Source organism: Schistocerca piceifrons, chromosome 4, assembly GCF_021461385.2.
Source record: "Schistocerca piceifrons isolate TAMUIC-IGC-003096 chromosome 4, iqSchPice1.1, whole genome shotgun sequence".
Classification (NCBI taxonomy): domain Eukaryota; kingdom Metazoa; phylum Arthropoda; class Insecta; order Orthoptera; family Acrididae; genus Schistocerca; species Schistocerca piceifrons.
The window spans coordinates 64,462,416-64,534,504 of NC_060141.1; positions in this window are offsets into that span (position 1 = coordinate 64,462,416).

A 72,089-nucleotide genomic window follows, 5' to 3' on the forward strand; every position below is an offset into this window, starting at 1 on the left:
TCAGAAAGGAACTCAAGGAATTTCGCAGAGTGAGAAAGAAGTAGCAGATGAAATATTAACGCTTGAATCAGTGGAATGTGTGGTGTCGTATACGCCCGACTGCGTGGAAAATGTACATGGGGAGTACAGCAATGACGATATGGGTTTGACAAGTTAAAGTAATATAGAAACAAGTGTCGAACCATGTAGTTCATCAGCCTTGTCGGCCAGGGAGCGACAGATTCCGTCTCCAGTGAAACGTAGTAAAGGACAATTATTGCCCAAGGAGAGGGTAGTAAACTTAATGATGTACATGGAAGATCATCCGCAGCATAGTAAAAAATAAATTAGGAACAGATTTCGAGAAAGTCCGCAGCCATATGACCGTGTAGCGGGTAGGAAAAACTACGGATATTCGAGGGAGGGCAAGGCGCACTTGTTACAGACACTGGTGTTTGGGCGTTTCAAGGGTGCTCGATACAACTTGCAGAATGTGCTTGATAGTGACCTACTACGATATACACATCAAGTTGTGTGTAACACAGATTACAGCAATTTCAAGGGAAGCAAGGGATCGTTGCATAATTTGGAGCAATGCTGCAGAATTGGAAGACGTAAGATAATGAAATTTCAAATAAAGTGTCAACATGACGATGCACAGCAAACGGCGGAATCAGATCAACTAACATCAATGCTTTAACGCATTCGTATACAATTGTGGCGACCGCTAATCTGGATGGTAAATCGGCTGGGAAGTTATGTGTTGTGCTGCGAGAAGGTGAATGTACTCAGTCCCCTACGATTCTTTCTTTTGCAAGGGCAGTAGGGTATATTTACGTCACAGCATGTAAGAGGGGGGGGGGGGGGTAAGAGAACTACAGCAATGGTATGAGTACTGCTTTTGGCCAACAGCTGGTCAAAATAACTACTTTTTGCTTGATTCCTGGTCAGTGTATAAAAATCATATTCCTTTAGAGGAAACTATCCCTCCTGAAAAGTGTGTCACATTGCAATTCATATGACCTGGAATCATTGGACAGATTCAGCTTCTGGAAGTTTGTTTTGCCAGTGTCTATAAAACATACTATCGCACTATCTGCAGCTACGCCTTAAATAATAACCAGTTCCACGACAAGCTCCACGACAGACTGTTTAGCATTTGGTTGCTCGCCATTACATTCCGTCAATTCTTATCACCCCGTTGCAGCAATATGATCCTATGTGCATTCTAATGAGTGGATACCTAGATTAATGTCCTGCACGGTTTGCAACTCCCAAGGAGTTCGCCTTCGCTCTTGATGGTGCGAACCTCTGTGATCACTGTCGTGCGTCATTTCTGACTCGGTGTTGGTGGTGCAGATTAATTGTTTGTTTTGAACATTTCTTGAATGTCTACGGTATCTATTTTGTGAAGTGTAATACGTACATCCGATTGGAGGTCGATCTCTGCATCTCCCAAACGCTCATTTTCGGTAGCCCTCCTCATGCTCATGGTGAGTTTTAACAGCTAATATTGTTCTTCTGATAAATGATAACGTGGCACTTTCAAATGAGCCTTACTAAAGATTGAACTTGCTAAGTTGGAATTCCGCCGGAGGTTCGAGTCCTCCCTCGGGCAGCGGTCGCGCGGTTCCAGACTGTAGTGCCTAGAACCGCTCGGCCACCCCGGCCGGTTATTCATAGATGTTCTGGTGGAAGTAAGGTTACAGGAACCACCGATTTTCCAGACCCACACCTCTCCAGGTCCTGTAAAGACGCTATTGGACACGACGATAGAACCGGTTTAGCAGCTGTTGAAGGGAGGACAAATGTTCCACAGTATACGGTAAGAGTGGTAAAATCTTCACAACCACAGCACCAACTCGCATATTTTAGCACAATAATGCAAGACCTCACACTGCAGTTCACACCACAAACGGCTTGAGGAATGTACAGTCTCTTCACTGGCCTGTCCGGTTTCCTGATTTTGCCTGGGATGCGATGGGGAGACGTATACGTTCACTCCAACTTCTAGTCAGCAATCGGGGTGTCGCTGCTTCCATACCACAACTGATCTAAATCTACATGATTACTCTGCAATTCACATTTAAGTGCTTGGCAGAGGGTTCATCGAACCACAATCATACTATCTCTCTACCATTCCGCTCCCGAACAGCGCGCGGGAAAAACGAACACCTAAACCTTTCTGTTCGAGCTCTGATTTCTCTTATTTTATTTTGATGATCATTCCTACCTATGTAGGTTGGGCTCAACAAAATATTTTCGCATTCGGAAGAGAAAGTTGGTGACTGAAATTTCGTAAATAGATCTCGCCGCGATGAAAAACGTCTTTGCTTTAATCACTTCCATCCCAACTCGCGTGTCATATCTGCCACACTCTTTCCCCTATTACGTGATAATAGAAAACGAGCTGCCCTTTTTTGCACCATTTCAATGTCCTCCGTCAATCCCACCTGGTAAGGATCCCACACCGCGCAGCAATATTCTAACAGAGGACGAACGAGTGTAGTGTATGCTGTCTCTTTAGTGGACTTGTTGCATCTTCTAAGTGTCCTGCCAATGAAACGCAACCTTTGGCTCGCCTTCCCCACAATATTATCTATGTGGTCTTGCCAACTGAATTTGTTCGTGATTTTAACACCCAGGTACTTAGTTGAATTGACAGCCTTGAGAATTGTACTATTTATCGAGTAATCGAATTCCAACGGATTTCTTTTGGAACTCATGTGGGTCACCTCACACTTTTCGTTATTTAGCGTCAACTGCCACCTGCCACACCATACAGCAATCTTTTCTAAATCGCTTTGCAACTGATACTGGTCTTCGGATGACCTTACTAGACGGTAAATTACAGCATCATCTGCGAAGAACCTAAGAGAACTGCTCAGATTATCACCCAGGTCATTTGTATAGATCAGGAACAGCAGAGGTCCCAGGACGCTTCCAAGGGGAACACCTGATATCACTTCAGTTTTACTCGATGATTTGCCGTCTATTAATACGAACTGCGACCTTCCTGACAGGAAATCACGAATCCAGTCGCACAACTGAGACGATACCCCATAGGCCCGCAGCTTGATTAGACGTCGCTTGTGAGGAACGGTGTCAAAAGCTTTCCGGAAATCCAGAAATACGGAATCAACTTGAGATCAAATGGTTCAAATGGCTCTGAGGACTATGGGACTTAACATCTATGGTCATCAGTCCCCTAGAACTTAGAAGTACTTAAACCTAACTAACCTAAGGACATCACACAACACCCAGTCATCACGAGGCAGAGAAAATCCCTGACCCTGCCGGGCATCGAACCCGGGAACCCGGGCGTGGGAAGCGAGAACGCTACCGCACGACCACGAGCCGCGGACAACTTGAGATCCCCTGTCGATAGCGGCCATTACTTCGTGCGAATAAAGAGCTAGCCGCGTTGCACAAGAACGATGTTTTCTGAAGCCTTGCTGATTACGTATCAATAGATCGTTCCCTTCGAGGTGGTTCATAATGTTTGAATACAGTATAACTGGAATGAATATTTAATCATTTAACACCTGTTATGTGATGAACAGCTCCACAAATACATACCGGAGTCTGTCTTCATGGTGTAGCAGACTTCATTCACGTCAGTGTAAATTAATGACAAAATTAAATGTTAGTAATACTGAGGGAGTTATAAAATGAAATAGGCAGGTCTAGTACTCATATAAAACACAAAAGCAGAGAGGGGGAATAAGCAAGGAAACTGAGCTCTGGGAAACCGTAGAAGAAGGGATACATTCGCTAGCACTAATTAATTCGACACAGTGGCTAGAAGTATGTAGTAAACTTTATAGGAGACTAAGAGTTACATGCTACAGAGGAGGTTCGTGACAGAAAGGGTGCATAGATGCAGAAGTTAACACAGAGACGTAGATATCGTAAAGACGGGCAGCGTCAGATCTCTGTCGAAGGTGGTGAAGTGGCCCGTGACGAGTTCAGAAACTCGACTGCGCCCCAGACGGACGCTGCGCTCGCGGTCTCCCTGACCGCGCAGTGTCATGAGCGGGAACGCAGGGGCGGGAGGTGTAACGTATAGCGATCCGGCACAGGCGGTGGGTAACCCGAGAGGGACGACGCAGCCGGACCGGAACTACCGGGCCAAGGATGCCCATCGCTCCAGCCTGTGCCTGTGAATGCATCTCACCACGCGGACGGTCAGCTCAGTAGAGATTACTTGAAATAACCATCACTTTTTTTGGCAACCACTGCTCAGTTGCGAATCGGAGACAGTTTTGATGGAAGGGTCCTGGGGATGCATCTATAAAGAAAATCCCAAACAAGAGTCTAGTGCGACCAATACTGGACTAATGTAGCTTTGGTGGAGCTCCTATGGAGTTTAGCACACTGGACTCGCATTCGGAAGGACGACGGTTCAATCCCGCGTCCGGCCATCCTGATTTAGGTTTTCCGTGATTTCCCTATATCACTTCAGGCAAATGCCGGGATGGTTCCTTTGAAAGGGCACGGCCGATTTCCTTCCCCATCCTTCCCTAACCCGAGCTTGTGCTCCGTCTCTAATGACCTCATTGTCGATGGGACGTTAAACACTAATCTCCTCCTCCTCCTATGGAGTTAGCGTGACAACACACATCGAGAGAATGCAGAGTCACGTTGCTGCGATCGTTACTGACCGCTGTAGACTATACAAAAGTGTGCGGTAGTGCAAATGCTCGGTGAAACTAAACAGGAAGTCTTGGAAGAACAGCAACGTACCTGAGTGAATTTAAAGAATATGTATGCGTAGGGGATCGTGCAGCCATTCCTCTGCCGTCGTCGGATGTACGAGGTGCATTCAAGTCCTAAGTCCTCCGATTTTTTTTCTTCGGACTGGAAAGAGATAGACACATGCGCATTGTTTTAAAATGAGGCCGCGTTCATTGTCAATACGTCCCAGAGATGGCAGCACCGTACGGCAGATGGAATTTTACCGCCAGCGGCGAGAATTAGAACTGTTTTAAATACTTAAAATGGCGACGTTTTCCTTACTTGAAGAGCATGCAATCAACGTTTTCTGAATTTGCGTGGTGTGAAACCAATTGAAATTCATCGACAGTTGAAGGAGACATGTGGTGATGGAGTTATGGATGTGTCGAAAGTGCGTTCGTGGGTGCGACAGTTTAATGAAGGCAGAACATCGTGTGACAACAAACCGAAACAACCTCGGGCTCGCACAAGCCGGTCTGACGACATGATCGAGAAAGTGGAGAGAATTGTTTTGGGGGATCGCCAAATGACTGTTGAACAGATCGCCTCCAGAGTTGGCATTTCTGTGGGTTCTGTGCACACAATCCTGCATGACGACCTGAAAATGCGAAAAGTGTCATCCAGGTGGGTGCCACGAATGCTGACGGACGACCACATGGCTGCCCGTGTGGTATGTTGCCAAGCAATGTTGACGCGCAACGACAGCATGAATGGGACTTTCTTTTCGTCGTCTGTGACAATGGATGAAACGTGGATGCCATTTTTCAATCCAGAAACAAAGCGCCAGTCAGCTCAATGGAAGCACACAGATTCACCGCCACCAAAAAAATTTCGGGTAACCGCCAGTGCTGAAAAAATGATGGTGTCCATGTTCTGGGACAGCGAGGGCGTAATCCTTACCCATTGCGTTCCAAAGAGCACTACGGTAACAGGTGCATCCTACGAAAATGTTTTGAAGAACAAATTCCTTCCTGCACTCCAACAAAAACGTCCGGGAAGGGCTGCGCGTGTGCTGTTTCATCAAGACAACGCACCCGCACATCGAGCTAACGTTACGCAACAGTTTCTTCGTGATAACAACTTTGAAGTGATTCCTCATGCTCCCTACTCCCCTGACCTGGCTCCTAGTGACTTTTGGCTTTTTCCAACAATGAAAGACACTCTCCGTGGCCGGACATTCACCAGCCGTGCTGCTACTGCCTCAGCGATTTTCCAGTGGTCAAAACAGACTCCTAAAGAAGCCTTCGCCGCTGCCATGGAATCATGGCGTCAGCATTGTGAAAAATGTGTACGTCTGCAGGACGATTACGTCGAGAAGTAACGCCAGTTTCATCGATTTCGGGTGAGTAGTTAATTAGAAAAAAATCGGAGGCCTTAGAACTTGAATGCACCTCGTATATCGAGCGTGAAATAATGAGTAAAAGAGGAGATCAGGACTCTTGCAGATGCACTTAGGCATTGTTTCCGCGTTCAGTGCGCAAATGGAATGCGAAAAAGGAAACAGATGCGACTTCCACCATACTCTGAACAATGGCTTCCGAAGTATATATGTAGATGTATAGAATAGTGCTACATTTTGTCGCTAACCTTACAGTCATTTCCTTACATACTACGATGCTGAATGAGCTCTAGTGAAAATGAATAGACAATTCATATGTTGGATTTACTTTGCAGCTTTATACAAACAGCAATGCCTTTGGACTGTCGTGGGAAATTGCAGGTCACCTTCTTTCCTCTGTAAGTATCAAATCTGCAGCATTCTTCTGTGCCACCGCATTTCAAAAGCTTCTAGTCTTTTCTTGTCTGAGCTGTTTATCGTGCACCTTTCACTTCCGTAAAAGGTTACACTCCAGACCATTACCTGCAGAAAAGACTACCTAGCAAAATTATATTCCATTAACATTTTTTTTTATTTTCAGAAATGCTTTCCTTTCTATTACCAGTCTGCATTTTATATCCTCTCTGCTTCCGGCATCGACCCTTATTTCGCTGCCCAGATATCAGAGCTCATGCGGTACATTTGGTGTCTCATTCAGTAATTAAATTCCTTCAGCATTGCCCGCCTTAAGTCGAGTACATTCCATTACACTTTTTTACTCTTGTTCATAATCGCCATATAACTTGCTAGCTTAATGCGCAGTACTTCACCCAAGTAGACTGTCAGTCTACACAGATCTTTTTTTGTTATTGTTTTTCTTTAATCGAATTCTTATGTTGTTTACAAATTGCAAGATCTTCTAAACTTTTCGCGCTAATTAAGGCCATGGAAGCATGGACTTTTCAGAATGTACTGGGGAGCACAGAGCGATTCTGGTAGGTGGTGTCAGAGGTTTTTGTTAATCATACGTTTTGCGTTCTTGCGGTGAAATTTCCATAGAAACTTTCATCCCCTAACATATATTTTTTATATCTAACCGAGAAACGAAATACCAGTTTTCATACATTTAAATTTTAAAATTTTTTAATGCACAGAAATATTTTCGTAAAAATGTTCATCCCCTATTTCACATTCTTAGTGGTTGAATTTAAAAAGAACTGGGAAACATTTTTTTATTTCTAGCAGAGAAGCCAAATACAAATTTACATAATTTACCTTCGAAAGTGTTTTCATAATTAAATAGTTTCATAAAAGTTTTCATCCCCTGTTTCACACCCTTGGAAGGTTGAATTTCCAAAAAGATTGACACACGCATTTATTTCTTTATTTTCGTTGCCAACCGGCATCTGAAATACCAATTTTCATAGATACAGCTTTAAAAATGCTTCAGTTGTTTTTTTAATAACGACTGATATTCCAAAAAACTTTCGCCCCCTATTTCATCCCCTTAATGGTTAAATTTACAAAAGTGACGAAACATGTATTATTTTATGTTTCCGACTGAAAAACCAAATACCAATTTTCGTAATTCTTGCTTCAAAATTGCCTTAATAGTGACATATTTCCAAACAGCCTTTCATCCCCTATTTCACCCCCTTAGAAGTGGAATTTCGAACAATCTCTTCTTAAACGACGCTATATATATATTTGCAAGACACTATACATTCCGTTAATTTGCTCTTTCAGGTCTTTTGCCGATTGCGACAGAAGTACAACAACATCGGCATCGCTACAATATCATACCTCAAAGTTTTAATTTCATCTTCCTCAAATCTACTTCATTTTCCAAATATCTGCTCGGTTTTGTTAACTGCCGGCTCAGATAACATTTTGAATAACATCGGGGATACGCTAGAATCATGTCTGCCCCTCTTCGCAACTGCTGCTTCCGTTTACATGTCCTTCTAGGCTTATAACTGCTGTCTGGTTTCTGTACAAGTAGTATGAAACTGCAATCAGTTCCATTCTCCGCTTCGACAGAACCTGCCAGAGGTAAACACTGCTGACCTTTTACGGGGTGTGCAGGATGGAGTGGCGCTCGGCTGTCCCCTGCGTTACACCGGCCCGCCCCCACGGGGCTGCGATCTCGCACGCCACGGCCGCGTGGCCGCGCCTCTGTTATAAACTGCAGAGCCCGGGGCGGCGTGGCGCGTGCCCCCTGGTATTTGTGAGGCGGCAGCAGCAGCTTTCTCCCAAAGCCAGCCGGCAGCCTCGCCTCTTCTACCCCGTCACGGGCAGTCAGCCACTCGGAAGCTGACGACGCGCTGCACTGGAGGAATGTCCAGACTATTCGGGAAAATTCACAACGTGAATCTCTCTAGCAACCATCTGTAAAGTCCACTGGACCTGACGGGATACCAATTCGATTCTACACAGAGTACGCGAAAGAACTTGCCGCCCCCCCCCCCCCTTCCAACAGCCGTGTACCGCAAGTCTCTAGAGGAACGGAAGGTTCCAAATGATTGGAAAAGAGCACAGGTGGTTCCAGTTTTCAAGAAGCGTCGTCGAGCAGATGCGCAAAACTATAGACCTATATCTCTGACATCGATCTGTTGTAGAATTTTATAACATGTTTTTTGCCCGCGTATCATGTCATTTCTGGAAACCCAGAATCTACTCTCTAGCAATCAACATGGATTCCGGAAACAGCGATCGTGTGAGACCCATCTCGCTTTATTTGTTCATGACACCCAAAAAATATTAGGTACAGACTCCCAGGTAGATGCCATTTTCCTTGACTTCCGGAAGGCGTTCGATACGGTTCTACATCTACATCTACATCTACATTGATACTCCGCAAGCCACCCAACGGTGTGTGGCGGAGGGCACCTTACGTGCCACTGTCATTACCTCCCTTTCCTGTTCCAGTCGCGTATGGTTCGCGGGAAGAACGACTGTCTGAAAGCCTCCGTGCGCGCTCTAATCTCTCTAATTTTACATTCGTGATCTCCTCGGGAAGTATAAGTAGGGGGAAGCAATATATTCGATACCTCATCCAGAAACGCATCCTCTCGAAACCTGGCGAGCAAGCTACACCGCGATGCAGAGCGCCTCTCTTGCAGAGTCTGCCACTTGAGTTTATTAAACATCTCCGTAACGCTATCACGGTTACCAAATAACCCAGTGACGAAACGCGCCGCTCTTCTTTGGATCTTCTCTATCTCCTCCGTCAACCCGACCTGGTACGGATCCCACACTGATGAGCAATACTCAAGTATAGGTCGAACGAGTGTTTTGTAAGCCACCTCCTTTGTTGATGGACTACATTTTCTAAGCACTCTCCCAATGAATCTCAACCTGGTACCCGCCTTACCAACAATTAGTTTTATATGATCATTCCACTTCAAATCGTTCCGTACGCATACTCCCAGATATTTTACAGAAGTAACTGCTACCAGTGTTTGTTCCGCTATCATATAATCATACAATAAAGGATCCTTCTTTCTATGTATTCGCAATACATTACATTTGTCTATGTTAAGGGTCAGTTGCCACTCCCTGCACCAAGTGCCTATCCGCTGCAGATCTTCCTGTATTTCGCTACAATTTTCTAATGCAGCAACTTCTCTGTATACTACAGCATCATCCGCGAAAAGCCGCATGGAACTTCCGACACTATCTACTAAGTCATTTATATATATTGTGAAAAGCAATGGTCCCATAACACTCCCCTGTGGCACGCCAGAGGTTACTTTAACGTCTGTAGACGTCTCTCCATTGATAACAACATGCTGTGTTCTGTTTGCCAAAAACTCCTCAATCCAGCCACACAGCTGGTCTGATATTCCGTAGGCTCTTACTTTGCTTATCAGGTGACAGTGCGGAACTGTATCGAACGCCTTCCGGAAGTCAAGAAAAATAGCATCTACCTGGGAGCCTGTATCTAATATTTTCTGGGTCTCATGAACAAATAAGGCTAGTTGGGTCTCACACGATCGCTGTTTCCGGAATCCATGTTGATTCCTACATAGTAGATTCTGGGTTTCCAGAAATGACATGATACGCGAGCAAAAAACATGTTCTAAAATTCTACAAGAGATCGACGTAAGAGATATAGGTCTATAGTTTTGCGCATCTGCTCGACGACCCTTCTTGAAGACTGGGACTATCTGTGCTCTTTTCCAATCATTTGGAACCCTCCGTTCCTCTAGAGACTTGCGGTACACGGCTGTTAGAAGGGGGGCAAGTTCTTTCGCGTACTCTGTGTAGAATCGAATTGGTATCCCGTCAGGTCCAGTGGACTTTCCTCTATTGAGTGATTCCAGTTGCTTTTCTATTCCTTGGACACTTATTTCGATGTCAGCCATTTTTTCGTTTGTGCGAGGATTTAGAGAAGGAACTGCAGTGCGGTCTTCCTCTGTGAAACAGCTTTGGAAAAAGGTGTTTAGTATTTCAGCTTTACGCGTGTCATCCTCTGTTTCAATGCCATCATCATCCCGTAGTGTCTGGATATGCTGTTTCGAGCCACTTACTGATTTAACGTAAGACCAGAACTTCCTAGGATTTTCTGTCAAGTCGGTACATAGAATTTTACTTTCGAATTCAATGAACGCTTCACGCATAGCCCTCCTTACGCTAACTTTGACATCGTTTAGCTTCTGTTTGTCTGAGAGGTTTTGGCTGCGTTTAAACTTGGAGTGGAGCTCTCTTTGCTTTCGCAGTAGTTTCCTAACTTTGTTGTTGTACCACGGTGGGTTTTTCCCGTCCCTCACAGTTTTACTCGGCACGTACCTGTCTAAAACGCATTTTACGATTGCCTTGAACTTTTTCCATAAACACTCAACATTGTCAGTGTCGGAACAGAAATTTTCGTTTTGATCTGTTAGGTAGTCTGAAATCTGCCTTCTATTACTCTTGCTAAACAGCCTGATAAACAAAGTAAGAGGCTATGGAACATCAGACCAGCTGTGTGGCTGGATTGAAGAGTTTTTAGCAAACAGAACACAGCATGTTGTTCTCAATGGAGAGATGTCTACAGACGTTAAAGTAACCTCTCACCTGCCACAGGGGAGTGTTATGGGACCATTGCTTTTCACAATATATATAAATGACCTAGTAGATAGTGTCGGAAGTTCCATGCGGCTTTTCGCGGATGATGCTGTAGTATACAGAGAAGTTGCAGCATTAGAAAATTGCAGTGAAATGCAGGAAGATCTGCAGCGGATAGGCACTTGGTGCAGGGAGTGGCAACTGACCCTTAACATAGACAAATGTAATGTATCGCGAATACATAGAAAGAAGGACCCTTTATTGTACGATTATATGATAGCTGAGCAAACACTGGTAGCAGTTACTTCTGTAAAATATCTGGGAGTGTGCGTACGGAACGATTTGAAGTGGAATGATCATATAAAATTAATTGTTGGTAAGGCAGGTGCCAGTTTCAGATTCATTGGGAGAGTCCTTAGAAAATGTAGTCCATCAACAAAGGAGGTGGCTTAAAAGCACTAGTTCGACTTATACTTGAGTATTGCTCATCAGTGTGGGATACGTACCAGGTCGGGTTGACAGAGGAGACAGAGAAGATCCAAAGAAGAGCGGCGCGTTTCGTCACAGGGTTATTTGGTAAGCGTGATAGCGTTACGGAGATGTTTAGCAAACTCAGGTGGCAGACCCTGCAAGAGAGGCACTCTGCATAGCGGTGTAGCTTGCTGTCCAGGTTTCGAGAGGGTGCGTTTCTGGATGGGGTATGGAATATATTGCTTCCCCCTACTTATACCTCCCGAGGAGATCACGAATGTAAAATTAGAGAGATTCGAGTTCGCACGGAGGCTTTCCGGCAGTCGTTCTTCCCGCGAACCATAAGCGACTGGAACGGGAAAGGGAGGTAATGACAGTGGCACGTAAAGTGCCCTCCGCCACACACCGTTGGGTGACTTGTGAAGTATAATTGTAAATGTAGATGTATTGATGGCGTTGTGACCTTTTACGAGCTAAAAAAGCAGTCCACATACGCAGAGGTGTGTTGATGCATATCAGAGTACGGTGCAGTGAGTAAGTGTGCAGACGTTTTCAGACGTTCTAATGGTGACTGTGTGTTGAAAATGGCTCAAAGCACACATATTGATGACGTTATGAGGGGTAGAATACTAGGGCGACTGGAGGCTGGTCAAACACAGCAGGTCGTAGCGCGGGCCTTCCGGGTGCCACAAAGTCTGATCTCAAGATTTTGGCAACGATTCCAGCACACTGGAAACGTGTCCAGGTGCTACAGTGCGGGACGTCCACGGTGTACAACACCACAAGAAGACCGATATCTCACCATCAGTGCCCCCAGATAGCAACGGAGTAGTGCAGGTAGCCCTGCTCCGGACCCTACCGCAGCCACAGGAACAGTTGTCTCGAGAGACACAGCCTACAGACGACTGAACAGACATAGCTTATTCGCCCAGAGTCCTGCAAGGTGCGTTCCACTAACCCCTGGTCGCAGGAGAGCCCGTAAAGCCTGGTGTCAAGAACACATGGTCATTGGAACAGTGGTCCCAGGTTATGTTCACGGACGAGTCCAGGTATAGTCTGAACAGTGGTTCTCGCCGGGTTTTCATCTGGCGTGAACCAGGAACCAAATACCAACCCCTTAATGTTCTTGAAAGGGACCTGTGTGGATGTCGTGATTTGATGGTGTGGGGTGGGATTATGATTGGTGCACATACGTCCCTGCAAGTCTTTGGCAGAGGAACTGTAACAGGTCAGGTGTATCGGGACGTCATTTTGCACCAGCATTTCCGCCTTTTCAGGGGTGCAGTGGGTCCCACCTTCCTCCTGATGGATGAGAACGCACGGCCCACCGAGCTGCCATCGTGGAGGAGTAAACATAAGATATCAGGCGAATGGGGTGGCCTGCCTGTTCTCCAGACCTAAACCCCATCGAGCACGTCTGGGATGCTCTCGGTCGACATATCGCTGTACATCTTCAAACCCCTACGACACTTCAGGAGCTCCGACAGGCACTGGTGCAAGAATGGGAGGCTATACCCCAGCAGCTGCTCGACCACCTGATCCCGAGTATGCCAACTCGTTTTGCGGCCTGTGTACGTCTGCATGGTGGTCATATCCCATGTTGATGTCGGGGTACATGCGCAGGAAATAGTGGCGTTTTGTAGCACCTGTGTTTCGGGACTTATCACCCATACTGTGGACTTACAGATCTATGTCGTGTGTGTTCCCTATGTGCCTATGCTATTAGCGCCAGTTTTGTGTAGTGCCACGTTGTGTGGCACCACATTCTCCAATTAACCTTAATTTATGAGCATAAGTGTATAAATGAAATATCTATATACGTAATTAAGTTGTGGGAGCCCTCAGAGGGCGAGACCTATTCCAACTTATGAAACAGTATCAGAACAAGAACTGACTGATGAAAAGTTCTTAGTGCCGAAACTTCCTGACAGATTCAAAGTGGGCGTGGGAACGGGCCTCGAACCCGGCATCTAGTCTCTGGCGAGCGATCCTCGAATCGAGTGGGCTAGTCAGCCAGGCACGACGCGCCGCTTCAGTTCCGCCAGTACCCGTCTGCTACTTTCCAGACTCTACAAGGGCTCCGAAGCACAGCTTTTTCATGGAAGAAAGATCGTCGCGGAGAAGTGGCTTAGCCGCAGCCTGTGGGTTGTTTCCAGGATGCACAGTTCACACTGTTTTAATCCGTCAGAAACTTTCAAAACAGAGCTCCGTTGCAGAACGAAATATTCGTTCCGGTGACAGCGCTGTTTGCCCATTCTGGGACCAGATATCCCAATGTCTGGCTTAACACTTCGCGTATTCAACTAAGCAGCTAGGAATTACAATTACGATAAACTTAAATTGGAAAGAACACCTATAATATGCTGTGGGGAAGGCGAACCAAAGACTGCATTTTATTGGCAGAACACCTTTTAGAAGATGCAACAGATCTAATAAAGAGACTGCCTACGCTTCACTTGTCCGTCCTCTTTTGGAGTACTGCTGCGGCGTGTGGGATCGTTACCAGATAGGATTAACGCAGTACATTGAGAAAATTCAAAGAAGAGCATCACATTCTGTATCATCGCAAAATAGGGGAGAGAGTGTCACTGTCATGATACAGGGTGGACATAATTAAAACAAAGGCGTTTTTAGTTGTGGCGGAATCTTCCCACTAAATTTCAATCACCAACTTTCTCCTCCCAATGCGAAAATGTTTTGTTGACGCCGACCTACGTAGGGAGAATAATAAAATAAGGGAAATCAGAGCTCGCACGTAAAGGTATAGATGTTCGTTTTTTACCCGCCTTGTTCGAGATTGGAATAATAGAGAATTATTGTGAAGGTGGTTCGATGAACCCTCTGCCATCCACTCAAGTATCCATGTAGATGTAGAAGTAGATGGCGTAAAGAACAGCCTTTTCGGGACGCAGTACTACGGTACTGGAATGCACTGGTTTTTATAGATTACTGAAAAATTACCAAAAACTCTGTGATCAGTTGTGGAAACAAAGCAGTCAACACGAACATTATATAACACGGTAGTGCTACACAGAATTACCAAACTCGAACCAGCTATGCAGCAATCTTTAGGCAGCCTTTAGACTTGTGTGATTTATCGTGTAACTGAAATTTAACGGGTTCTTTTTAGTGCTCATTTCAATAAGTTCACACTTTCCATGATTTGCACCGTATGGGCATCTTGTCTAAATGATTATGCAATTCGTTTTGATCATCTGATGACCTTACAAAGCCGCGCGTGGTAGCCGCGCGGTCTCAGGCGTCTTGTCATGGTCCGCACGGCTCCCCCCGACCATGGGTGTGCGTGTTGTCGATAGGGTAGATTAGTTCAAGTAAGATTAAGTAGTGTGTAAGCTTAGGGACGGATGACCTAAGCAGTTTGGTCTCTTAAGATCTTACCACAAATCTACAAAAAAAAAAAAAAAAAAAAGGACTTTACAAGACGGTAAATGAGCATCATCTGCTAACAATCTAACAAGGGAACCTCCCCATCGCACCCCCCTCAGGTTTAGTTATAAGTTGGCACAGTGGATAGGCCTTGAAAAACTGAACACAGATCATTCGAGAAAACAGGAAGAAGTTGAGTGGAACTATGAAAAAATAAGCAAAATATACAAACTGAGTAGTCCATGGGGAAGATGAGCAACATCAAGGATAGTACGAGCTCAGGAGCGCCGTGGTCCCGTGGTTAGCGTGAGCAGCTGCAGAAAGTGAGGTCCTTGGTTCAAGTCAACTCTCGAGTGAAAAATTTACTTTCTTTATTTTCGCAAAGTTACGATCTGTCCGTTCATTCATTGACGTCTCTGTTCACTGTAATAAGTTTAGTGTCTATGTTTTGTGACCGCACCGCAAAACCGTGCGATCAGTAGACGAAAGCACGTGCCTCTCCAATGGGAACCGAAAACATTTGATAAGAAGGTCATAGGTCAACCGATTCCTCCACAGGAAAACATATCTGATATATTCTATACGACACTGGTGACGGCATGTGCGTCACATGACAGGAATATGTTGTCGACCCACCTAACTTGTACACTTGGCGAATGGGTAAAAAGATTCTTCTACCTTGCCCGATTAGGTTTTCTTGTGGATGTGTAATCACTCCCAAAAAAGTGATGAAAACATAAGAGTGTGTCACATAAACTGCAACAAATGAATGCAACAGTTTCACAGTCGCACAGTTTTCCCTGTGCTCTGTCAAAACATATGTTTTATCGTTTTCAAATTTTTCAGTGTGTAGACCGTCAAATCCTGCATATGTCCAAGCAAATCTGAACATGTCCTGTAATTTTGGAGAGCGAAGTTGATTATGTGTGAATGCCTGAACTTTGATAATTGTCTGAAAATAAAAAATTAAAACTTTTCACTCGAGGGGAGCCTTGAACCAAGGATCTCTTGTTCCCCAGCTACTCACGCTAACCACGGGACCACAGCGCTCCTGAGCTCACATTATCCTTGATGTTGCCCATCTTGCATATGGACTGCTCACTTTGTATTTTTTGCTTATTTTTTCATAGTTCCACTCAACTTCTTCCTGTTTTGTCGATTGATCTGTGTTCAGTTTTTCAAGGCCTATCCACTGTGCCGAGTTATAACTAAATCTGAGGGGGGTGCGATGGGGAGGTCCCCTTGTAAGAGGGCTGTTCAGACCGTCTCCTTAATCGTTTATGTAGATCAGGAACAACAGGGGGCCTATAACAGTTCTTTGGGGACGCCAGTCATTACTTCTGTTTTACTCGATAATTTTTCGTCATCTATTACGAAATGTGATCATTATGTTAAGAAATCACGAATCCAGCCAACCAGCTGAGACGGTATTCTGTAGGCACGCAATTTAATTAGAAGTCGTTTGTGGGGAATGGCATCAAAAGTCTTCTAGAAATTTAAAAATATGGAATCAGTTTGAGATCCGTTATCGATAGCACTCATTACTTCATGTAAATAAACAGCTAGTCGTGTTTCACAAGGACGATATTTTCTGAATCCGTGTTGGTTATTTGTCTATACATCGGTTTTCCGAGCTGATTCATGATTTTCGAAGACAGTATATGTTCCAAAATCCTACTGCAAATAAACGTTAATGACACGAGTCTGTAATTCAGCGGATTACTCCTATTTCCTTACTCTGGTATTGGCCTGACTTATGCAACTTTCCACTCTCTAGGTACGGATCTTTTCTACGAGCGAGCGTTTGTACATCATGGTTAAGTATGGAGCTATTATGTCAGTATACTCGAAAGAAAAGTGACTTGCATACCATCTGGACTGGAGGCCTTGTCTTTCCCTAAGTGTTTTAAGCTGCTTCACTACACCGGGAATACCTACTTCTAAGTTACTCATCTTGGCAGTTGTTCTTGATTCGAATTCTGGAATATTTACTTCGTCTTCTTTGATGAGGAATTTTGGGAAACCGTGTTTAGTATCTCTTCTTTAGCGGCACTCCCACTAATAACGTCACCATTGTTATCGCGGAGTGAAGGCTTTGATTGTGTCCTGCCACTGCTGTGCATACGACCAGAATCTCTTCGCGTTTCCTGCCAAATTTCGAGACAGGATTTCGTTGTGGAAAGTATTAAAAGTATTTCACATTGAAGTTCGCGCTACATTTCGAGCTTCTGTAAAACTTCCCCAATCTTCGGGATTTTGCGTTCTTTTAGATTTGGCATGTTTCTTTCGTTGCTTTTGCAATAGTGTTCTGTCCTGTTTTGGATACCATGGGGGATCGGTACCATCTCTTATTAATTTACTTGGTATATACCTCTCGATTACGCCAATACTATTTCTTTGAATTTAAACCACATCTGGTCTACGTTTACAGACTGGAAGGAGTGGAGACTATCTCTTAGGAAGGCGTCAAGCGAATTTTTATCTGCTTTCTTTTTTTTAAAGAGACGTATTTTGCGTTTGTTTTTGGTGGGTTTGGATGTTACGGTATTTAGTCTAGCTTCAACAGCCTTTTAGTCACTAATCCTTGTATCTGTTATGATGTTCCCTATTTAGTTAGGATTATTTGTTGCTTAAAAGTCAAGTATGTTTACGCAACCTTTTACACTTCGAGCGGCTCATAAACTAGTTGTTCAAAATAATTTTCTGAGAGGGCATTCAGTTCGATTTCGGACAATATTTTATGCTTACCACCAATTTTAAACATGAATTTTCTCCACCATATCGAGGGCAGATTGAAGTCTCCACCAACTATAGTTGTATGAGTGGGGTACGGAATCTATTTGAAATGACACTCAAGATTTCTTTTAACTATTCAGCAACTGTATCATCTGAGCCAGGGGGACGGTAAAAGGAACCAGTTATTATTTTATTTAGGTTATCAAGTATAACCTCTACCCATACTAACTCACAGGAACTATTTACTTCAATTTCACTACAAGGAAAACTACTTCTGACAGCAATAAACAATCCGCTACCAACAGTATGTAATCTATCCTTTCTGAGCAGGGTTGGATCTTTGGATTTTTTGTAAAAGTTGCGCCTGAACTTATTTGCGGCTTTACCCAGCTTTCTGTACCTATAACAGCTTGAGAGTCAGTGCTTTCTACTAGCGCTTGGAGCTCTGTTTCTTTTCCGACACAGCTACGAGAGTTTACAACTACAATATTGATTGACACTATGCCTGCGATATTCCTGTGTTCAACGTGCACCCTTCGAAACTGAAGCCCTTTCATCACTTTCTCGATACCAGATCCCCCCCCCTCCCCCCACAAGAGCCCCCGCTACCTGTACAGCAGCTTCCTGCATATAGTAGACTCCTGACTCATTTAACGGAACCCAGAAACCAACACCCTAATGTGCAAGTCGAGGAATCTGCAACCTACACAGTCGCAGAACCGCCTGAGCGTCTGATTCAGACCCTCCACTCGACCCTGTACCGAAGGGGCACATTCGGTTCTGTCGATAATGCTACAGAGGGTGAGATCTGCCTTCATCTCACACACAAGACTGGAAGTCTTTACTACTTCAGCTAGCCGCCCGAAGCCAGAGAGAATCCCTTCCAACCCAAACATCATTAGTACGGATATGAGCCACCACCCTCTTCATGGCACGTGGAAGCACCTGTTCCACAAATAGAATGTGTTCTCCCGGTGTGCAGACAGAGTGTATACTGGATCCCTTCCTCTTCCCAGCCATAGCCCTAAGTGACCCCATTACGTGCCCAACGTTGAAACTCCCAACTACAAGCAGTCCCACCCTCCGCGAATTCCCAAACCTTGAAGGCAGAGGGTTTCCTCTGGAACAGGGTGAGTGACTTCATCTGGCTCAGAGACTTCGTCCGCCACAGATGCCTGCGCAAATCTGTTGGTCAGATGAACTGGGGAGGCCTACGATCGACCCGTCGGAAAGTCTTTCACTGCTGCCCACACCTTGGAATGACCTCCCACTCGACAACGGATGAGGGATCAACCTCAGTGTGGGGGAGTACCAAAGGTGGCCACAGTAGTGGACCGATCGGGGAACTCATGCTTCGTGCTGGACGTCCATCAGACCGCCCCCCCCCCCCCCCCCCCCCTCCACACTGATGCCTACTGGCAACAGCCTTAAGCTGCGCGACACAAGTCGACAACATTTGTAGCTGTGAGCGAAGGGTTACCAACTCAGCTCGCATCTGAACACAGCAGTCACAGTTCCTATCCACATTAACGACGGCCTGATAAATACACAAATACGCACGAAATATAGGAGATGAAGCTAAAGAACACTGATGAAATTTAAAATAAGTCACTTCTCGTGAGACTCTGTGTCAACTCACAGACTCTGATGAGCTGCTACTGTTATGAGAGCTATCAGTATTTATGCCTAGGCTAACTCATTACATTTCCCACATTACTTTCTGAGTCACCGTTATTTTATATTTTTTTCTTGATTTAGGGGAACCAAACCAGAACAAAATAAATCTTCTTTGTTTATCGCAGAAACTACTCGTTCGATTTGCAACTTCCTGGCACATTAAAACCGTGTGCCGGACCGAGACTCGAACTCGGGACCTTGCCTTTCGCGGGCAAGTGCTCCACCATCTGAGATACCCAAGCACGACTCACGACCCGTCCTCACAGCTTCAATTCTGCCAGTACCTCGTCTCCTACCTTCCAAACTTCACAGAAGCGTAAACGCAAACGTCTCGAGTTCGAATCTCGGTCCGGCACACAGTTTTGATCTGCCAGGAAGTTTCATATCAGCGCACACTCCGCTGTAGAGCGAAAATCTCATTATGGAAACATCCCCCAGGCTGTGGCTAAGCCATGTTTCCGCAATACCCTTTGTTCCAGGAGTGCTAGTTCTGCGAGTTATGCAGAAGAGCTTCTGTGAAGATTGGTAGGTAGGAGACGAGGTAGTGGCAGAATTGAATCTGTGAGAAGCGGTCGTGAGCCGTGCTTCGGTAGCTCAGATGGTAGAGTACTTGCCCGCGGAAGGCAAAGATCCCGAGTTCGAGTCTCGGTCCGACACACAGTTTTAATTTGCCAGGAAGATTCATATCAGCGCAGACTCCGCAGCAGAGTGAAAATCTCATTCGGGACTCGTTCGATTAACTGTCAGAACATTTAGACAATTTCACTATAACAACGACTTTTCGATGTACATACGGCTGTGATGTGGAACATTTACACAGCATGTTAAGTTCATACTTGCAGCATGAAAGGTTATGATGTAGATGAACTATTCTCAGTGAATGCCACAGGCACTGCACACATTAGGGCCGTCGATTAAAGATGCTGCTTAGTAATGGTATCTTCAAGACTTCACTGGCGTAATTAAAGGAACATCCTTGTCTTAACGCAGGATCCAGCATTACTCTAGTGCAGTTTCGTGCAACTGCAGTGGCATACGTAACATTGGATGTAGGTGCATCCGATTTACGTGCAGTATACCATAGCAATATAGCTTTTCAAAAGAGGTGATGGACAGCGCTAAAAATTTGTTCTGTCTAATTGGGAGGGATTCCAATTTAAATTGTACTTACTTCGTTATAGTGTAGTAACAAAATAATTTTATAGAGACACTAAGATAGTTAATTGTATATTGACAGTGGTAAAAGAGAGCTACTTCATCGTTCCATGACCCAATACTTATGACCTGGATAATCTCACGTAACCTCACAAATTATATCTAAATAAATAAGGAAGCTCGTGTGACAGTGACATGCTAACTCGTTCGGCACGAGTGACATCCTACGTCTATATCTATCGGTTCTCCCTTCTATTTCAGTCTCGTATTGTACGTGGAAAGAAGGATTGTCGGTATGCCTCTGTGTGGGCTCTAATCTCTCTGATTTTATCCTCATGGTCTCTTCGCAAGATATACGTAGGAGGGAGCAATATACTGCTTGACTCCTCGGTGAAGGTATGTTCTCGAAACTTTGACAAAAGCCCCTTCCGAGCTACTGAGCGTCTCTCCTGCAGAGTCTTCCACTGAAGTTTATCTATTATCTTCGTAACGCTTTCGCGATTACTAAATGATCCTGTAACGAAGCGCGCTGCTCTCCGCTGGATCTTCTCTCTCTCTACTATCAACCCTATCTGCTACGGATCCCACACTGCTGAGCAGTATTCAAGCAGTGGGCGAACAAGCGTACTGTAACCTACTTCCTTTGTTTTCGGATTGCATTTCCTTAGGATTCTTCCAATGAATTTCAATCTGGCATCTGCTTCACCGACGATCAACTTTATATGATCATTCCGTTTTAAATCACTCCTAATGCGTACTCCCGGATAATTTATGGAATTAACTGCTTCCAGTTGCTGACCTGCTATTTTGTAGCTAAATGATATGGGATCTTTCTTTCTACGTATTCGCAGCACATTACACTTGTCTACATTGAGATTCAATTGCCATTCCCTGCACCATGCGTCAATTCGCTGCAGATCCTCCTGCATTTCAGCACAATTTTCCATTGTTACAACCTCTCGATATACCACAGCATCATCCGCAAAAAGCCTCAGTGAACTTCCGATGTCATCCACAAGGTCATTTGTGTATATTGTGAATAGCAACGGTCCTACGACACCCCCCTGCGGCACACGTGAAATCACTCTTACTTCGGAAGACTTCTCTCCATTGAGAATGACATGCTGCGTTCTGTTATCTAGGAGCTCTTCAATCCAATCACACTATTGGTCTGATAGTCCATATGCTCTTACTTTGTTCATTAAACGACTGTGGGGAACTGTATCGAACGCCTTGCGGAAGTCAAGAAACACGGCGTCTACCGGGGAACCCGTGGCGGCCGTGGTGCTCTAGCGGTTCTAGGCGCTACAGTCCGGAACCGCGCGACTGCTACGGTCGCAGGTTCGAATCCTGCCTCGGGCATGGATGTGCGTGATGTCCTTAGGTTAGTTAGGTTTAAGTAGTTCTAAATTCTAGGGGACTGATGACCACAGATGTTAAGTCCCATAGTGCTCAGAGCCATTTGAACCATTTTTTTGGGAACCCGTGTCTATGGCCCTCTGAGTCTCGTGGACGAATGGCACGAGCTGGGTTTCACACGATCGTCTTTTTCGAAACCCATGATGATTCCAACAGAGTAGATTTCTAGTCTCCAGAAAAGTCATTATACTCGAACATAATACGTGTTCCAAAATTCTACAACTGATAGACGTTAGAGACATAGGTCTACAGTTCTGCATATCTGTTCGACGTCCTTTCTTGAAAACGGGGATGGCGTGTGCCCTTTTCCAACCCTTTGGAACGCTACGCTCTTCTCTGGCATTGTCATGTCTCGAGCCAGCGTACAGCAAAGGTAACTGTGACGAAACGGAGTCACGTAGTGTGGATACTGTAATCGCTTACGTCGATGTCTGGAAAGAGGCGTCTCCTGGAAAGGACGTACACACAAACGGTACCTGCGACCTATACTGCAGTGTTTACAACACAGACCCCGACAGATGACGCACCGCTGAAAATAGCGGATGGCCTTACGAGCGAGGAACGCCTGTCCGGCACCTGTCGCCGCAATTAGCAGCGGTGATAGCGCCGCAGTCCACGGCACACTGCCGCTCAGAGGCGCGCACCGCGACGTGACTCGACGTGGAGCGGCGCTTGTGGTACGGTAACACGCGCGGCCCGCCTCGCTGCCTCTTACGGCCCAGTCACTAGACGGACGCCGTGGTGTTCTTGCTGCCCCGTTGCCTTTACAACTCTGCCACGGCCACAGCTCTGAACGAAGGATGCGTACTGTGTGCCTTCACTGTGTTGAGGGGAACTTCTTCATACAAACTCATAATGTGGCTCTGGAGCCGGCCGGAGTGGCCGTGCGGTTCTAGGCGGTACAGTCTGGAGCCGAGCGACCGCTACGGTCGCAGGTTCGAATCCTGCCTCGGGCATGGATGTGTGTGATGTCCTTAAGTTAGTTAGGTTTAATTAGTTCTATGTTCTAGGCGACTGATGACCTCAGAAGTTAAGTCGCATAGTGCTCAGAGCCAGCCATTTGGCTCTGGAGAGCTTCATACAAATAATGTTGAGCGGCTCTAATTCGATACCTCGATAATACGAGGGGCGTTTGAAAAGTCCGTACAAAAATAAAAACTACTTACGTGTTTGGAGCAAACCTTTTTTTTATTTTTCGATATAATGTCCTTTTAGAATTATACACTTCGTCCAACGCTGTTCTAATTTGTTGATTCCTTCCGAATAGCCGGCCGGAGTGGCCGAGCGGTTCTAGGCGCTACAGTCTGGAACCGCGTGACCGCTACGGTCGCAGGTTCGAATCCTGCCTCGGGCCCGGATGTGTGCGATGTCCTTAGGTTAGTTAGGTTTAATTAGTTCTTAGTTCTAGGGGATTGATGACCTCAGCTGTTAACAGAATGAGATTTTCACTCTGCAGCGGAGTGTGCGCTGATATGAAACTTCCTGGCAGATTAAAACTGCCCCGTTGCCTTTACAACGAGATACTGGCAGAAGTAAAGCTGTGAGACCGGGCGTGAGTCGTGCTTCGGTAGCTCAGATGGTAGAGCACTTGCCCGCGAAAGGCAAAGGTCCCGAGTTCGAGTCTCGGTCGGGCACACAGTTTTAATCTGCCAGGAAGTCTCAGCTGTTAAGTCTCATAGTGCTCAAAGCCATTTGAACAATTTTTTTGAATGAGGCTCTTCGTAGATGACGCTGTTGTATACGGAGAAGTGGCGACGGCAGCAAATTGTAGCGAAATACAGCAAGATGTGCGATGGATCGACGCTTGGTGCAGGGATAGAGAACCGACCTCAGTAAGGTGTGTAAACAAATGTAACGTATAGTACATCAGTAGCAGGTAAACCCGTTATTGTACGATTACTCGATTACCGAACAACGTCTGTACGTAGTGACATCCATTAAATATCTGGAGGAACGTACACCGACCAATTTGAAGTGGAACGACCGCATAAAACTAATTTCAGGAAATGCAGGCGCCAGAGTAAGCCTCAATGTAAGGACCTTCAGTACGTTAACTCCACCCACGAAGGACGTACCTTATAAATCTCTCGTTCGACTGACACTTAAATACTGCTCGTCAGTTCTGGGACCAGTACCAGATTGAGCTGGTAGATAAAACAGTGAAGATCAAAATAAGAACAGCGAATTTTGCCACAGATTCGTTTAGCAAGGGCGAAAGCGCCACAGGCATGCTCATAAAACACCAGTGGCAGGCTACACAACAGGGGCGTTCTGCATCACCCTGTGATAGGCAGATAAAATTGCCAGAGAGACATTTCATGTATCATGAAAAGATCGCAAAGGTAAAATTAAAGAGATTCGAACTGAGGCAGAAGCTTACCAACAAGCGCTCGTCCTGCGTGCCAGTCACGGCTGAAGAGGAAAAAGGGAAAGTAGCAGTGGTGCAGAAAGTACCCTCCGCCACAAGCCACAAGTTGGCCGAGGGGGATATGACAGCAACCATCATTCTAAGCACAAAATTCTCGTAAACATGGGTTTTAAAACGCGTACTTTAGGAGCTATGAGCGCTTCTTTATCTTCGATACTGTGAAACACATCTCTTCGGCTGCAAGCCCTTTGCTTTCTATATTTTGGAAGGAGGTAGTATGCAGCAAAACAGGAAAAAATTTGTCCAGTAAACATGGACTATAAAATGCATACACGTAAGAGCTATGAGCAGTTGTTGAGTGGAAGACATGTGCTTCACAGTAGCGAAGATGAACAAGTGCTCATAGCTGTTAAAGTATGAACTTTAGAACCTATGTTTACTGAACTTTTATTCTTGTTCTAGTCTATACTACCACCTCTCGAAATATGAAAACCAAACAGCCTGCACAAGATGAGATTTGTTTCACATTATCAAAAAAATGTTCAAATGTGTGTGAAATCTTATGGGACTTAACTGGTAAGGTCATCAGTCCCTAAGCTTACACACTACTTAACCTAAACTATCCTAAGGACAAACACACACACCCATGCCCGAGGGAGGACTTGAACCTCCGCCGGGACCAGCCGCACAGTCCATGACTGCAGCGCCCCTGACCGCTCGGCTAATCCCGTGCAGCCCCACATTATCGAAGACGAAGAAACGCTCGTAGGTGTCAAGGTATGCATTTTAGAGCCCTTGTTTACTAGACGTCTTTGCTTCGAATGATCGTCCACGTCATATCACTGAATATTAATCGTTCCTCCTGGGTCATGCTGTAGACCAAAACGTAAATATACAAGGTGATAAATATTGAACTATATGAAAAAAAGTAAATTAGTTACAAACAACGACTTGCACACGCTTTATTCAACATGTAAACGTCACTACAGATGTCCGGATTTAGATTACATGTTCGAAGTGTCTGCCATCATTGGCGATAATGTGGCGCAAACGAATAGCGAAATCCTGCCTGACCAGCTGAAGCGTCCGAACATCGATGCTGTCGATCTCCTGAATGCCTGGTTTTGGGGTTAGTGCTGTACGCCTCCTCTTTAACACGGCCCGCGAAAAGGCGTGGCATGTGTTCTGGAGAACATGGCGGCAAATTGAGGCCCATGCCAGTGGCCTCTGGGTACGCCAGAGCCAGATTGCGGTCCCCAAAGTGCTCCTCCAGGACATCAAACACTGTCCTGCTTCGATGGGGTCGAGGTCCGTCTTGTATGAATCACATCTTGTCGAAATCAGGGCCAGTGTGAATAATGGGGATGAACTCATCTTCCAAAACCTTCACGTACCGTTGGGTGGTCACCTTGCCGTGTAGGAATATCGCACCGATTATTCCGTGACTGGACACTGCACACCACACAGTCACCCGTCGACGGTGAGAAGACTTCTCGATCGCGAAATGCGGCTTTTTTTTTCACTTTTCATTCGCATCCCTGAAGGGGATGGGCGGGCTGCTTGAGGGCTTGCGTTACCCTTTTCAACCTTTTGCTGTACAAGTACATTCATTTATTTATTATTTCAATTTTTTTGGAAAAGTGCATTTGATCATATTTACAGTATAGAGTACAAGACGGTATACAAAAATACAAAATAAAATGAAGTATATTAAAAATAAAATAAATTAGAAATTGAAATTTAAAGATTAAAGAGTTTAAGTGATATTGAAATACAGTGTAAGTTTTATGGATTATACAATATTTTCCATAATGATTACTCCATAAATTATATTTTAATACTTTAGAATACAAAGAGGTTGTAGCATAAAATAAAAATACAGTACAGTAATATACAGTGCTTTGAGGTGACTGATGTTTGTGCTTTAGTGTGGTGTTGCTTCATTTTATGTGTGTGAGTTGTGGTGGTGTTATTTTATGTTACGACTTAAGTGATTTATTTATTTATTAACTACATGTGTGTATAGATAGATATGGACACATATGCTTAAACATTAGCATTAACATTAAGATTGACATAAACATTAACATTGGCAGTGTCACTTCTCTTTATATTGCTTGATATAGGTGGGAGGTTTGGATAGTTTGATGTTATACAATTTATTTGAGTTAACTGGGTGCTCTCATGTTTACATCAAGTCCTCCAATCACCTTATGGGGATGACTTTCGTGGCACTGGTGAACAATCGCATAAATTTTATGTCTATGGTACTTTTTATGTCTAAATTAGTTTTGTCAGTCCTCCAAATGAACCAATTACGCTTATTGACGAGCCCATCCAAATGAAAGTGGGCTTAGAGCTAAACCAAACCACATAACTCCTATCATGCCGCGGCCAACCGTCCAGTTTGAACGTCCTAACGCAAACCGTTCAGAAGTTATGACGATTTTATTTAGTACAGTTCAGTAATTGAAACTTCCTGGCAGATTAAAACTGTGTGCCCGACCGAGACTCGAACTCGGGACCTTTGCCTTTCGCGGGCAAGTGCTCTACCATCTGAGCTACCGAAGCACGACTCACGCCCGGTACTCACAGCTTTACTTCTGCCAGTATCTCGTCTCCTACTTTCCAAACTTTACAGAAGCTCTCCTGCGAACCTTGCAGGACTAGCACTCCTGAAAGAAAGGATATTGCGGAGACATGGCTTAGCCACAGCCTGGGGGATGTTTCCAGAAAGAGATTTTCACTCTGCAGCGGAGTGTGCGCTGATATGAAACTTCCTGGCAGATTAAAACTGTGTGCCCGACCGAGACTCGAACTCGGGACCTTTGCCTTTCGCGGGCAAGTGCTCTACCATCTGAGCTACCGAAGCACGACTCACGGCCGGTACTCAAGCTTAGATGGTAGAGCACTTGCCTGCGAAAGGCAAAGGTCCCGAGTTCGAGTTTCGGTCGGGCACACAGTTTTAATCTGCCAGGAAGTTTCATATCAGCGCACACTCCGCTGCAGAGTGAAAATCTCATTCTGGAGTTCAGTGATTGTCACCCTGCAGGTACAGATGCCGATGCGACCTCCGAGACTTGTCGTGACGATTGTGCAGAGCAGACCGGAAGCGGACTGCAGCGCGGCCTAGAAACGCGGCGCTCCAGACAGCGCGCCGCTTTTTTGCGAGCGAGCCCTCCGCAGGGGCGCGGAAGTGGCGGCTTCCGCAGCGCGTCGCTCTCGTCAGTGGCCCGGCAGCTGGCGGGCCCGCAGCCTTCCTCGTTCCGCTCCTTCTCGTTCCTCGTTCATTTCTTGCAGCTCGCCTCCCCCTGGCGGTCGCTGGGAGGCCGCGGCCTCGCCGGCCATTGCCGTAAAACAGTGCGACGTACGGCGCGCCGCTGCGCTGCCGACGGCCGCGAATGCCGTCCCGCCTCGGCTCTGGAATTCCTCTCCACTCGGGGCCCTAATGTATGCGGCGCCGGCGTTCTCCGACTCGCATCGCCGTCGCTCACCCGGGAAACTGCTTTCGGAGAACCGTTTAGGGCGCGTCCACTGCTGTCACTACCCAGACATTCCACAGGGTCGTCGTGCTCTTCAAAGAAAACAAAAAGCCGTCTGGATATTTCAACACGCCTGGAAGTGAATTGTCCTGGTGTGTCCTATACGACGAGATAACAGTAAGGCGGAATACCGTACGTATATCCTATTTTTTTTAGGAGGGGGGATAAGCGGCGTGTTTTTTTAAATAAGTACCGTTTTAAAATAAAAATAAGACGTGCTAAGATATCTCAATAATTTTATTTTTACCTGAAAGCCTGTACCTTAATCTACTTTTCTACATAATTTCCGTCAATATTGTGGCACTTGTCATAACGTTGTACCAGTTTTTGAATACCCTCCTCATAGAAGTCTGCCGCCTGACTTCGTCATTGTCTTCAAGACGCTGACCGCCTAGGTGTTTCTTCAAGAGCAGGAACAGATGGTAGTCACTGGCCGCAAGATCCGGGCTCCACGGAGGATAATCTAGAGTTTCCCATCGATACGATGTGATGAGATCTTTGGTCTGATTCGCCACATGCGGACGGGGATTTTCTTGCAGCAAAAGGATGCCCTTGCTCAACTTCCATAGACTGTTGCTTTGATTCTGGTGTGACGTAGGCCACCCATGTTTCATGCCGGCCGAGGTGGCCGAGCGGTTCTAGGCGCTTCAGTCTGGAACCGCGCGACTGCTACGGTCGCAGTTTCGAATCCTGCCTCGGGCATGGATGTGTGTGATGTCCTTAGGTTAGTTAGGTTTAAGTAGTTCTAAATTCTACGGGACTGATGACCTCAGATTTTATGTCCCATAGTGCTCAGAGCCATTCCAACCATGTTTCATCGCCCGTAACAATTTGGTTTTGTGCACGTTTTGTGCACGTTTGGTTTTGTGCACATCCGTCAACATTTTCGGTACCCAACGTGCGCACAATTTTCGGTAATTCAAGTGCTCGGTCACAATGCCATACGAAACACTACGAGAAACATTAGGAAAGTCATACCGCAGGGAGGAAATCGTAAAGCATCTGTTTTCTCTCACCTTATTGTCCACTTCCTGCACCAAACTTTTATTAACGACCGAAGGACGCCCACTCCGTTGTTCATCATGCACATTTGTGCGGCCATCTTTAAATGCTCTCACCCACTTTCTTACCATTCCATCACTCATAATGTTTTCTCCGTAAACTGCACAGATCTCACGATGAATATCGATCGCTTTTAGGCCTTTAGCACTAAGAAATCTTATAACAGCCCTTACATCACAGTCGGCGGGACTCATGATTATCGGAGACATCTTAAACACTCTGTACACAACGTAAACAAGGAACAATCAGACTGTAATGGCGTCAGTGCGTAGATTAAGCTACAGGCTTTCGTGTAAAAATAAAATTATTGAGATACCTTAGCACGTCTTTTTTAATTTCAAAACGGTACTTACTTAAAAAACACGCCTCGTATTATCGACCTGGAACACGCAACGTCACAAAATATCGGCAAACGTTAGCTTCGGGCCTAAAAATTCACAAAGAACATTATTCATCCTTTCCAACTAATAGCGTTTAGCAGCCATTTCAGGTTACTCAGATGAGTGCAAAGGTTGCCAACATTTGATGAATGCATTTGGTCCGACTGGGAAACGCTGTGTAGTCTCTTTAATTGCGCTTTACACCCGAAGACCAGAAAAAGACTTGAGTAAGAACGACGTGTTACATACGACAGCGTCGTTCTCTTATACATAAACGAAGCATGCAAGTGAATTACAGAAGTAATTCGGTCCTAATATGTAAGCATGTAAGTGAAGAACATGCATGCAAACATACTGAACCCACCTGAATGACCTGAATGGATTTGGTACTACCTCTGAGTTCCTTGTACAACGCTTGGAGGTACTCTAAAAGGCAGAGATCAAACCCTGTTTGGTATTAACGTGTTGGAAGTTACTATCTACCAGTGAAGCTTTGTAGCTATCTACTGATGCCGTAATTCGGTTACCTTTCAGTAAGTGACGAGCACTTCATTGTTACACCCAAAAGAAACTGAATCTGAACAAAATAAATATGGTCTATTATATTAGCTACATCATGGAGATGGGGAGGGTTAATTACATTGAACTTGGGCAGTAATGTGTAAATGAAGTGCTTGCTTCGACTATTTTAACATTCATCGAGGCACTGAATTGATTTGGCGGGAAAAAATGTCTGGCACAGCTGGACTTAAAGCAGGTGTTGATTGGTAGGACTCCTCCTGAGGCCCCAACAACAGTTAAAATGGTAAGGAAAATGTGCAAAATCAAAATTGTAGGCGGAGACGAAAGTTCGACTCCAGTAAGCAAAGATGAAGTGTTTCTGTACTTTCAACATTGCAGCCCAGTCAGCAATCGTGATAATCTGATATGTAAGAAACTACCAGCCTCGATTGCGGTAATGAAACCAACCTTTACCTAGGTTCCAGCCCAAATAATTGAGCCGTTCAAAAATGTTCAAATGTGTGTGAAATCTTATGGGACTTCACTGCTAAGGTCATCAGTCCCTAAGCTTACACACTACTTAACCTACATTATCCTCAGGACAAATACACACACTCGTGCCCGAGGGAGGATTCGAACCTCCGCCGGGACCAGCCGCACAGTCCATGCTGTAGTGCCTAAGACCGCTCGGCTAATCCCGCAAGGGCAATTGGGCCGTCTTCAGAAGATATACTTGAATCTGTAATTTGTCTAAGAGGGCATGGCCTAGAAATAAAACTAAAACAACCTTTTTTAAATGTGACTACGCGTATTCAGGCTGTTTTAGTTTTATTTCTAGACCATGCCCTCTTAGACAAAATATAGATTCAAGTATATCTTCTGAAGAAGGCTCAATTATTTGGGCTGAAACCTAAGTAAAGCTTGGTTTCACCATCGCAATCGAGGCTGATAGTTTCCTATATAAAAGATGAAGAGGCTTGCACAGGATAGACTAGCGTGCAGAACTGCATTAAACTAGTTTTCGGACTGAGGCAAACAACAACAACGATGACGACAACAAGAAGAGCTTTCCATTCTCTTCCTGAAGCTATGCATAGGATCACGCTTAATATTAGACCTAAGACTGAAATCTGGGCTGAAATATTATATCGCGTGTGTATGGCCGCAATATTTTGTAGTACCGTGAGCAAGTGCTATTGTAACAGAAATATCCAGAGCACTTTTCCCACCAGTACGACGAGTCAGTCGGTTTCATAAACGAGATACATCGGAGGAGCGATCAGGAGATGAAACAGCAAATTGTGAAATTAGGGATGAGGCGTTCAAGTGGTTCCAGCCTCACCTAACAAGCAGGAAACAGAAGCTTACTTTACACTCACATAACAGTGAATGACTTTGCGTTCGACTAGTGCTGTAACATGGACTGTTCTTCAAGGTTCCACATTAAGATTGCTTCTTTTCGTTATTTACATTCATCTGCTTAGTTTCTAATTCTGAAGTTGTTTTGTATGGAAAGGATACGGGCATAATTTACAGATTCGGGTCAGGAAATGAATAATATGACAAGTCATGTTCTGGAGACAAGCAATCCTTGATTCACCGTTAATAGACTGTTTAAGTGCGATGAAAACGTATACGTAGTGCCTCACAGTTCTGTTAGCGTTGACACTCGATTCATCTCTCTTACAGTAGTACCACAACTGGTTAAGCACGAAACTTTAGATTTACGCGAGTAAGGGTACACGTGAAGCTCTTTTGCAAGGCGCATGTTAATGAACTTCTGTATAAACTGAGAGAAGCTGAATTTACAATTAGATTATTGTCAGGTGTCAGCACCTGTTATACATTGCAATTTCGTTACATCGCATACTTCCTTCCACTCTTTGATGTCATATGATACAATATTTTTAGATAACTCCTTTTAGGCCCAAAGCGAGCAAACTGGACGATATGTGGCGCTAATTCACAATTCTCGCGTTCGCTCCCTATTTAAACGATTTGGAGAATCTTGTGCTGACATTATAGTAAACGGTTCAAATGGCTCTCAGCACTATGGGACTTAACATCTGAGGTCATCAGTCCCGTAGACTTAGAACTACTTAAACCTAACTAACCAAATAACATCATACGCACCCATGCCCAAGGCAGGATTCGAACCTGCGACTGGAATCGGTGGGTTCAGGAGGGTAATACGGAACGCCGTGCTGGATCCCAACTGCCTCGTATCACTAGCAGTCGAGATGACAGGCATCTTATCCGCACGGCTGTAACGGATCGTGCAGCCACGTCTCGATCCGTGAGTCAACAGATGGGGACGTTTGCAAGATAACAACCATCTGCACGAACAGTTCGACGACGTTTGCAGCAGCACGGACTATGAGCTCGGATACCATGGCTGGTTACCCTTGACGCTGCATCACAGACAGGAGCGCCTGCGATGATGTACTCAACGACGAACCTGGGTGCACGAATGGCAAAACGTCATTTTTTCGGATGTATCCAGGTTCTGTTTACAGCATCACGATGGTCGCATCCGTGTTTGGCGACATCGCGATGAACGCACACTGGAAGCGTGTATTCGTCATCGCCACACTGGCGTATCACCCGACGTGGTGGTATGGGGTGCCACTGGTTACACGTTTCGGTCACCTCTTGTTCGCATTGACGGCACTTTGAACAGTGGACGTTACATTTCAGATGTGTTACGACCCGTGGCTCTACCCTTCATTCGATCCCTGCGAAACCCTACATTTCAGCAGGATAACGCACGACCGCATGTTGCAGTTCATGTACGGGCCTTTCTGGATACAGAAAATGTTCGACTGCTGCCCTGGCCAGCACATTCTCGATATCTCTCACCAATTGAAAACGTCTGGTCTATGGTGGCCGAGCAACTGGCTCGTCACAATACGCCAGTCACTACTCTTGATGAACTGTGGTATCGTGTTGAAGCTGCATGGGCCGCTGTACTTGTACACGCCATCCAAGCTCTGTTTGACTCAATGCCCAGGCGTATCACGGGCAGAGGTGGTTGTTCTGGGTACTGATTTCTCAGGATCTATGCACCCAAATTGCGTGAAAATGTAATCACATGTCAGTTCTAGTATAATATATTAGTGCAATGAATACCCGTTTATCATCTGCATTTCTTCTTGGTGTAGCAATTTTAATGGCCAGTAGTGTAGTTAAACGTTTTGTTACCTTTAAGTAAGTTGTGTGTATGTCGTGACGTATGATATGACGTAGGTGTCGAGATGAATAAAGACCAGAGAAATGAGCTAGGTGAGATGGAAGCCGGCGGCAGCAGCGGCCAGCGCCAGCCTGCGGTCGGGCGCCGCACCCCCCGCTGACCGCACCAGCGCCCGTTACCCGGCCGCCGAGCTACGTGAGGGGCAGAATGCGTGGCACATTCCTCCCCACTGCCTCTGGCGCCTAGAGGTCGATGCGCAGTGACGCCAAATCATTCCGCAACGCATTCCAAATGGCGGCGTTCACGTAGGCAGTCGACCGAGCGGAACGGAATGTTACTGACAAGTTTTGTCGTTTTGTTTCACCAGTAAAAAGGTAAGCTGTGCCTAGGGAAGAAAATACAGTTTTTCACGACGATATTTGACAGTCAGAAACAAAACAAAGGTGCAAGGAATAAACTAAAAGAGTGCTACGTATGGTCTTCTAAATATCGTTTGATGTGTCTGCGTATATATATTTTCTCGAGCTAGTAAGTGTCGATGGTGATGTTTTTGGATTGTGGGACTGTCAGCTGCTCGGCCATTAGCTCCCGTACACAGTCAGCTTTTTCACGCAATCCAGTAGAGCCACTGTCACGAATCATGATGATTACATGATGAAGACAACACAAACACCTAGTCTCCAGACAGAGAAAATTCCCAAACCGTCCGGGAATCGAAACCGGGACCCCGTGATCCAGAGGCAGCAACCCTAGCCAGTAGACCAACTAGCTGCGGACATAAATGTTGATGTATAATGTTTGAACAGTACTTTTCCTTGTATTGTATTGTGTTGTATGTTAACCGGGGACCTAGAAACGACGGAGAGGCTCCGTCCCAGCAGCAGGCGCAGTGGTCCACAACCCCACGACGGCTACCGCAGTCCACTTCACTCCTCCGCCTCCCCACACCGAACCCAGGGTTATTGTGCGGTTCGGCCCACGGTGGACCCCTCAGGGAACGTCTCACACCAGACGAGTGTAACCCCTATGTTTGTGTGGCAGAGTAATGATGGTGTACGCGTACGTGGAGAACTTGTTTGCGCAGCAATCGCCGACATAGTGTAACTGAGGCGGGATAAGGGGAACAGGCCCGCATTCGCCGAGGCAGATGGAAAACCGCCTAAAAACCATCCACAGAGTGGCCGGTTCACCGGACCTCGACACAAATCCGCCGGGCGGATCCGTGCCGGGGACCAGGCGCTCCTTCCGGCCGGGAAGTACTTTTCCTTTCTTTCATTTTTCAACAGCTGCGTAAAATTTACTGCGCCACCTTTTGGAAGTACTACATCCGTTATGATTTTCCTTTGGTCGTTAATGAACTATGCCACCATGGCCAGTTCCTTAACACTGATACTGTATTCCGACTTATTGTAAGACGGACGGTCCCAGACAAACCCACTTTCACCGTCTAAACCAACTGTGAGACGGTATGTTGAGGTTCCACCTTCTGTGGACGCACCACCATTTGACGGTGAGTTCCCTCCGCCCCAGTTCCGTGGCCGTCCGTTGACGCACAGCCGGAGTCAGCCTTAAACCGAAGCTTGCAGGACAGTGTTGATGAATGACTGGTTTATACGAACAAGTTGTGTCCGTTAGATGCTTCTGCGATGTTAGGAAAGTGATACAAGCACTGCGTCCTGTCACAAGAGAAACATTTCGAATTGCATTTACTTGTTGTGATTAGCTGTTTCAGTATTACAATTATTACACGATAACGTCAACTGAACTAGCGCCAGCATCGTGAGTCGGTACATTAGAGACAGACAGAGGGAGAGAGAGAGACAAAGAACGAACGAACGCTTAAGTATTGTTACTGATGGTGCAACGTCATGTCCTGACCTTTACCATAACAAACACTAATGGGCGTTCTCTTAATAATATTGCTCGCACGCTGTGCCTTTCCCAGCATTGTTTTAATACACGACAACAATCTGCGAGAATCTATGTTTCACCTAACACTCCATTGGCAACTGGAATTATGAACCTAATTTTTTTTTTCGTAATAGTGTAGTATAACTATGTCCTGCAATTCACCCATGAATAATGTTTAATCTGATTGCTTTTGCAACCGGATGCTACTGACAGGATACATTTTCTGAAAATATTTTTGCTGACGTCGAAACCCAGTTGTATGTAACTAAATCTGCGAGTCAAGGGTTGATACTGTTCGTGTTAACCTATCCGTGGCATGGTGATGTTAAGCTTTACGTCCCCGTCCGATAGACCATCAACGGTGTCATATGCTGTCAGACACACCCTAATACAAGGCATCGGCGCGAAGTATGCTGATGAGGAACTGTATCTCAGCCACCTACGCTACGTTTGCAGTCGAAATACTGGCGGTGATAGATTCTCCCACGCATCGCGCTTCGAACCTGCTACCTCCGAGTCGAGCTACAGAACACAAGAGATTGCCCGTAACTTCATCCACAGTTACATGTATGTCTTAACAGCCAGAGGGTGGCTTGCCTATGAAGACTGCTACAAACCAAAACAACACAACGCTAAAAAAAATTCTCTCTAAGACAAAAATTGTGCACAACGAAGGAGTGGTCCGAATGGGATGGTCATCGTTAGATGTGATGTGCGTCTGTAGACAAGTAAATGATTACAGTTTCAGGTAAATTGAATGACTCATTCAACAGAAAGACCTTCACTTCTGGCCCTTACGTAAGCAGTTATTCGGTTTGACATTGGTTGATAGAGTTGTTGGATGTCCTCCTGTGAGAAATCGACTAAATTTTGTCCAATTGGCGCGTTAGATCGTCGAAATCCAGAGCTGATTGGAGAGCTCTGTTCATAATGCTCCCAGCATTCTCAATTGGACAGAGATCCGGCGACCTTGCTGGCCAAGGTAGGGTTTCGTAAGCACGAAGGCAAGCTGTAGAAACTCTCACCGTGTGCTGGCAGGCATTATCTTGCTGAAATGTAAGCGCAGAACAGCAGGCCGTGAAGGGCAACAAAACGGGGAGTGGAATATCGTCGACGTACCGTTGTGCTGTAAGGGTACAGTAGATGACAACCGAAGGGGTCCTGCTGTAAAGTAAAATGGCACCCCAAACCATCACTCGTGGTTGTCGGGCTGAATAGTAGTAGTAGTAGTAGTAGCAGCTTCATTCATCCTTTGATCTCTTTTTTCAAGGATGTAGTATTTACAGGTTTAGACCAATTTACAATAAGCTAATTCGTATACCCAAATATACAGACTTCTAGTTAGAGGCAATCATTAGATTTACTCCTGGTATACAATACTTTTTTTACAAATTACTTATTAAATAATGTAATGACACTATCAGTCACTGCACACACTATACACACATTCTTTCATAACACTTCACTCACCACACACACAGGTTCGAATCCTGCCCTGGGCATGGATGTGTGTGATGTCCTTAGGTTAGTTAGGTTTAAGTAGTTCTAAGTTCTAGGGAACTGATGACCACAGATGTTAAGTCCCATAGTGCTCAGAGCCATTTGAACCACACACACGAACACACACACACACACACACACACACAGGTGATCTTTGGGCCATTTTCTGTACCGCAGCTTCCCATTTGCTATCCTGAAAAAGTGGGTCAGCATCCCTCTATAGCCGGCCGCAGTGGCCGATCGGTTCTAGGCACTTCAGTCCGGAACCGCGCGACTGCTACGGTCGCAGGTTTGAATCCTGCCTCGGGCATGGATGTGTCTGATGTCCTTAGGTTAGTTAGGTTTAAATAGTTCTAAGTTCTAGGGGACTGATGACCTCAGATGTTAAGTCCCATAGTGCTCAGAGCCATTTGAACCATTTTGAACCATCCCTCTATAATGAGTGAGATGTAGAGCTCAGAAAGAGGAAGAGATGTTAGTATTGTGCTATGTGTAGCTTGGGGGCAAGTTTTTCTAGAAACGGAAAAAAGAAGGAAAGAAACATAGTGTGAACGTGTTATGTAGAATGTTGGATTTTTATAATCATTATTATTATTTATTTGTATAACTTTTTTACCAAACCCCTACTCTGTTTTATCTAAGTAAGCCTTCAATGTATAAAATGTATTCCATAATAGGTACTTTTTAGCTGCCTTTTTAAATAAATGTATTTTTGCAATTTCTTTAATCTCTTTTGGTAATTTCTTGTACAGTTTTATTCTTTGATAGAAAATGTTTTTTGGAGTTTTATGTCTATTTTTTCTTGGTAAATGCAAGTTGAGTCTATCTCTTGTTGCATGGTCACGGACAAAGCTGTTTGTGCAGCAATTACAAATGTTATTTTTGATGTGTACAAATGGTTCAAATGGCTCTGAGCACTATGGGACTCAACTGCTGAGGTCATTAGTCCCCTAGAACTTAGAACTAGTTAAACCTAACTAACCTAAGGACATCACAAACATCCATGCCCGAGGCAGGATTCGAACCTGCGACCGTAGCGGTCTTGCGGTTCCAGACTGCAGCGCCTTTAACCGCACGGCCACTGCGGCCGGCTTGACGTGTACAATTGACTGGTAAATGTATTCACACGGAGCAATTAAAATCCCCAGTCTTTTGAACAGATCTTTACAATGAGCTCGACTACTATTTTTGGGTATTATTCTTATGACTCTTTTCTGGAGTTTGAAAACTGTGTTCATATTTTGTGCATTTGTTTCCAAAAAAGAATGCCATAGCTAAGAATTGAGTGTACATATGAATAATATGTAAATAAAAGACACTGCATGGTACTCACTGATGACTGGATTTTAAGGGCATAACATGCTGATGACATTCTGTTTGCAAGTACCTTTGTGTGTTCACACCACTCCAACTGAGAATCAATATTCATTCCTAGAAATTGTGTATTTGTTACGCACTCTACAGAGGTGCCATCTACATTTAATTTAACATTGTAATTTTCCCTCTTCAAACCGGAATTCATGGCATTAGTTTTCTTTATGTTCAATGTCACTTTGTATTTAGTGCAACATTATCTACAGGTGTTATATTTGTTTTGGGGAATTTTTGCAGTAACTTCTCTGCAATACTTGAAAAATGCTTGTTTACATAATCTGCTAAGTGTTGTGATTCATTTGTTACCTTATCCCCCTCCCTTAACAGTATGTTATTCTGCGTTTGTTTCCCTCTACCCGTTTCCTTTTTTATAACATCCCAGACTGTTTTGCTTTTGTTGTCTACATTATACACGCATCACCCCGGTTCCCAGAACTCCTGAAGATAGACGTTGACTGTGGATATTGTGTCACAGACACACTCCCTTTGACTGTTCAGAGATGTCACTAAACCCGCCCAAAGATGTAAACAACCATGCATAAACAGCGCCTATTAGACGGAGGGGGTCCGACAGCCGATAAGTTCCAGTCACTCCACCAGGAAAGAGGTACACGGCTCGTGTTGTCTGTAGTTCAACAATGCCTAGACGGTCAATGCCACGGTTCGATCGCGTTCGCATTGTTGTTTTGTGTCAGGAAAGGCTCTCAACAAGGGAAGTGTCCAGGCGTCTCGGAGTGAACCAAAGCGATGTTGTCCGCACACGGAGGAGATACAGAGAGACAGGAACTGTCGATGACATGCCTCGCTCAGGCCGCCCAAGGGCTACTACTGCAGTGAATGACTGCTGCCTACGGATTATGGCTCCGAGGAACCCTGGCAGCAACGCCACCATGTTGAATAATGCTTTTCGTGCAGCCACAGGACGTCGTGTTACGACTTCAACTGTGCGCAATAGGTTGCATGATACGCAACTTCACTCCCGACGTCCATGGAGGTCCATCTTTGCAACCACGACATCATGCAGCACGGCACAAATGGGCCCAACAACATGCCGAATGGACCGCTCAGGGCTGGCATCACGTTCTCTTCACCGATGAGTGTCGCATATCCCTTCAACCAGACAATCGTCGGAGGTGTGTTTGGAGGCAACCCGGTCAGACTGAATGCCTTACACCTACTGTCCAGCAAGTGCAGCAAAGTGGAGGTTCCCTGCTATTTCTGGGCGGCATTATTTGAGGCCGATGTACGCCGTTTTTGGTCATGGAAGGCGCTGTAATGGCTGTACGGTACGTGAATGCCAGCCTCCTACCGATAGTTCACCCATATGGGCGGTGTATTGGCGAGGAATTCGTCTTCACGGACGATAATTCGCAGCCCCAATCGTGCACATGTTGTGATCAATTTCCTTCAGGATAACGACATCGCTCGACCAGAGTGGCCAGCATGATCTCCAGACATGAACCCTATCGCACATGGCTGGGATAGATTGAAAAGTGCTGTTTATGGACGAAGTGATCCTCCAACAACTCTGAGGGGTCTACGCCGAATCGCCGTTGAAGAGTGGGACAACCTGGACCAACAGTGCCTTGACGAACTTGAGGATAGTACGCCACGACGAATACAGGCATGCATCAGTGCTAGAGGATGTGCTACTGGGCATTAGAGGTACCGGTTTGTACAGCAATCTGGACCACCACCGCTGAAGGTCTCGCTGTATGGTGGTACAACATGCAATGTGTGGTTTTCATGAGCAATAAAAAGGGTGGAAATGATGTTTATGTTGATCTCTATTCCAATTTTCTGTACAGGTTTCGGAGCTCTCGGAATCGTGGTTATGCCAAACGTTTTTTGATGTGTGTAAATTATTTTGTCATTTAATGACTTTTTTGCTGCAATCAGCACCTTCCTATAGATCTCTTTGTATCTATGATAGAAATTTAAGAATTCTGGATCATTGTGACTCTATTTCATGGAACTGAGGTATTATTTGGGAGGACTTCTTAATACCTGCTGTTATCCATTTTTTTTTTGAGATATTGATACAGACATGCATACTTTTGGAAATGCCTTTTCAAAATTCAATCTAAATAATGTGGAGAATTTAGAGAATTTGGAAATGCCTTTTCAAAGTTCAATCTAAATAATGTGGAGAATTTAGAGAATCATATATTCACATTGGTTTCCTTATACACTTCATCCCAGATTTGTTTTGCTAGTTCTTTTGAAAAAAGTTTTATTTCGATTTCTGATAGATGTCGCCTATAGGCTTGTAGTTTAGGGAATGATTCGATGCCTGATTTTACTGTTCTTATTTGACAGAGGTGGACTGCCAGTCCGAAATCTTTTACAGCTACATCACATTTTTCCCTGTCCATATTTGTGGCCACATGACCAATTACTGATGCAGTCATTGTAGTAACCCTTGTTGCACTACTGACGAAATGGAACATGCCAAAACTTTGAAGGATATTTATGAGGGTGCTGATGGATTCATTTATGATACTAGTGTTGATGTTAATGTCCCAACACAGAATTATGTTGACGTTTGTACTTGAGACTTTTTCTAGAACTTCTGTTAATTTATTGAAAAAAGTGTCCACACTACCACTGGGAGATCTACTCACACACAAAATGATTAATTTCTTGGTGATATCAAGCCCTGTTAATTCAATAGCTGATATTTAAAAGAGTTTGTCTTCACTTACTGTACTGAGGTCATGTGTTGATTTGAACTGTGTTCTTTTCCTGATATAAATGTTTGACCCTTCACCCCCATGAAGCAGTTCTGCAGTAAGAGATTGCCCTTTCATAGAATGATAATACTACATGTTGGATTTCTGTGTCTCTACACCAGGGCTCAGTAACACAAACTACTGTGCAGTTCAAAGACTGGAGCTCAACTTGCAATAGTTGTGTTTTATTTTTTATTGATTGCATGTCTTGATGGAGGATTGTTAAGTCTGTGAAATGCCCCATGTTACTCCTTCCAATACTTTGTTTTTCTTTGTGACATCTGGTATGTGTGGTAATTGGAGTGATAAAATATGTCTTGTGAGTGATTGTTTCAGTATTTTTTTAAATTGCTGGAGATACTCTTTAGGCAGGGGAACCTGTTGTCTGGACTTATCCTAAAAAGACTTACTTTCCTTGCCCATGACAACAGGTATTTGACCATGTGTTGCCCAAGATCCATCGCCTATACTTTCATGAAACCCTTCCCAGTCCTGTTTAGGTGTAGGCCATGCCTAGTGAAACCCCATCTGTTGATAGTCTCCATGGGCACCAGAGATACATGAGCAAAGTTGGCTGCCCTCAGAGCCATCTCTAACCCCACATTGATTCGCCTCACAGTTCCATCAAGGTGTGGTGGATCATGACGCCGGAACAGCTCAACAAAGTGTACGTTGGTGCCATGAGTCAGGGAAGCTATCTTGTCCAGGTCACCACCTATGTTATGTGCCCCATCCCTGTCCAAACTGTTTCCCGCCCCACCCACTATCACTACATGGGCCTCTTTTGTAAAGTCCTTACATAAAGACCCAAGGTCCTCTATCACATGACTTAGCCCCGCATTTGGCTTGAAGATACTGGTGGCCTGGTACGCTGCCCCTAAACTTTCCTGTAACTGAGGGCCTACACTTCGCCCATGGCTACTACCTAGCAGCAGCACTTTCTTCTTCCTAACACTTTGTACATTCCTAGGCTTCGCGGCCTCAGTTGAAGTGTGCTGCACATTTCCTGCTCCTCCTTCTACCTGAGGTTCTTCTCCACTGAACTCTGGCAGTGGTAAATACCTGTTTTTTGTGTTTATGATAAAACTGTCAGATTGCGTTCTCTTTCTTCCTCTCCTCCTACCAGCTGCCAGATCCCAACCAGCCTCGTCGCCCCTATCTCCTTTGATCCTTATCAGTTCCTTCCCTGCTTCCTCCAACTTTGCCTGAAAGGGCACAGATTTTCCTTTCCTGTTCCCCAATCAAAATGTTCTTACTGCATACTCTACAGTTCCAGGAGAGAGCCTCTTCTGTTCTCCCAACATTCTCCCCAGTGCAACCCCCCCGCCCCCCGCCCCCCTGTGAAAATGTTTCCTATAAGATTGGCAACAAATCCCTCTACTCACTACCCTATAACAGCTCCTACATTTCTCACTCATGGTCAGTTTCGAAAGAAAAATTAAGTTTAAAGAATGTTTTAAATTATACAAGGACACGAGATTGGCTGTATGTAAACAAAAAACGACATAAAGGTCTTACGTGCGGTTGTTGTTTTTTTTGTACTGATTTAGAGATACAATGACAGAAGAATGAATTAATAATTACTTTGCTTTTAGAGAATTTACGTTATCAAGCGTCAGGTTTTTAAAAGTTGATAACTCGGAAAATTTAGGCCTAGATCGCGTCTATCTAACTAGTAAACAACACGAAATGTGTTAGTTAAATACGATTTAGAAATATTTAATTACACCTTTATTGCGACAATAGACACTATTGAAACTAGTAGCTGCCTTTTTTTAACGAATTTTGCACTATCAAGAAAACTTGTAGAATTTTTTGTGTTTATGTCACGCAAAATTTCGTGTTATGCCGCAATTACCGGGAATTCAGATAACACGAAGTTTTTTCAAGAACAAGCTCTGCTGAAACGCTAATATTCAGTTGTGTTACAGGAACCGACACTACAGCAAGTATACGAAACAAAGAATATTTAAATTTGGCACTACTTCCTCTTAAATAAGTTCTTTTATCGGACGAAGAAAATACCCGTTATCTCACTCGGCGTCCATCTTTGAACAGCGGGCGTCAGTTGGGATGGTACCCCACCGCTGTCCAGGGCGTCTCAAATGGCTCAAATGGCTCTGAGCACTATGCCACTTAACTTCCGAGGTCATCAGTCACCTAGAACTTAGAACTACTTAAACCGCGCGACCGCTACGGTCGCAGGTTCGAATCCTGCCTCGGGCATGGATATGTGTGATGTCCTTTTAGGCTATTTAGGTTTAAGTAGTTCTAAGTTCTTGGGGACTGATGACTTCAGATGTCAAGTCCCATAGTGCTCAGAGCCCTTTGAATTTTTTTTCCACAGGGAGGTCACCAGGATGCTACATGCTTTGGTAAACCTCAGTCTATGCACCGAGCTACGTGGCGAATTTACCCTGTGATCAAGTCACTGGATCCGTATGTAGGAAGAATGGTAGCCCCATCCGTTCATTCTGCTTTAGGTCTTTTTCCTTAATCGGTTGAGGAGGATCCCTCTAGCAAGGCGACAGCCTCTGTTCGCCCCCATTCCTGTTCAACTTCGTTTGTAATAACATCGATGTCGATTAGACGTTAATTATTGAGTAACGATCTTTACTTCGGCCACCGCGCGGACATATTAATGTAATAGACGAGTCGGCTCGGAAGACTCGAAAGGCCGCGTAACTAGAACAGCCGGTTCCGGATGAGCACGCGTCATCGCCACTTGCAGACAAGAGGGTGGCGAGGCAGCCCGCTGTTCACGAGTACGCACGCGGAAGATTGGTATCGCGGCCGGAACAATGGGAGCAGCGAGGAGCAAGAGGCGTGGAAAGCGAAGGCGGTGAGAGCTGGCGATTCCCATCTTTACGGGCTTCGCATTGGGCAGTAACTCCTGCGGCACCCCGCGAGCTGTAACTGTCGGGATATCGCGAGGCGTGAACGCTCCATCTCGACGGCATGCGGGCATGTTCCGGCGCGAGAAACAGCGGCGCTCGGCCAACCTGCCAGCAGCTCTGACGGCGACTACGCCTGGATGTGCGCTACACCGCTACTGGCTTAGTAACACGAACTATCAGGCAGTGCCTGAAATAAAGGTCGTCGCGTAACGCAGGTGAAAAACCTGTATGAGCGAATACGGTACGATGATCTAAGTTATAACGAAGCAGAATTACGTGGACCTTTGATCAGTAGTAGATTACGATACTAAGGCTGAATGAGATTTTCACTCTGCAGCGGAGTGTGCGCTGATATGAAACTTCCTGACAGATTAAAACCGTGTGCCGGACCGAGACTCGAATTCGGGACCTTTGTCTTTCGCGGGCAAGTACAAGGTACGCAGAAGAGCGTCTGTGAAGTTTGGAAGGTAGGAGACGAGGTACTGACAGAATTGAAGCTGTGAGGACGGGTTGTGAGTCGTGCTTGGGTAGCTCAGTTGGTAGAGCACTTGCCCGCGAAAGGCAAAGGTCCCGAGTTCGAGTCCCCGTCCGGTACACAGTTTTAATCTGTCAGGAAGCCGGCCACTGTGGCCGAGAGGCTCTAGGCGCTTCAGTCTGGAACCACGCAGCTGCTACGGTCGCAGGTTCGAATCCTGCCTCGGGCATGGATGTGTGTGATGTCCTTAGGTTAGTTAGGTTTAAGTAGTTAAGTAGTTCTAGGGGACTGATGACCTCAGATCTTAAGTCCCATAGTGATTAGAGCCATTCCATTCTGTCAGGAAGTTTCGATACTAAGCCTGTTTGACGAAATTTGCGATCTATTCTTTTTTCAGCTACGTTTCACCTAAAATTGCAAGCCTGAAGTACGAAAGGGAAGCCTATGGAATCGATGTATTCTATGGAAATATTTTCCCTCTTTTCCAAGTTTTTCTGGGTTTGTAACACTATATTTAACTTTGCTTTTAGAGAATTTACTTATTCTATAAATTCCATTTCTTTCATCTGACTTTAATCGACATATATTTCGCACTTTACAATATTCTGGCTACGAAATTATCTCATAACATTTTACTGTCTACAATTTTTCGAAAGCAAACCTAATTTTTTTATAAAAAAAACAGTAATGTCAAAGAAAATACGAACTGTAATGACGTGTCAATGTGACATGTTTCGTAAATTTTACAAAAATTCAGTTGCAAAATTATGAATAATACATAATTATTTTTATCCATATAGATTTTGCTAACCTCGCGAAGCGTGTTTTCTTTGCAACTGTTCACTCATTTATGAAATAAAAAGGCACAGAAGTTATTTTGGCGAATTACCGTTTGTGGAACAGCCTAGAACTTCAAGCTGTAATACAGGGTTTGTCGTACGTAACAGAATTTAGCCTTTGTTTCTAGCTCGAGTCGGACAGTTTTTGTTCAGATGCTGCGTAGTAAGTTTGTGAACAGAGTGCGCGAAACGTACCTTTGTTGTATTGGAAACGGTAGTTTGTAATGGGAAATGCATCTGAAATGTTTAATACAATTGTCAATTGAGTAGATGAGTATTATCAAATCCTTTTATGCATGCGAGAAGACTCTCTTCAACAATGTGCAGAAAGTTGATGCATAAGTTCATCGTTTGCCTTGAGTGGATGGGAAATAAACCACAATATCATGAAAATGTGAATAAGTATCTTCACTTACGTTTAAAAGCTGGGCATTTACACCATCACCTAGACAAGAAGAAGACGACGTTCGGAGTCGCAATTATATCGATGAAACGGGATAGGTATTAAAAGTTTTTGCTCATTGCAACAACCATTTTAGAACTGTATTCCTACTCTGCTGTTCCCCTTTATGTAGAACTAAGCAATTTGGAAATTTGGAAGTTTGTGGTAAGTTCTTATGGGAGCAAACTGCTGAGGTCATCGGTCCCTCAGCTTGTAAACCACTTAAACTAACTTACACTAAGGACAACACACACACACACACACACACACACACATGCCCGAGACAAGACTCGAACCTCCGACGGGGGGAAAGCCGCGCGAACCGTGACATGACGCCCGAGACTGCGCGGTTACCCGCGCGGCTAAGCATTTACAAAGCTGTTTATCAAGGTGAAGAAATGTAATTCTTTCTCCTTAAACTAGGGAATGGTGACAATACTTTTATCTTGAAACTCTTCCATTGGTCCTTGTTTGCATACAAAACAGCAATATTGGATTGTGGGTTCACCTTGATGCGACTCACACGCACAGCAAGCTGGCGTAATGTTTTGGATGTCGAAGAAGGTGCGAATGTTACGTTTCTGTGTGTCTAAAAGCAGCTCCAAGCCGTCCAACTAACGTGAGTACATGACAAACACCGTAACACACTAGTACACACCAAAACTGTGTCACAACGCAGCGCAATCCCAATTTTGTAACGCTGACACACACACGTAAGTTTAGGTTTTTGTATTTGTTTACTAACAGCCACTCACACATTTGCAGATGACATTATGTATGCTGCGAAAAACGGAAAAAAAGTTAGAAAATGTGCCGGGAACAGCCGCAACATTTGTAAAATCATGCGGTGACATATTATAAATAAGGCATTATGAAATTATTCACAGAAACAATACTTGGATCAAAGCAGTACACACATAATAGTGTTTTACAATGTTTTATAAGTATGATATTTCTGCATGTTTTAGAATCTAGGAACCCACTGGTGATGGTGATAGTTGGGGGACTAAATAAATAAATAACAAAAGTGTTCTGCATCAAGGCGGACTCACAGTCCCGTGTTGTTGGTTCCGTAATGGACTTTCGATGCGATTTAGGGAACGATAGTGTTTGAAAGTACACTAGGGACATGACGCTGATGTCTGGAACCGCGTGACCGCTACGGTCGCAGGTTCGAATCCTGCCTCGGGCATGGATGTGTGTGATGTCCTTAGGTTAGTTAGGTTTAAGTAGTTCTGAGTTGTAGGGGACTGATGACCTTAGAAGTTAAGTCCCATAGTGCTCAGAGCCATTTGAACCATGACGCTGATGTCGTGCAACTTGATAATGGCCGCAGTTCGGCGAGAAGGTGACTCCTGAAGTTTGTTCAAATGTGTGTGATTTCCTAAGGGACCAAACTGCTGAGGTCATCGGTCCCTAGACTTACACACTACGTAAACTAACTTATGCTAAGAACAACACACACACCCTTGCCCGAGGGAGGACTCGAACCTCCGGCGGGAGGACTAATAGTTTCTTCGGTTATTTCTTATACAACTGATGCCAGTCATTGGTGATTGGATACTGCAAAGATCCTCAGTTGCGGGAATGGTGACTGCTAATTCCCTCCGATGTTCCAAACAGTCCCAGACTCATCCACGGGACTAAGATAGGGTGATTCAGAAGACCAGGTGTGATGCCGGCCGCGGTGGCCGAGCGGTTCTAGGCGCTTCAGTCCGGAACTGCGCTGCTGCTGCGGTCGCAGGTTCGAATCCTGCCTCGGGCATGGACGTGTGTGATGTTCTTAGGTTAGTCAGGTTTAAGTAGCTCTAAGTTCTAGGGGACTGATGAACTCAGATGTTAAGTCCCATAGTGCTCAGAGCCATCAGGTGTGATAGTGTGTCGAAGTGTTCGTCGAACGAGGAATGTCCAAGATGTGTGGGAAAAATTATGAGACTGATTTTTTATCTCCCATAGTTTTTCTTTTTACGATCAATAGTATCGCCCGCTTCGCAGCAGTTCTCTCCGGCAGCGGTACACCGTCGGAGTCGTTGCTCCGTCTTGGAAGCAGTGCTGGAAGTTTTCAACTGGTAGGGCCTCTGACATGTCGGCCACATTCATCTGAATGTTTTCCATAGTCCCAAAATGACGACCTTTTAAGACATTTTTCAATTTCAGGAAAAAAAGAAAGTCGCGAGGACTCAGATCAGGTGAATGGACGGGGGGGGGGGGGGGGGGGGGGGGGGCTGCGTAACAGCAGCAATGCCTTTTGAGATCAAAAGTTCCGTGATGGAATGGTCGTGTGACGTGGGGCGTTGTCATCCAATTGTCTGCAGTGTCCGGTCTCACTCGATTCTCCATTTTCCTGAGCCTTTCAAGGACACGTTTGTAAAACACGTGGTTTACAGTTTGCGCTGGAGGAACAAATTCTTTGTGCACGATACCCCTACTATCAAAAAAGCAAAGCAGCATTGTTTCTGTCTTTGTTTTGCTCATTCGAGCTTTTTTTAAGGTCGAGGAGATGTATCAGTGTGCCACTCCCCACTTTGCCGCTTTGTCTCAGGATCGTACTCAGAAGTCTAGGATTCATCACCTGTGATCACACGACTCAACCATTCGTGGTCATTGGCAATCCTCTCGAGAAGATCATCGCACACGTTTCTTTGGTTGTCCTTTTCAGTTGTGAAGGTTCTCGGCATCTTTTTGCACAAACCTTTCGCATTTGCAAACTTTCGGTCAAAATTTGATGTACGGTGAAAGTGTTTAGCAGGTCACCCATCATCCTTATGCCAAACGAACACGTTCGACGTTTTCGTCGGTTTTTGAAGCTGAAAGGTCTTCCAGAGCGAGTATTCATCTTCAACGAGTTCTCCGCCTTCCAAAAATGATTTCTGCCAAAGAAAAACTTATGCTCTTGACAAGAAAGGTTCCCCGTAGGCCTGTTTCAACTTTTCAATGGTCACACTCGCGGATTCCCCAAGTTTAACGCAAAACGTGATGCGATAACGTTGCTTTAAGTTGCCCGGTCCCACTTCGTAATACACAACAGAAACACAACTTCACTGACGGCTCTCTCAGAAGTCACCCGATGGCGTACTTAGCATCTGGAAGGGATGAACACACCTGTCTGCACGAGCAGAACAACACAGCGTCGCCAGGTCGCTCGCATTGTTTTTAGTCTCATAATTTTTCTCACACACCTTGTATTCGTGCAGCACTATGAACTCAGGTATTGTCATCTTGGAAGACAGGCGTAGAGAAAAGAGGGAAGATTAGTGTTTATCGTCCCGTCGACAACGAGGTCATTATTTACGAAGCACAAGCTCGAATTGCGGTAGGGTCGGTAATGAAACCGGCCATGCCCTTTCCATGCCCTTTCAAAGCAATGGTTCAAATGGCTCTGAGCACTATGGGACTCAACTGCTGAGGTCATTAGTCTCCTAGAACTTAGAACTAATTAAACCTAACTAACCTAAGGACATCACAAACATCCATGCCCGAGGCAGGATTCGAACCTGCGACCGTAGCGGTCTTGCGGTTCCAGACTGCAGCGCCTTTAACCGCACGGCCACTTCGGCCGGCCCTTTCAAAGCAGCCGTCCTGGCATTTCCCTTCAGCGATTCAGGTAATTGACGGGAAAAGGCCAATGTGATAACCAGTGCTCCACTTCGCATGATAAGACGGGCTTGACCACAGCATAATAATGACGAAGATGTAGAAAAAAACAGCAACACGAGAAAGCTGAAATAAACATCTTGGTTCATCTTCACTGTAACCTGAATGCGTCGTCCCAAGTCACGGTACGAAAAACGCCCCCAAAACATGACAAACACCTCTGGCCGAAACTACACATCCTCCACATACTGCCTGTTAAACACCCCGTTGGGTCGTCGGCGCATTCGAAGCTTTAGATTAATGGACAAAGAGGCAAAATGGCGGCTGATCGGACCACACTACACTGCACGCCCCCAGTCAACCACTGTGGTGTTTGGTCCACTGAAGACGTGCAGCTTGATGCGCCGCTGTGAGTATCTTTCTGAGAGGCAGCTACCCAGTCCGCTTCGCGAAGGTCGCTCGTAAACTGGTTAGGTTGGACCTGCGTTCACATGACAGCAGCGATTGCTGTCGGCTTTGGAGCCGTCTGTCATTGACATCTCTAGTTCCTGTCGGTTAGCATCACCTTACGATCAGTACTGTCATGCCACGTTACAGGGCTGTCAACTGCGCACCATTCCTTGTAGACACGTTGGACAGACGGCTGCAAATCGGGTAACTTCATTCACGCTGCGGTGGCGGGCAAGTGCAAACACAATAGCTGCTTTCTGTCTCGCTGTCTCGTCTCTGTACTGAATCACCTTACTGCGCCGACTCCGTGCAAATGACTGTCACGTAGGCACCACTTCCCTGCCGTAACTTAGCATTTACAGCGTCTCAAAGCGACCAATGCCCTCTTTTGAACTAAAAGATCTCCGCCCGAACAGGTCAAAGCCTAAAGCCGTCGGCACACACGGTCCGTGCTGTCGAACGTCAACGTTGAGCGTGTCAAGTTCAACGTGCTGCTGAACGCTCAGGAACGATGCGACTTGTGCATACGGTACGTGGGCCCCAACGTGGTATACGCGATCGCATCGCACTCCAGCGGCAGTTGAGGGATGTTTCTAGTTCGTACATCACACTCTCTAGTCAACGGGCGCGCGTGAAATTCCCACGTTAGCTCTATTAAAACGCACGTTTTCTCCATTGTCCATATCCCAGTCACGTTGTTCTATATGTAATATACACAGAAACATCAATATCGATGTACATGTTTTAACACGAAAAGGAAAGTACTGTGTCCAATCAATAAGGACAGGCTTATAAAAGTTCCATTACAAATAGTGCGACACAAATTTGCATAGTTCTCCACAAAAGATAAACGTTATTTTATCTTTCTCACATTTTGGTAAAACCCTTAGGTCATTCTTACTTGATCTCTGTTCCTACCCAGTAGCAGAATCTTTAAAAGACGTGGATTTCGAAACTCAAAAGAAAAAGGAACAAAATATCTTTATACAAGTAGCGCAAGCTGTCCTGTAGATTAAGCCAATCGAACAAACTCACTCCTCAAAGGAAGGTGAACTAATATTTTAGTGGCGTCAGATATGTGGTATATACTTACATTATGCTAATAATAAAGCATTAAAACCTATTAAATACGCGAATGTTAGGAAAAAAATATTTAAGCTTCGCGAAACACAATCCATCGCTCTACCCCCAGTCTGATCGCGGATCGTTGACGCTACTCACTACGCTAAAGTGACAACAATTCGTATATGGAAACTTCTGACATGTTACTACCTGCTAAATGCTTTAATCGCAGCTATGTTACTACCTGAAATTTAATTATAACAAATTGTACCAAGAACAACTAATTCTTTGAGGATCCTCAGTGTGTCGCCACTTTCAAATGACATACTCTCATAATACGCAAGTTACTATAATTCTTTTGCCACGAGTATGACGTTTCTCATTATTTTATTGCAACGAATCACACAGTTAATCAAGGGGTTTTCGAGTGATTCTCAATTTTCTGGGGCTCAGAAACGGCAAATATACGTATAGGCTTGAACTGAATGCCAATATGGCGCCTCACAGCTCTGTGCTGAAGGGAGATGGCGTGCGTGTGACGTAGGTGGCGTTATGCCATGTCATTGGTCAACGCTCAGACGCACGCTCAGAATATCTGACATGCCAGATATTGCTCTGCACGTTCGGGAAGACTCCCGAACGTGCTGTTCCACGCTATGACGTCAGACAGTCGGCACGCTCAACGCTCAACGCTCGGATGCACGGTCTGCGTGCCGACGGCTCAACGGTACCGACCTCAGCCTACAGTCGTCACTGGATGCACGTATGGAATGGCATGTGGTAAGCACACCGCTCTCCCGGCCGTGTGTCAGTTTACGAGACCGGAGCCGCTACTTCTCAGTCAAGTAGCTCCTCAGTTTGCCTCACAAGGGCTGAGTGCACCCCGCTCGCCAACAGCGTCCAGACCGGATGGTCACCCATTCAAGTGCTAGGCTGACCTGTCAAGAACTCAAGCAGGAGCATGCACATTCAGTGGACCAGGTAGTGGTTCAAGAGTGAAAGTGACATTTTTCACTTTGCTCTGCAACACATGTGCACGATAATAGTGATCTGGGTCACTACCTGATTCCTGCTGTCTGTTGCCGGTCTAGCGCGCTTGTTTGCGCAATGTTCTAACGCTGATACCATCCAAGGTCGTGGGAGGCACCACCGCTTCTGACATTTGGCTGGCCACCTCGGTGTCGCCGAGACGTGACCAGAATACAAACAGCCGTCGATGAGGGCGGGTCGCGCTCAGAGGCAACCTTTACGTTGCGATAGCGCCTGCACATTCGCTCATAACACTAGCAATACAAGTGAGTTACGCCCTATTGACTTCATTTTCCGAGCCAAACTTATAGCAGACTGAAAGTCAAGGCTGCGGGCTGAATATTTTGCGGCACTTTCAAAGTGTGTATCAGACGAAGGAAAGGAAAGTGCCTGAAAGATAGGCAAACAAGTGAACACTAATATTTAGCTTTAATTTTTACTATTTTATCTCGACACCACTATCAAAACTGACTTTTAAATGGTTCAAATGGCTCTGAGCACTATGGGACTTAACATCTGAGGTCATCACTCCCCTAGAACTTAGAACTACTTAAACCTAGCCTAAGGACATCACACACATCCATGCCCGAGGCAGGATTCGGACCTGCGACCGTAGCGGTCGCGCGGTTCCAGACTGAAGCCCCTAGAACCGGTCGGCCACAGCGGCTGGCAAAAGTGACTTTTACTCAAAGAGTTTTTGTAACACACTTTTAGGAAATAATACTATCACGAAGTTATCCACAAGCATCTCTGATACTCTTATTGCCCGTTGATGGTCTCGTTACCCGGAAACTCAATCACAATGGCCAGGGCATAAATGATAATGCCAAATGAACTTTCCAAGGATCTGTAACATAAAAAGTGTCTCACACCTAATAAAATTGGCTCAAAATACGTACATGTTAGAGATTTAGGTTCTACAGGCATTAACTGATTACAAAAACAGAAAAGAAGTAGGACTAAAAGCGTTCTTCACTTAGGGGAAGCGTTTTTAGGAAGAATGTGACATAGGCGCACGTAACATCTTCACCAAACGTTCGGTGACCAGTTAATAATTAGAAAACTAGGGATGCTGCTTTAACCAGTTCGGATGGTTTTGTAGAGTATAACTGACGTCGGCTCGCTGCAGCGGGAGTAAGTTTACAATGCGAGATCTTTGGACACGGATGACCAGCTCTGCCGGAGAAGCTGAGAGAGGAATCGCATGCTGTTATACAAAAGAGACCAAGCCGGCATTCGCCCGAATCGACTTGGGAGAATTCCGGAAACCCTGTAATTAGGATGGTCGCTACGAAACTGGAAATCCGATCTTTTCGAATTTAGTTCCACTGTCGTATCCGTTGCGCTATCACGCTCGCTAGAAGAAGGACTGAACTTTTCATTTAGGCGGTATTCGGTGCATACACGCGGCAGGATGACGCAACATCGCCAGCACTGAGTGGGTACGGGAAAGTTAATCACAAGGCTGTACACGAAAATTTGGGTTCTCGGAGCTGTAAGTGGTTTATTTCTTGTGTTAACGAATTACTTTTTGCGCAACCAAATACTTCTGTATAAGGGATGGGTGGGAAAGGGTGGAGGGGGGCAGGGGAGGGGGGCGGACGGTGGGGGCTGTTACCTGAGGAACTTCAGATGTTTCTCCAACCTCCAGCAATTATAGGGGACTGTTCGTAAGGCAATTAAAACTCCAATAATGAAGGTGCCAACTTAAATACTGGTATTTGCCTTTTTGGAGATTAACGTGTTACGTGGTAATTGGGGTATTGTGGTCTTTTGAAAATTTGTAGACCCCCCAGGTTAGCCGAGAGCGCTAATACGCTGCTTCCTGGACTGGGGTAGGCGCGCCGGCCCCGGATCGAATCCGCCCGGCGGATTAACGGCGTGGGCCGGTGTGTCGGCCAGCCTGGATGTGGTTTTTACGCGGTTTTCCACATCCTGCTAGGTGAATACCGCGCTGGTCCCCACGTCCCGCCTCAGTTACACGACGCGCAGATGTTTGTAACACTTCCGCACTATTTCATGGTTTACACTAGACGCAGACAGCTGGGGTACTCAAATTCCGTCCTGGGAAGGACGTCCTGGGAAGGACGTCCTGGGAAGGACATCCTGGGAAGGACATCCGGCCACCCCTTTCGATTAACCTTGCCAATTCCGTTGTAACCACGCCGACCCTGCCACATTGCGGGACAAAGGCGCAAGTGAAAGAAAGAAAGAAAGAAAGAAGGTCTTTTGAAAATTTGTAGCCCCACAAATAGTTGTCGCATTACAGTAGCAGCCACCTGATAGGAAAGGGTTGTCTTCCTCGGTGCACACTGCCCCATAACTCGTGGCGTTCGTGAGTTGCATCTGAAGTGCATGTGTTGAGTGCGGCTGACTGTTATGGACGTTACCTGGTGTTTGCACTGTAGATGGTGACAGGAACAGGTGACGACACATACCCTGCTGCTTATAAGTGACTGAGTAGCTGCGTCGCTGAAGGCCAAAATAAATAAATAAAAATAGAAAGCCTACGCCTCCCGAATAGAGCCAAAGCGGTCCGCCGTGCTTGATGTCTCCATCCAGCGACGGGTCGCCACCAGCAGTGTCGAACGCTCTCACTTCACGAGACGCTGCTCAGATGTTTGGAATTCAATTCGAATCAGTGGCGCAGAATCCGGTGATCCAAAACTTGGCGCCACCACCTTTCCGGCCAAATACTGCTAACGAAACTTTGCGTCGCCAGCAAAATTTGAACCGTCTACCTCCGCGTCCAGTGCTAGAGGACTCCGTTAGCGGTCTCGGCTACTGAGACGGATAATGTCTGGAATAGATAAAACTTGGAGGTGAAGAAAAAATAATACACACAACTGAATTCCAACAAAATATACTTGTCGATGTGTGCTGAATTAGATGGGTACTGTGAAGACAAGATCACTTTGACCCACTGTCTGCCGCACACACAGAGTGATGGATTTTACCTCCAGGCGATCAGCGCGTCAGTTATTGCAGGCGACTTTCTTGTGCATCCGTCATCGATGGATCACCAATATTGAACGGTAGAGCCATATGTAAAATAAAAAAATTAAAAAATTGGTCATCACGCACTTTACGGTTCTCTGCTGACAATACCTCTCCAAATGTAGTAATACCGCGTCACGTCTCAACAGCGTCATCTACTGGCCGTTTGCGAAAACTTAAAAGGCAGCCTTCGTATAACGTTATAAAGATGGTGCCTCTTAGGGACAAGACGGGATCAGATCCTAGCCAGGCAATGTAAACTTCCAAATCGCTGCTAATCTCACTTGGTGTCTAGATACTTAGGGAATTCTAAAATCTAAGGGACACTAAAATGAAATAGGCGTATGTAGGAGATCTTTCTGCGTAACAATCTGTCAGCGATGTCAGCGGGATCGCTGACTGATTCCTTTTGGTCCACACCTGGATGCTGGCCGCGGTGGCCAAGAGGTTCTAGGCGCTTCAGTCCGGAACCACGCGACTGCTATGGTCGCAGGTTCGAATCCTGCCTCGGGCATGGATGTATAGGTTAGTTAGGTTTAAGTAGTTCTAAGTTCTAGGGGACTGATGACCTCAGATGTTAAGTCCCATAGTGCTCAGAGCCATTTGAACTGAAAACTGTAAAAAATGAACATATAATAGGTTTGACTCATGTAACAAAGTGAGGCGTAAAGACAGTTTTTGTTCGTTTTTCTTCTACCATGATTGTACATTATATGCTTTTGCAGGACCACCTGTATGGTGTCCTGCTCTGATAGCTTGTCATCTGCAAACCAAACGATCTAAGCGTGAATTTCATCGCCGAGTTAACACATCCCTTGATTTTTAAAGTTGATTGTGGTGTGGCAAAAGGTTTTACCACTTGTGTCATGGGGTGGGGAGCCATGGGGTATTACTTGAGGTCAGTCACTGAGGAAATCGGACGACACAGTGGTACTTCCACAGGCATCCAGCATCCCCTTGTGTTACGTCTCATGCGACAGTACTGTAGCGCCGTATTTCAAAAGTGCTCGTCTACACGTGGAACGTATGTCTAGGAGCTGTCGGTGTGATGTCGGGCTACTCCAGTGGCCATCAAGTTCGCCAGATCTGTCCCTGAAAGAAGATAGTGGGACCATCTCGGAAGGTTTTGCCACCCCAAAAGGATCAGTCACAGCAAAACGCGAGCAGCAAGAAATATATTTTCATAACACTTTGCCACACTAAAATTAATGTTTTTTAAAAATCAACGGATGTGTTAATTTCCCGACTAAATTACATTTACATCGTTTGGTTTGCAGATAAACTATCAGTGCAGTGTACCATACAGATGGTCCTGCAAAACTATATAATGTAAAATCGCGGTAAGAAGAAAAACGAACAAAAACTTTCTTTAGGCCTCATTTTGTTACATCAGTTACAATGTAAAATATGTTCTCTTTTTACAGTTTTCAATAAACAAAACCCACTGGTTATGGCGTTGAGGTGCCGAAACATGTTTGCGTAACAAGAGAAAACACTGTTTTTGCACAAAAGGCGGAAGTTATATTTGACCCATGGAGGTAAGAATAGAGGGAGACGCCGTGACGTCACAGCTGTGAAGCCGAGGGTAGCCATCTCAATCCGACCAAAACATTGCTGCTGTAAGCTTGTGTGCATAGGCTTGTCGCTCGCTTTTGGAAGGATTTTGCGCTATTATGGTGACTTGTGTGGTGTTAGGATGCACGAATCGTTCTGACTGTGATGCGAAATCGAAGGGAATAACATTTCATGTGTAAGTTGTCTCGTTAGGTGTGATCTTACAACTTCAGTGTGAATGAACGTGTGTTACATCGGTACTTGTACTATAGCGTGTTTTTCTTCTGTATGATTTTAGATTTCCTAAAAATGAAAGTCGGAAAGCTCTGTGGGAGAATGTCGTGAGGAGGAAGAATTGGCGTGCGTCTAAATGGAGCACTATATGTTCTCAGCATTTCCGAGAAGAGGACATAGGCCGAACTTCCCTTTCAACAGTAAGGCTCCGAGAAAATCCTGTACCATCAGTTTTCCCTACACACCCAAAACATTTGCAAAAGGCATGTTAATTCAAAGAATTAAATACTTAGTTTTCAAGTTCACGTTTCAGTATAATACGTACGTATCGTCGACAATCGAAGTGTTGAGTAACTCACTTTGTCTTCATCATGTACCAAATTAAAAGCTAACACTACATTAACTGGCGTAAAGTATAGGCCTAAACAGGACACTGTGTAGATTTGCCATTCTATGTACCGTATTTCAGTAAATATTGGTGGTAATGAACAGTGTTTCCCAGTAGTGTAACGTAACTGAAATGTCCCAGTACGTATTACAAACAAGATGTATTTATGGAGCTTTGGAGGGAGGGTATAGCTAACTCAGTTTTCAGTTTCTATTATTTAGTTTGTGATACACGTTTATTACTGAATTAACAAAATTGTATCGTTTACATTGAAGGATAGCTATTCGTAATATTACATTAAAAACTATTTTTAATCAGAAGAAACGCGGAATTTCGCCTTTACGAGATTTTATTTTAAACAAAAACTTTGAAACAACCAATCTGATGACGTTACATGCGTATATGGTGCAATTAGCGACTGTAATACACGCAGCACTATAGCACACTGGCAGTGTTTTGGTCAGAGTGTCATGGCAGCGAGCCACGCCCCCATGGCTTCAAAACGTAGTACGGCTGGGATATGTAGCGCCATCTCCCCTTATTCTTACCTCCATGATTTGTGCCGTGGCGGAACTGGTGCCAGGGCTATCTTTGGTTAGGCACCATCGATTCCCTCTAGCAGAAGTTTGTCTAAGGAGCCTGGGCCGGCTCAGGATATAGCGGGCAGTACGGAGTGGAAAGGGACTACAACGTTGGGGGGGGGGGGGGGGGGGGCACGCGGAAGTGCGCGTATTGGCGAGACGTTGGAGAGACGACAGCGAGCACGGTGCGCCTGAGTACGGGCGGCAGTTAGCGCTGGATCGTACTTTGGGTCAGTAACAGCGGGCCGGCTCTGTGGCTTCTGGGCAACCTCGTGAAGCTACACATGTGCTCGCTTCCGTGAAGGAACCCGCTGTTACTATCGGACTAAGCAACGTCTGGTGTCTTCGGCACATCGATCCAGCAGCTGGCATCAAGTTAAGTAATTCAAGTCCTACCAACGATTAGTGAAATATAATGATGATTGCTCTTGAGGCAGCAAAGCGTTGCAAGGACTGTGATGTGATATTTCATGCCTCTTATTGTGTGCTTCGCTCCATAATGGTATAAAAAAAAAGTTCAAATGTGTGTGAAATCTTATGGGACTTAACTGCTAAGGTCATCAGTCCCTAAGCTTACACACTACTTAACCTAAATTATCCTAAGGACAAACACACACACCCATGCCCGAGGGAGGAAACGAACCTCCGCCGGGACCAGCCGCGCAATCCAAGACTGCAGCGCCTTAGAGAACGATCTATATTCCGTGTCCAAAGATTGCCGTGTGGTACCTTACAGGCCCACATAAGGTGCTCCATGTGATGCTTGGGTTTTAATGAGCCAGTTCCGTTAGCATCATTCGTGTACGTGGTTCTGCTTATTGTCATCTTTATCGAAGTAGTTTTCTGTGTAAGTCTGAGTATTAAGGTGGAGGAAGGGTTGTTTGGTTCCCTGTTGTTGCTTCTGATTTATGTTTCAGAAATCGGAAGCAGCGGGCCACCGAAGTGCAGAGCCTCCCCTTTTAAATTACTAGCGGGAGTACGGGCGGTGGACTTCGCCTGAGCTCGCGTGTGCTGTTTGGTTCCGATTTCGGTGTTCTGAACGGGGTGGAAGTACAAACGGAGTCTCCACCGTTCGTGGCCAAGTCGCGGCCTCATAATCTCGGGCCTCAGTTATTGTGCAAGCTGCAGTTTTCTAAAACTTGTGGTGGCTCTGCAAGGTTGCCCAGGTTAAATGTTTTAGATATTTGTCTTAAGAATTTTGAGGGATCTCTAGAAGAATGTGTCTTAATTGAACCGTTTTCTAAAATTGTGGTGCAATTCAGCCTTAGTGGCGTATGTCAATTTTGATGGGGAAATAACTGAGTTATTATTGATCAAACTGTCTATAACCCTGTAAAGTTATTTGGTAATATCTCGCCCGGGAGGGGCGGTTTTCAATCTATGTGGAAATAATAATTGAATTCCTGATTATTTGATGTAAAGTTTATTTTAAATTATTTACTTGGCCCGAGTGGCGGTTTTTGAAATGTTTGCAAAGAGATTAATTCGCTTGTGGTTTCAAATAACAAGCAGTGTGTAAAATTGGCCTGAGTAGCGGGTTTTTAAATGTTTTTAAAGAGATCACTTCATTTGTGGTTTTATATAACAAGCAGTTTGTAAAGTTTGCTGAATGGCGTTTCTTAAAGAAATTATTATCTGGTTTATGATTGTAGTTCTCTTAATGGTTTATCTATGATGCAAATAAATATGTTGAAATGAAATGGTCGCTTTATGGGTCAAGTCCTTCCACTCCCTTTATATTAAAAAAAGCGCTACGTCTTCAGGCCACAAGTGGCCCATCGGGACCATCCGACCGCCGTGTCATCCTCAATGATAATGCGGATAGGAGGGGCGTGTGGTCAGCACACAGCTCTCCCGGTCGTTACGATGGTATTCTTGAACGAAGCCGCTACTAATCGGTCGAGTAGCTCCTCAATTGGCATCACGAGGCTGAGTGCACCCCGAAAACTGGCAACAGCGCATGGCGGCCTGGATGGTCACCCATCCAAGTGCCGGCCAAGCCCGACAGCGCTTAACATCGGTGATTTGACGGGAACCGGTGTATCCACTGCGGCAAGGCCGTTGCCTCCCATTATATTAAAGATTAATGAAATTGCAGTTCAAAATAGAAATAATGTACCAATATCTAGTCATTCAACTGCAAACACGGAAAGAAAGAGCTGCAGATGCTAACGACGAATATTGACTCGATTTTGTAATCATTGGAATAACATGACGTACTCTCCCAACAAGTGAAGTGTAACATCGCTAGCTCGCTCACTTCTGGGTGCTTAACTTTTTATCAGACAGTACAGATGGCGTTACACTTTCCACGGTTGCACTGGAAAGGTAATCATTCGCATATCCAAGCACACAGTACACTCCCACGTCTGCGGCAGTTTTAACGGCCAGCAGTGCATGTCGATGAATGCGGTAGGTCGGCCGCCTGGGGCGACGGCGGGCGAGCGAGCGGGGGAGGGAGGCAGCAGCAGCAGCAGCAGCAGAGGGGGACAGGGGGCGCGACGCCCGGCGCCGGAGGCTGCCCGTCCACCTGCGGGCCCGGAAGCGCCTCGGCGGCTCTGAGGCTCCTGTGTGTGTGTGTGTGTGTGTGTGTGTGTGTGTGTGTGTGCACGGCAAGGCACTTCCTGGTGCTACGGCGCGACCCAACACGAGACGAGCTTTCACGCCACTCCGCCCACGGCACGCGGCCGCCCCCACTCTCCCGACTAGTTGGGTCGTTGTCACGTTGTCAGACACCAGCCTGTTCTGTTCCTTCTGAAATCTTACGCAACCCTCCTTAATCTTCTTGTCAATGTTGCAGTGTTTCTTAAGGTTCGTATGAGCAGTTGCCAGCGGGCTCGTGCGCATGCGCAGAGCTGAATTCGCGTATGAGCAGTGCCTTCCTCCCGCTTCTGGCTACTTGGAGCGTAGCTGTTTGGTGTACGAGCAGTAGCAGTAGCTGCAAGTAGCCAGAAGCTACCCGGAAAAATTTTCCTGGCGCGCCCAAGCTGCCAGATTCGCGCATGCGCAGAGCAAGCAAGCTGAGTTATAGTGGGGGGTCCTTCCTCACGTGACCCGTGGCCGTGTCTTCGTTTACAGCTCCCACGTCAAATGAAAACAAAACAGATTTCTGTGGCCGGGAGCCATCAAGTGAATTAATATACATTCTCATAACCATGAAAGACCAAAATAAGTTAGTAGTTTCAATTTTCTGATTTTATATTATTTCCAGGTTATTAGTAATCAACCATTAATGTCTTAATGAAGCTATTTCTGTCTGTTTTATAGAGAAATTTGCTTCAGTTATTTTTTTTTCCGCTGAGGCAGTTACTTTATTTGAAACGAAACGAAGTGTTTCATTCCGCGCTATTGGCTACTTTCAACCTGTTTCAATTTAAAGTGCAAATTTTCATTTTCTGGGACGAATGACGTTATACCATAATAAAGAACCAAATATGAGAATACAGTACTGGACCTCCAAGAAAATTTGTATCACGAGAACCACATGAAAAGCTGAATATCAGGAACTTCAGAGTCCATCTGGACATAGAAATGTGCAATTAGAGCCGAATGAAGCATTTAGTATGGTTTATGGAATTCCGATGCTGCTGGAGTAGTCTCTGATGTCCTGTTCCTTGTATGACACTGGAAGATCTCTTAATGCTCTATACGTACGAACATACGTAAACATTGACTTGAAGCTAAGTAGGCAAATTTGGTCAGTGGTTTTGAACTAAATATTTTGTTTCACATATGACAGCTGTAGCAGAATTTTATAGATCTGCCTTCTGTGAAAGTGTTTTTCGATCACAAGGCACTTGTCTCGTACTTCCTCTGGGCCTGAAGTTATTTCTTAATTTGTGTTTACGTCTTAAATTTATAGAATGCCATTCTATGCTAAATTTTAGACTGGCAGCATACTATGTTTTATCATTTTAACTCCCCACAAGGCTTCATATTTATTCCTAGAGTAGAATATAAACTGTCAGTTGTACAGTTTCTTTGCCTCATAGACAACCATGTTAATTTTTTCACATTTTGAAATAGTCATGAAATTTATTGTCCATTCCGGTGTAAGCTACACAAGAAACTCTTTTTTGTTGCAAGTAATTTGTATTCCATCCTAGTAGCTTTTTGCAGTGATGTGCAGATGTAAACGTGTTGGAAATGCTACATAACAACATTGCAGAGCACGAATTAAAAAAAAAAAATCTGTCAAAAATTTTATGGTACTTCGAGCTGTGGAGTCTAATTTTGAAATGACTCAAAAGCCAAGAACTGCTTCCTTATTTGCATCCTTTATCTGTGAGGGATATGATAAAACAATTGCTCTAAGTACAATTGTGTATGTCCTCTCAACAACATGCCGCACGGGCGGCACGGCCACACATGGTCACGTGATGCCCCACCAGAAATACGACGAAAAGCGTATGAGCAGAGCAAGCACCAAGCACGGGCTGCCTACGTCATCGTAGCTGCGCATGCGCAGTACAGCCTGCTGTCTGGCGCATTCTGGTAACTGCTCAAACGAACCTTTACACTACAGTGCCAGAGAAACTGGTGCACCTGCCTAATATCGTGTAGGGCCCCCGCGACCATGCGGAAGTGCCTCTACACGACGTGGCATACACTCGACTAATCTCTCAAGTAGTGTTGGAGGAAATTGACACCATGAATACTGCAGGGCTGTCCATAAATCCGGAAGAGTATGAGATGGAGATCTCTTCTGAAGAGCACGTTGCAAGGCATCCCAGATATGCTCAATAATGTTCGTGTCTGGGGAATTTGGTGGCCAGCGGAAGTGTTTAAACTCACAAGGGTCTTACTGGAACGATTCTGTAGCAATTCTGGACTTGTGGGGTGCCGCATTGTCCTGCTGGAATTGCCCAAGTCCGTCAGAATGCACAGCGGACACGAATGGGTGCAGGTGATCAGACAGGATGCTTACATACGTGTCACCTGCCAGAGGTGTCTAGACGTGTCATGTGTCCCATATCACTCGAACTGCACACGTCCCGCACCATTCCAGACCCTCCACCAGCTTCAACAGTCCCCTGCTGACATGCAGAGTCCATGGATTCACGAGGTTGTCTCCGTACCTCTACACGTCTGTCCGCTCGATACAATTTGAAACGACACTCGTCCGATTAGACAACATGTTTCCAGTCATCAACAGTCTAAATATCGGCGTTGACGGGCCCAGGCGAGGCGTAAAGCTTTGTGTCGTGCAGTCATCAAGGGTACACGAGCAGGCGTTCTGCTCCGAAAGCCCGTATTGATGATGTTTCGTTGAATAGTTCTCACGCTGACACTAGTTCATGGTCCAGCACAAATCTGCAGCAATCTGCACAAGCGTTGCGTCTTCAGGCCACAAGTGGCCCATCGGGACCATCCGACCGCCGTGTCATCCTCAGATGATAATGCGGATAGGAGGGGCGTGTGGTCAGCACACAGCACTCCCGGTCGTTACGATGGTATTCTTGACCGAAGCCGCTACTAATCGGTTGAACGATTCTCTTCAGTCGTCGTTGATTCCCTTCTTGCAGGATCTTTTTCTGGCCACAGTGATGTCGGAGATTTGACTTTTTAACGGATTCCTAATATTCACGGTACACTTGTGAAACGTACGTTCGTGAAAATCCCCACTTCACAGCTTCCTCGGATATGCTGTCCCACCGCTCGTACGCCGACTATAAACCACGTTCAAACTCATTTAAATCTTGATAACCTGCCATCGCAGCAGCGGTAACCGACCTAAAAACTGCACCAGACACTTAACTTACATAGGCACTGCCGACCGCCGGTCCCATAGTGCTCAGAACCATTTGAACCACTGCCGACCGCAGCGCCGTATTCTGCCTGTTTACATATCTCTGTATTTGAATGCGCATGGCCACACCAACTTCTTTGGCACTCCACTGTATTTCCGTGCTTGATAAGAAAGTTGGAAAGGAATTCAGACTTATGCGAGATACCTTTGTAGGTTTGTTTCCACCCATGTATGTTTCAGCACTTCTTGTGCTATGTTCATTGGGTTTACATGTTGTCTTGCTTCTTTTCTTGTTCTCTTTTTTTCCGCAGCTGCCCGTACACAAGTTGTAGAGGTTAATTACCGTATTTAGGAACCGCAATAAAAGTCTTATTAAGACCACACGCGTTTCACTTTATTTTAAAGAATCTTCAGTGGTCAGTGTTACGATTTGATTTTCTCTCTTACAGTTTTGTTTGTTTTGATCGTTAACAGTTCGCATGCTCTACTTATTATTAGAAACAGTTTTTATTCTTTTCGTTACTCATTGTTTTTTTATTTATTTTTTATTCCATTCTTGTTCGTTTTCCAGAGGTACGTGTTCAGTATCCGCATTTGCACACAGCGCTTTCACTGCACTTAACACATTTATACTTGCCTGTTGGGAAGTATCAAATGCAGTGAATGTGCTATGTACGAATGCAAATACTTAACACGGACACGCAGAAGACGAACAAGAATGAAAAAAAAAAACGTATGTAACGAAAAGAATAAAAACTGTTTCTAATAATAAATAGAAGTATGAGATTGTTAATGATCAAACCAAGCAAAATTAAAAGAGAGAAAACCATATGGATTCAGTGCAAACTGAAAATGCTTTAAAAAAAAAAGCGAAACGCTTCTGGTCGTAATAAGACCTTTATTACAGTTGCTAAGATCGGTAATTAACCTACAAAGCTTGTTGTTGGGTTATTTCTTTATTTTTCTTCTGCAGAATTGTTGTTGCATATAAACTGTTAAAGAAGCTATTGATAAAAAAAATAGTTACATTTATAAACTGAGTGATTATTGCCAAATATTTTACATTGGTTTCCACACAGTACGGACTTGAGACATGTGTTCTAGTTTCGTCGCACTTTTGGAAATAAAGTGGATGTACGTATTTGTTTACACACCTCACATGAAGCCGCGGGATGTTCATGCTAGTGGCTCAAGGCCTACTACTACGCAATCTACAGGTTGCCTTCTACAAATATCAAAATTTCATTTTATTTTTCTCTTTATTATTAAAATCTGACCGAGAATCACTATGTATCGTGTTAATTAGCGTATTATGCGTAGTTTTTGATGCTGTGCTGTTTTTACTTTTTTGGGTCGACTCAATTTTGCAGAAGAAAAATAAACAAATAAACCCCGTGAAGATAGCAGCCTCTCCAACAGGTCCTTTTTTTTGGCCTTATCCCTTGTCTTCACGGGATTGGGGCGTTAATCTGGATTTCGCAACGGGATGGAGACAAGCACGGTCGAATTCGATTTGAAATTAAACTACTTACATATTTTACTACAAGAAGAAGAGGATGATAAGGTAACGTTACTGTAGGTCCTGAACAAGAGCAGGAAGAAGAAGATTAATTGTATTTTTGCTGCACATGACGGTGAAGGTTTCTATAACGTTTTGCTCAACAGGCATCTTCTAAATTACGGCACATAATTCAGACTTAATTTTAAATTAAATGTCAGTCAGTTTCCACATGTTTTGCGACTTACAGAAAGTGCTACAAAGGAAAAAAAGGTGCTCGTTGTTCAATACACCCATCACTAAAACTGAAAAATTCTCAGTGACGCTAATTTTCTTCTCTATTGTACAGATTTTTGTCTAAGATTATTTGAAATATTTTTTCTCCTTGTTGCACTTGTAATAGTCTAACAACTCATAACTTTTTTTACACAGCATTGAACGTTAAGTAATTCCTCAGTTCTTATTAAGAGTGAATGTTTTCAGATGGCATTTGAACCTCTTCCTGTTAGATACTGTCGTATTTCCCATTAAAGGTGAAAGCATGAAAAATATGGAAGATACAGTAGCTATTTATTGACACTCTTTCGTGTTATTACCATTTGCATAGTACTGAATCACTGTGATAATAGTCCTTATGTTCTCCATCGACAGGTTTACGGGAACGAAGAGAGAAAGAATGTAATACAAACAGTATTCATTAAAATTCCCAGCTGCTTTTGAGAAAATGTAAGAAGTTAAAGGACACTTTAATTTTATATTAAAAGGAAATACATTATGCTCACCAGTATCAAATAATACCAGTGTCTTCTGACATACTTTTAAATTTCTCATTTTTGAGTTTTAAGTTATATCCATCACTAAATTTCATATGGCCTTTTTTGACTGAACTAAAATACTTAGTGGGTTATGATGTACTCATAGTCATATCCATGCTCAGTTTCACCTTTATTCACAGTTCCCTACGTATTTTATTTTGAATTCTGTGGATGCTTTTTCCCTTTCACTCTATCTTTTTTTCGAGTAGGAGGTGTATCTTTTCCTTAGCACTCATCTTTCTATTACGTAAATTCTTGTTGCTGAGATCAGTACCTTCGTTAACTTCTCGTAAGTTGCATTGTCTGAAACGTTTGACGGTGCTTACGTATCTGTCATCTGAGGCTCTTCCCGCATTAAGTGATATGCATTCAACATTTGCGTTGTCTCTTGATTCCGTCACAATATTTCAGATAATACTGTCAATCTTTTCTTTTGGCTAAGAGAGTGAAATATTGGACATAGATCTACAACAAAATATTTGCTATTGGAGTTCGTTAAATGTATCAGTACTGGGCCAAATTTATTACTCCAGCAGGCGAAGAACCGAAAACGATTGGCAGACGAAAGTTGTATGCTTAAAATCAACAGATTTACGTATTACCCTACGTGTTGGACTGTGTACAGGGAAGCCAGGTGATCATGCAGAGCTCATTTCTTTGCTTTCACAGGAACTTTCCGTCCTGTTCCAAGCTTTCTTTTTCTTGCATTTCTCGAATATGAGTTCCTAATGTTTCTCCATATGTTCTTGAAAATTTCACATAAAAGGCCATGAGAAATAGGTTTATGTACAAAGCGCAGCTGATCTTACCAGAAGCTCCTTCTGACACAGCTGCAAAGCGTCACTCACCTGCAACAAAACATACGAATAAGCGTTAATAGATTCGTCAGTTCCAAAAAATGTGCAAGGTACGTAATAGTAGTTTTCCAGTACACCAACATCTCTAGTGCTAAATGTACTATACTATTTCTCCAGTACATTGACGCAGTATGAATGCAGAGGGGGAACATATACAAAGCGGACAAGTTACGAGTCAGAATTATTGATATTCCTCGTGATGAAATGATACTTATCATATCGTGATATTTAAGGAAGACAGTGGAAATCTTCTGAGAACAGATTGAGAAATATACTGCAGTATTTAGAGAGCAAAGAGCAGTTCTCAGTAGCTGTTCTCTGCTTTGGTGACCGCGGTCTGTTCGCGTACCCCGAGAAAGCAAAGCCGCCCCGTGGAGTACTCTCCTTTGGGAATGACAGGGAGCTTGAGCATGTGGCTTGCCATGTTCTGAACTGCCGAGACGCAACTTATTTAGTAGGAGTGATGGTGCACATTGCAGGTTCATTCATGGCGGACACATTCGACATGCGGTGGCCGTGGCTAACCTCGCGACTTCAGAATAGGGGCCGTTCCAGACTTTTGTATTTCACGTGTAGAGTCTAACATAAGGGGAAAACGAAACTATATCGTGCCCGCGCCAGACAGCGAAAGCGCTGTGGAATGGAAAAGGTTGTGCCGGCCTGTGGGACCGTCAAGTGCGATGGGAATTAGAAACCGCTGTTTAAAAAATAAATGTCCCTGCAACACAACGTAATTATCCGAAGCCTTGTGACAGCGAGATATTAAAGAACGGAAAAAGACGAGAATTAGGAACAAATTTTAGTATAGTGTTGAACTTGTAAATGAAGTAGATCAAATTGTAGGCGTCTAAGAGCGGTATAGCAACCACGATCAATTAAAAGGTATCGAAATAATGGACCTCCTAATTTTTAAGAATCGTTAAAGAGAGCGTTGCATTGGGCAGAAAATGTTACGTTACAAACATGTGGTTCATGGTGTGGGTTGCTGTAGTCATGTCCTAGTTCATGAAGCACGGGCAACGTATGAGTGGCCAAGTAAGTGGTCCCGACAGTCGGGATACCAGTTACTTTGGAATAAGGCTGGGCATCTCGGACATATTCTGAGTCGTGGTCACCTTTGTGCTCAGACGGCAAAGACTACCAAATCCACCGGTTAGTCCCTCAACCGTTAGGGGTAAAACCCAATGGGACTCGGGGCAAGTAAGGCTAGCAACCTGCTTCCCTGGTACTTTAAATATGATGCTGGCAACAATCAGAGCAAAATACCTCGGACCTTTGGAGGTGACGGAGTCCCACCTCTAACTGACAAACAAGGGACTCCTAAGATACGACTTGCAAACAAATGGTAATGAGATGGGGAGCTATTAATATCAATGGGGGCTACTCTGGGAAGAAGGTAGAGCTGGCAGAGGCTGCAAGTAAGATGGGGCTGGACGTTTTAGCTGTTAGTGACATTCGGGTAAGGGGTGAGAAAGAAGAGGAAGTGGGAGAATACAAGGTCTCCCTGTCAGGAGTCAAAGCAGAAATAGCACAATGGGGTGTAGGGCTTTACATCAGGAAAGAAATGGAACCCAGCGTAGTTGCAATAAGGTACGTAAACGAACGACTGATGTAGATAGATATGACAGTGTCTGGCAAGAAAATTAGGATTGTGTCAGTATATTCGCATTGTGAAGGGACAGATCAAGATAAGATGGATAGTTTTTATGAGGCACTCAGTGATGTAGTTGTTAGAGTAAAGGACAAGGACAGTGTTCTGCTCATGGGTGATTTTAACGCCAGGATTGGAAATCGAACAGAAGGGTATGAAAAGGTTATGGGTAAATTTGGAGAGGATATGGAGGCCAACAGGAACGGGAAACAACTCTTGGATTTCTGTGCCAGTATGGGCTTAGTAATCACAAACTCCTTTTTTAAACATAAGAACATTCACCGGTATACTTGGGAAGGCAGGGGAACCAGATCTGTCATTGACTATATAATAACAGATCAGGAATTCAGGAAGGCTGTGAGGGACACACGTGTATTCAGGGGATTCTTTGATGACACTGATCATTATTTAATCAGCACTGAAATTGGGATTGTGAGGCCGAAAGTGCAGGAGGTCAGGTCCATATGTAGGAGGATAAGAGTGGAGAAACTTCAGGATAAGGAAATCAGGCACAAGTACATAACAGCGATCTCAGAAAGGTACCAGTTAGTTGAATGTAGTCAATTACAGTCACTGGAAAAGGAATGGACAAGGTACAGGGACAGAATGTCTTGGAACAGTAGTGTGTAAAAGTAGGATGAAGAAAACAGCTTGGTGGAATGATACAGTCAAGGCAGCCTGTAAAAGGAAAAAGAAGGCGTATCAAAAATGGCTACATACCAGAACCCAGGTAGACAGAGAAAGTTATGTTGAAGAAAGAAACAAAGCCAAACAGATAATTGCAGCATCCAAGAAGAAATCGTGGGAAGACTTTGGAAACAGGTTGGAGACTATGGGTCAAGCTGCTGGAAAACCATTCTGGAGTGTAATTAGCAGTGACTACGTAGGCTTTCCCGGCGTAATAAGTCTTGAAAGTCTTTTCGGGTTTGCTGCCGGATCCTAAAATCAATTAGCAGTCTTCGAAAGGGAGGTAAGAAGGAAATGACAAGTATTTTGGACAGGTCAGGAAAACTGCTGGTGAATCCTGTGGATGCCTTGGGCAGATGGAGGGAATATTTTGAAGAGTTGCTCAATGTAGGTGAAAATGCGATCAGTAATGTTTCAGATTTCGGGGTAGAATGGGATAGGAATGATGATGGAAATAGGATCACATTTGAGGAAGTGTAGAAAATGGTCAATAGATTGCAGTGCAATAAAGCAGCTAGGGTGGATGAAATTAAGTCAGAACTCATCAAATACAGTGGAATGTCAGGTCTTAAATGGCTACACAGGATAATTGAAATGGCCTGGGAGTCGGGACAGGTACCATCAGACTGGACAAAAGCAGTAATCACACCAATCTTTAAACATGGAAACAGAAAAGATTGTAACAACTACAGAGGTATCTCTTTAATCAGCGTTGTGGGTAAAATCTTCTCAGGTATTGTTGAAAGGAAAGTGCGAGTATTAGTTGAGGACCAATTGGATGAAAATCAGTGTGGGTTTAGGCCTCTTAGAGGTTGTCAGGACCAGATCTTTAGCTTACGGCAAATAATGGAGAAGTGTTATGAGTGGAACAGGGAATTGTATCTATGCTTTATAGATCTAGAAAAGGCATATGACCGGGATCCTAGGAGGAAGTTATTGTCTGTTCTACAAGATTATGGAATAGGAGGCAAACTTTCGCAAGCAATTAAAGGTCTTTACATAGATAGTCAGGCAGCAGTTAGAGTTGACGGTAAATTGAGTTCATGGTTCAGAGTAGTTTCAGGGGTAAGACAAGGCTGCAACCTGTCTCCACTGTTGTTCATATTATTTATGGATCATATGTTGAAAACAATAGACTGGCTGGGTGAGATTAAGATATGTGAACACAAAATAAGCAGTCTTGCATATGCGGATGATTTAGTTGTGATGGCAGATTCGATTGAAAGTTTGCAAAGTAATATTTCAGAGCTAGATCAGAAATGTAAGGACTATGGTATGAAGATTAGCGTCTCCAAAACGAAAGTAATGTCAGTGGGAAATAAATATAAACGGATTGAGTGCCAAATAGGAGGAACAAAGTTAGAACAGGTGGACGGTTTCAAGTACTTAGGATGCATATTCTCACAGGATGGCAACATAGTGAAAGAACTGGAAGCGAGGTGTAGCAAAGCTAATGCAGTGAGCGCTCAGCTACGATCTACTCTCTTCTGCAAGAAGGAAGTCAGTACCAAGACTAAGTTATCTGTGCACCGTTCAATCTTTCGACCAACTTTGTTGTATGGGAGCGAAAGCTGGGTGGATTCAGGTTACCTTATCAACAAGGTTGAGGTTACGGATATGAAAGTAGCTAGGATGATTGCAGGTACTAGTAGATGGGGACAATGGCAGGAGGGTGTCCACAATGAGGAAATCAAAGAAAAACTGGGAATGAACTCTATAGATGTAGCAGTCAGGGCGAACAGGCTTAGATGGTGGGGTCATGTTACACGCATGGGAGAAGCAAGGTTACCCAAGAGACTCATGGGTTCAGCAGTAGAGGGTAGGAGGAGTCGGGGCAGACCAAGGAGAAGGTACCTGGATTCGGTTAAGAATGATTTTGAAGTAATAGGTTTAACATCAGAAGAGGCACCCATGTTAGCACTGAATAGGGGATCATGGAGGAACCGTATAAGGGGGGCTATGCTCCAGACTGAACGCTGAAAGGCATAATCAGTCTTAAATGATGATGATGATGATGATGATGATGATGATGACAAACATGTGAGAACATAGAACTCGTTCAGCGTGTGAATTATCTTCTCAGAATACAGAGAGAAATACTATAGCTCGAAGGTCGCAGAATTTTACCTTATTATACTTGCCTTTCGCCCAGTAGACTTTGAAGCAAAGAAGTTCACTGACTAAAGATACGAGACAACCATACCGCAAACGAAATGTGTAGTGGCGTAGCAAGACAGCCACGCCACTCGGAGGTAGCCGAAAGGCACGCGTTTAAATACACGCAGACCGGCGTGAGGTCTGGAACAGGACAATGTCTTGAGAATTGCAATAAAGTACGAAAATCTTGTAATACTTAACTTTAATCCATAATCGGTGTACATTGCTCTTGATTGTACATGCTTCATAAAATAATATCAAATGCTATGGCGCCTTGCTAGGTCGTAGCCAATGACTTAGCTGAAGGCTGTGCTAACTATCGTCTCGGCAAATGAGAGCGTATTGGTCAGTGAACTGTTGCTAGCTACGTCGGCTGTACAACTGGGGCGAGTGCTAGGAAGGCTCTCTAGACCTGCCGTGTGGTGGCGCTCGGTCTGCTATCACTGACTGTGGCGACACGCGGGTCCGACGTATACTAATGGACCGCGGCCGATTTAAAGGCTACCACCTAGCAAGTGTGGTGTCTGGCGGTGACACCACAAAATGGTTGCAAGACTGCGAGCAAACAAGCAGGTATTCACTCTGCCACTCAAGAAACGCGGAGTATTTTTTTTGTTTTGTTTTGTTTTAGCGTGCAGAAACAACTGGGGTCATACGCGCCCAAGTCAAAACTATAGAACACGAAAACAGAGAGGAGTTAAAAAACGACTACACGCCAGTCCAAATCGACGTAAGAGAAGACTGCTAAAAGCAGGGACGTGGAGAAAGGTCTATAAAATACACCATAGTACAAGAATGTTATACCTACAAATAAATAAAAGCCTATCTGTTTGGGTGTCAGTACGTACAACTATCCCCTGGCATTAAGCAATATTAGAGTCCAACAAGCAAAGCGAAATTTCGACTGAAGATCAATGATAGTTCAAAGGAGACTGAGCTTTATAAATATTGAGTACTTTTAAAACCGTTACGTGTAGAGCGTTTACTTATAGCAGCAGAGCAGAGTGAAAGAAAGAGGTAACACTATAGGAAAACATCTAAGGGACAAGGGGAGGTTATGGTTTCGCTGAATCAGGGTGACATGACTCACAATTTTCCTCTTCATTCACTCATCCTTGCGGCGACATAAAAACATCCAACAAATTAGGGACAAGAGGTACGTCATTGTAGCTGTTAATCAATCTTACAGGCACTGATATCAGAGAAACGTTGAAATATGGCTTATTACTTCAGTCGACATGTTTTATCGTCTACTGAGCACCGAGATAAAGGTTGGTACTGAATCAGCTAACATAGGCATGGGAAACCTTTGGTGACCCGTGTGCCTGATACACGTACGCAATCTTAAGCTCGCGGACCATCTCCTCGTGAAGCGACAGTGGCTATGACATATAGGGTAACACACCCTGCTGCACGCCACGCCAGCAAATTGTGCCTAAAAACAGTCATTTTGAGAGGACATTCATTTTAGGTTTACTCCATCTTCAGATGTTTACATTTATTTACGTGCCTTGAACGTTGTTCCTCTAGTTACGACGTTTTACAAAAATTTTCTCAGAAACTTCCGTTGCAAAATTCTGCAGCGCCGTTATTAAAGAAACAATGTTCACTGGACGTAAACAAACATAAACGTTTGAAGATCGGG